The following is a 60951-nucleotide window of genomic DNA, read 5'->3' as shown; positions in this document are numbered from 1 at the left end:
TGTAACCAACCTCACCACTAACGCAGGCAACGCTTGAACTAATAAAAAAAAAAGCTTACCGTATAACTATGACCACAAAACTAGAATACATTCGTATCATCTCAAGTGGGCCCAGCTCAGATTATTCAAGATACGTGGTACGCGGTTCATTTGCAAGGCATACAATAGACTGATTATTGTATCCTATTATCCTTAGCATCTTTGCTGAACAGTCATTCTCCTTATATTTTCCCCTCTTTTTTCTCTCTCTCTAGATTTGGGGGATTGATTCACTTCACCAAAAATCACTCCGTGACGATAAACAAATGTCTCTTGGTGTCCCTCTTTATTCGGCCATGTCCCGAAACTCTCCTCTTTTGCTTTTATCTTTTTCCTGAGAATTGTCCTCTTGTCCTTGGATTTTGTTGATGAATTATATTGTTGGGTGAATGGGGTCCGCTCAGAAAATGTCTAGCACCTCCGTTTGATTATCACCATAGCAGATGTGCGGTGGAGGGTGATCCCCTAGTCCATCGTCTGTACCGGTATAAATATTAATGTCTGCATGCAACACTTACTTCCTCTAGACAATCGTCTGCACCAAAAAAGGGAAAATGGAGAGAGAGATGCATCGTGGTGTAATATATAATAATGACGCATGACATGTAGTCCAATCATGGCTGCTCATTAAGGAAGCGACATTAGTCGGGGACACACCCTTACCAACCTTGAAACACTAGATTAAAAAGGTTGAAGTAGCTTAGACTCTAGAGGGAGACCGGATCTGCTCCTCACTCCTAGCGCCTCACAGGCACATTCTGTCATGCATTAGTAACATCTCCCGTACTTATTAATGGAAATGTTTCCAACGGATGGTGAATGTGCATGTGAGGCGCCCATTTGTGAGGAACAGATCTCGTTACCTCCAGAGGACCAACTCACCTGCGAGGCTGTGATAAATTTTAATAAAAAATCAGATCAAGTATTTGACTTTGACTGTCGCGCGTGTTGCCCAAGCAACCCCTTGCCCTTGAGAATGGGCCAACTTTGATTATTGAAGGGCTGACCTCTGCTAAGTGCTAACATCTCGGTATGATGATTGATGGATTCCTTCACCACCATCAATCATCATTTCTTCTCTGTAATTTTTGTATCACGCAATTCCGCTATACAACCCGTGATTCTCATTTGACAATTGAACAATCAAACAATTGGTTAGCTAATTAGTTAGTTTATTAGTTTAAACTCTAAATCGGCGTGACTGGTGGGTATAGGTGAGGTGAGGCCCGAGCCCTCAGTCAAGGTTGGGTCGTGTCGTGGTAGTAGAACTGTGGATACGAATTTCTTGGACACTCACATGTCACGTGGAACGCTCCTTCTCCTCCTCACTGTGAGGCGTGACTCGTGAGTCATGAGATCACAATCTCAAAATCTTCCTTGTTTCACTGTGAAGTTATCGACAGCAGACCGTACAGTACTTGGTTGGCTGGTTGTTAGGTCAGACTCTACAACAAAGGATGCTTTATCCCGGGGGCCCAGAAGTGAAACTGGCCTATCTGTCGGCTTGCGCAAATTGCTCCAATGCTCCCCACTGGTGGGCTTGTCCTTTCGTCATTCCTCGTTCCGTGAATAATAGGAAGGCGGAAGGCCCTTGTTTAGTGTACTAAATTGTAAATTACGCTTACGCTCAAATAGACATTAATCCCGATGAACCTTGTGATTGTGAATTGTGATTTTGGGTTTTTCCCGCGGCGGGGTGCAAATGGATCCGGTCGGTATCCGATCCTAGTCTATTTGGTCGGGTTCTGATCACCCCTGCTCGGATCTTCGGGTCACCCTTTATCCTCACTTGCCGGTTTGAGTTATAAAATCCATTGTTCAGAGAACCGGATCGGGAATAGAATCGAAAAAGGGAGAGGTTTACGGGTCAAAGGTTCGACCAAGGTCAAACCGGAGGTCGAACCATGATGGTGTGGCATATATACTATGAGTCATATAATACTATATATAATATATTTTACAATTTTTAATGTACTTAATTATAATGCATAATAATGTAATATATATAATAACTAGTCATTAATTAACATAAGTAAAGAGGTGGATTAGTGGTAATTAAGTAATTTGTGAAAATAAGAAGTCTTGAATTCAAATCTTGTTAACAACATTTAAAATTTCACTTATGTATGGGCCTGGGCGGTTTCATGAAATCGGAACTGGTTCATCGATTTTCCGGTTCAACCGACCAATCAACCGGTTTTTAGTGGGTTTTAAGCAAATCCAATTATTGGGGTATGACTGAACTAGTCAGGTGCCTGAGTCACGATTCAATCAGCCGGTCTGATCCGATTTTCTAAACACTGATAAAATCTCAAAACCTTAAAAAGAATCCAAACTCATCATGTTGATATATATGGGTGGTCCTCTATCAAATCCAAAACCAATATCAAAAGAATCCAGATTTCATATTCATATAAATTAAAATCAATATTTTGGAAACCAAACCAGAATTGTTTTGGTCACTGATTTTTTGGTCAACGGTTCAATTGTCTGGTTCAAATGGATGACCTATTGTAATTTAAAAAAAAATAAAAATGAAAAATAATTAAAACAAAAAATTGATTAAAAGCCATTGTTCGAGTTGAATGAGTTAATGGTTTGATAGCCCATAGTGGGTTAGGCTCAGTTTGGAAGGACTACAAATACAAATATTTTTATTTGTATTTGTACTCCTTACTAACCAAATCATTTTTTTTTTGCAAATAAATGATTTAGGGTAAAATGGAATCAATTGCTTAAATGATTTTAGAGCCAAATGGTCCAACCTTTCTGGTTTTACAATATTTCTAAAACCATGATATAATATAGGTGATATTGAAGATGTATGATTGCAAGGACTATTAGGTGGGTAAGGACCAATTCTCTTAAGCTTAGTTTGGAAGGAGTACAAATGCAAATATGTACAGTACAAATACATACAAAATAGAAGGTTTTGCGCTCTACATATTTGTATTTGCACTCCTTCCAAATTGAGCCTTGTAAGGAGTACAAATATAAATATGCACAACACAAATACATACAAAATAATACAAAATATAAGGTTTTGCGCTTTACATATTTGTATTTGTACTCCTCTTCCTCATGAGTGCACTCCCATATAAATTTGGTTGCAATGCAATCTTATTTGCAGTAATCCAAATGTATAGGAGTGCAAATGGAAAGAATGCAAATTCTTGTCTAATTTTGTTTCGGGTTTTAATTCATTCTATTTCAGGTCTTATTTTACTTCATTTGTATTGCAATCAAATAAAAGAAGGCAAATTTTGAAACAAATACAAATCAGAATTTGCATCCAAATCATTTGTGCTACAACCAAATACAACCTTTGGAACAAATCCGAACATATTCGGATCTAGTGAGAGGTGTAAATCGGGCCACGACACGATTGTGCCTGTTTGTGGCCCGGCTTAGCATGCAGCAAAACACAGCCCATAGGCCCACAACGGGCCTAGTGTAGCTCATTCGAAAAGAAAAACTAGTCGCAACGGGTGACCCCAAACGGCTAGTTTTAACTTTTTTTAGGGGTTTTTTTACGGAAATACACCCTCAATCAATAACTATAAGTTAATAAGCCTAGAAATAGCTATATAGGGGGTATTTATGTATTTTGGATTTATAATGACCAAAATACCCCTCCCAACAACTAAAAAGTGACTAGTTTTTAGGGTATTTTAGGTAATTGAATTATTTTCAATCCCTATAAATAACCCTATCCTCCATGGCTCCACACCAGTCCACCATTCTCATCACACCAATTCAACAATTCTTTTCTCATTTCTCGTACTCTTTTAGTCTCTCATTGGGTAAATGCAATTAAATTATTATTTTTTTATAATTAAAAAATGGTTGGGTCCTCCCCAAAACCAATTCCCCAACGGTAAGTTCAGTAGCCTGATTTGGAAAATATTTAAAATAGAGGAAGTTGAGGGGAAGGGAAAAAGAGCCATTTGCCAAAAATGTAGGATTGACTTAGCTTTGGTAGCAAGGGTGGTATTGGTCACTTGGCCATACATTTGCTCTTCCATGAGAAACAAGAAAAAGACATTTACTTTTAAAGATTTGCAGGATGTTGAGGATAAATTAAAAGACAAAGAAGATAATTAACATCAAGGAAATGGAGTAATTTTTTCAAATTTATTTAAATTATTTGTTATTTTTTCAACAATGTAACTTTTTATTTTCAATTTGTAATTTTTTTTATATTTTAAATGAAATAAAATTCCTTTTTTCTCTAATTTGATGTCCATTTTGTATTTTGGTAAGTATTTTTTTTCATTTCTTTGTTAGATTTTTTATTTTTTAAATTTGTTTTCAAGGCGGGCAATTAGGCAAGGCTGCAAAGCCCAAAGTTAAGTTAGCAAAAAAAAAAAGTCTAGGCCTTTTTGGCCCGGTTCGGCCCAAGCCCACAGCATGACCTACAGCCCACTCGACCCAGGCCTGCACAGGCTCAGGCCATGGGCCATGCTGGGCTGACCCCCAAAATATCCAAAGGGAGGGAGGCACAAACTGGGATGACCCATACTTTGTGTGGGCTACACGCGGGCCGTGTTGTGCCGGCTCAACACTACCCGATTTATAGCTCTTAGGCCCATGTTCACCAACCGTTGGAAAAGAATTCACATCAATAGGATTTTCCTAATGGACGCTGAGATGTGCATACGAGGGCGTAGGGATGCAAACAGATTGAATCGGATTCAAATAAGGGTATATTTGAATCCGATCCAAAGATCCGATCAGATTTGATAGGACTCGATTTGAATTTGAATCCTATTGGTAAATCAAATCTTCGGATCCGGTCTTACTTGTTTACTTTAAAAATTAATAAATTATTAAAAGAAAAATAAAATATACTAATTTAAATAAAATAAAAATAAAATATACAAGTATTTTTTAATTATTTTCATCATATATATACATATTTTGTATAAAAAATAAATAATTAAATATATATTGGTCGGATAGTTGTAATTAATTCATTAAAAGTAGTTAACAGTAATTATTATTAGTAATTAGTAGCTAGAATTAATTAATTACTTTAGTAGTTAACAGTAATTAATAGCACAACTTCCTTTTTTTTAGAAAATGATTGAAAGTGGGAGCTTCCCACTTCTCACAACTCTACATGGTGATGGGCTCCACTCTTCATGTTAGTGGGCTGTTTTCTTAAACTACCACTATTCCGATTTTGATACGTATCCATTTTGTTTAAATCTTTGAAATACAGGTGTATGAATGTAATTGGGCTACATCTTTGACTGGGGGAGGCTTTTGCCTGATTTCATTATATATATATATATATTAGATTTGCTTTATTGTACTGGTCGTTTATAATTAAGTTGAGGCTGAAATTAAGGCAAAATATACGATGCATTGGCTGTACTAAAGAGTAAAATTCTTGTTTAATTTTGTTTTGAATTTTACTTTATTCTGCTTCTTATCTTGATTTACTTCATTTATACTGCAATCAAACAAAGTAAGCTAAAGTTTGAAACAAAAATAGGTCAGAATTTACACTAAAATCATTTGTATTATCATAGTTTTGCATCAGTGCAAATTTATTTGCATTGTAAGCAAACACAGCCTAAGCTTTTTTCACCCAATAATTGTGGCTCATTATGGCTCATTATATAACAAGAAATTAGATGTGGGTTCTAGACTTGATCCACCCCACGCTTAAATTCAATGAGGGATAGGGTCAAATAGGGTTTTGATTTTAAAAATCGACTCCACTACAAGTTTTAGAGGGGCATAAGGGAGGGTTTAGGGGTACAAGACGGGCAGTTGGGCCAGGTTTTAGCTCAACTTAGGCCCTACCCTAAGAATTGGGCCTAAAACCCAAGCTTGGCATGAGCCCAAGGTCAAGCCCGAACTATTCAGTCCAAGCCCAACCTACACTAAAATTTGATGCACTCTGGATGGGCAAGCCCACACTAAAAATTGATATACATGTGTATATATGTATGCATGTATATATATACAAGTAAAGTTTATTAAAAAAATATGTATATATACGTATGCATGCAAATATGTGTATACATATGCACATATACATGCATATAATTAGATTAGGGTTGGGTTAGGATAAGCTTAAGCTGGCCTAATTTAAAAGGCCAAACTTTTAGGCCCAAGCCCGGCTCAATGATCGAAAATTTAAGCCTAACCCATTTAAAATTACAAGCTTAGCCAACTCGGGCCCAAGTTGGGCCCACCAAGTTGCACCCCTATAAACCATCTCAACCACATTTTCCGGAGTTTACATTTGCGCCTCACAATGCCGAACAACACATCCCCACCTTGTATTGGGAACATCTCCCAGTGATGTCTCATCATCTCCCGTACTGTTATCGGGAGATGTTCCCAATACAAGGTAGAGATGTGTTGTGGGGCATTGTAGGGGCGCCCCTTTGTGGGGCCCAGATGTGAACTCCATTTTCCATGCTTGAGACAATATCCTCTAAGGCTCCATTTGGGTGTTCATAAACATGGTGCACTCAAGTGCGGGCCCACCAAATTGCACCCCTATAAGTGTTGGGAGGTTTGGAAAGGAGGGTCAAGAATTTACAAAACCATCCTCAAACATGTCCCATCGCCATCCCTATTTTAGTTAAATAAATCTCAATCACATTTCCATGCTTGAGTCAATATCCTCTAAGGCTCCTCCATTTGGGTGTCATAAACATGGTGCACTAAGTGTGGTGTGGTTGATCAACGTGGATGAATTGGTATTGTTTGAGAGTGTATTTGTTGTGACCCCAGTTACATTCTCTATTAAGCTTCATTTGGTTTGTGGGATGGGAATGGAAAATATGGAATATTTTAGAGAATTCCTCCCTTTCCATCTTTGCTTTGTGGGATGTCATGAGATGGGACGGGAAAAATGTGGGATTATAGATCTCAATTATTAGGATGTGGAGTCCTACAATTTTGGTGGGAAATAAGTAGGAATGTAAGGAAAAACCTTATTTAACCTAAAAAAAACATCTTCCTTGTAGTATTTCTAAGAATTAATATATATCAATGACCCATAAATAAATTAGTAATTATTTAATAACATATTAATAAAATAATTTAATTAAAATAAGTAATAAATAATTAATAAAAATATTAAAAAAATATTTTTTATTATTTTTTCATAACAAAATATTAAAATTATTAACTAAGCCATAAGTATTAATAAAATAAAAATATAAGATAATAAAACTTAAAATATTGATTAATTAACTGATTAATATCAAAATAATATTTAACAATAAAATATTGCAAAAATATTATTAATTAATAACTAACAATAAAATATTTACTAATTAATAATTATTTTTAACAATTTAATTAAAATAAATTAAAGAAATAATTTAATAATTTATGAATAATTAATATTAAAATAGTAAAATTATTAATTAAGTCGCGGGTATTAGTAAAATATAGTAATAATAATAACTTATAAACTAATAAAATGTAAAATATTAATACTTAAATAATAAAATAACTAACTATGTATTTTAAATAATTAATATCTAATTGATAATAAAATACTAAATAATAAAAATGTTAAATTCTGAAAAATAATTAATAATAAAAATAAAATTATTAATCGATTCATAGTAAACATTAATAAAATAAATTTAAAAATATTAGTTCTTACTTAATAATTAACTAGATAATTATCAATATTAACTAATTATAAAATTATTTCATTAAAAGTGAACTCTAATAAAATATCAACACATCAGCATTTGAAAGAAAAAAAAATAAAGCATCGCATCATCTGATTTTTTTTTCCCTTTTATGTTTGCATTTCGGTGGGGTCACATGCATAGACCACGGTCACAGCATATTTTTTCCTAGTATTATTTTGTACCTAGTATTAGTTAATATTGTGAGGGTGAGGGACAAAAGATATTTATATTTTGTTGATATTGACATATTTTAACTATTTCATGGTCTGAAAATTCCTACACCCTTACTAAGTTCAATTCTTATGCTGTATTTTATAATACTTCACTACATTTGCACTGTCATACGGAATGGAAAAGACATGATATGCGAAAAAATTATTGCCAATCAACCAGCACCATAAAAGAGGGGGATGCATTGAATGGTGAAATCTCTCTCTTTTCGTATCATAGATTTTTTCATGGTTTTCAAAATTGGATTGGACCGGATGGTTGGATTAAAAAATCGGGAATTGGCCAGGTGATTGGTTTCATTTTCCCTCAAAATCGGATTTTCTCTCAAAATCGTTGATTTTGATCAGCAAACTACTAAACTGGGTGGTTAATCGTTCGAACCGTTCAAATAGTTTTGACCATCTTTTATTTTTTAAATTTTTTTTATTTTTTTTTTGTTAAAACAGGTCAAGTGTTTGGTTCGAACAATCAGACCATTCAACCCGGTAACCAAACCCCTGATCAGTTCAATCTTCGAATCAATTTTAAAAACCATGGATTTTTCTTACACAAATTGGTTTGGAAAAGAATGAAACAAGAGAAGAGAAAATAATCTTTTTTTTTTCCAATTTTTCTTTCTGTATTAGTTTATTGATAATAAATAGGGCTTTTTATTGTTGGATCCAAGTAGTATTTATCAAAATTCACTTGGGGTTATTGGTCAAAACTCTCTGGGTATCATATCTTTTCTAGCAACATAGTTTTTTTTTTTTCTTCCATTGAATAATGTATCGGAGGAGTTTTTACAAATCAAAAATCAAAACCCTTTCTGTCATGTGAATTTTGATAAATAACAGTTGATTGGTTACCACTTTTATGATATCTGCTTGGTTGTTTATTAGTTTTTCTGGTATATGTATTTCCAATATTAGAGTCAAATCCTTTAAAAGTAGACCCAAAGGTTTAAGCAGTTCTCTCCAAGTGGGCAGGTCAAATGAGTTAATTTATAATATTGAAATAACAAAACTAAAATAAAAAATGTAAAACCTAATAGCCTAATAAATAATTTATTTGAACAGGTCATTGACGAAAATAACACTTTTTAACCCACCCAACCACTTCATTAAAACCGGCCCTGATTTTAGCTCTGTCTCTATCTTTTGCCATCACGTAAGGCTCAGTTTGGAAGGAGTGTAAATACAAATATGTATTGTATACATTTGTATTATTTTCTTTCCAAACTGAGCCTAATGAACTAAAATAGATAAAGAAAAGGACAAAAACAGGATCCCGGAATGTGGCTTGTTCAAGATTAAAAGTGAGATTGGTTTCTAGCTTCTAGGCAACAGCTAGGCAAATAAAAAATAGTCTAAAATGGACATAATTTCCTTTGCAACAAGAACAGGATGTTTTCTATACTAGCCTGCAGGAGGAGATAATAGGCAAAATGAATGCCGGAAATTAAAGAAAGGGAAAATGATTTAAACCCCCCCTATGGACATTAATGATTTTTATTACTGTTTATAAACTGCCATTTTTTAAAACACTCGTATAGTCTACGGGTCTATATAAATTGACCTTTATATGTTAAACCCGTAAAATTATACAGGTCATTAAATTCAACTTGAAACCTTTATTACTTTAATTTAACCATTATCATTACTATTAATTTATGTTAGTATTTAATTTAAATTTTTTGTTATTTAGTAATAATATTAACTAAATTTGTAATTATTTAAACATTTACTTAAAATATTTTTTCCAACAGAGTATAATTATTATATAATAGATTTGTTAATTCATATTTTTCATTTAAGAATAAACATTAATGATTTGGCTTAACAATTTTAATGACTATTAATAAATATTGATTCTTATTTAAGGTTTAATTAATGTATTTGGTAATTATTATGGGGCATGCTTTGAATAAACATTAATGATAACTGATAATTGTTATTTCGTTTTTTATTATTTACTTAAATAAGTACTTGATGGTTGTTATTATTATTAATTATTTCTATAAATAATTGATTGTTATTATTATTTACTTAATTCAGTAATTTTGAGTAAATTTTTCCTCAGAATAATTAATGATTTAGGTGGTGTTCGATAAATCTGAAGTCTAAAGTTTGAAAAGTAAAAAAACCTTTGAAAGCATTTAGTGGAAATTTTGTTTTTCTACTTTTGCAAACATCTAAATATAGTGGAGTTGTTCGGTTATCTGAATGTTATGCTATCTGAAAAATGTGCATTTTATGATTTTACCCCTAAAATTTTCATTTAAATAACAATAGTGAAAATTATTAAAATATTATGATATCATAAAATAATAAAAAATAAATATTAAGAAACAATAAAATTAATACATCAATAAATAAGATTAAAAAATAATAAAGAGTAATATTATAAAATAATATTCATTAAACAAATATTATAGTGTTTAATATTTAGTGAAGCTAGCGCATTATTTTACCTATTTTTTGGGTCTCAAGTTGATCGTATGGGAGAAAGACCACTGTACAGTCTTTTACATTGATTTAAAACAAACGTGAAGAGAAAAAAATCGAGTTAGAATTGAGAACCTACTTTGCATCCACGATAAAGAAAAACCTTCTAAGGCCGGCAGTCATTAAGACTGACGCCATAGAGAGGACTAAGGTAGCGGTTTTAAAGAAACCGCCACTTAGAAAACCAAAACAAGATAAAAAATAAACAGGTGACGGTCTTTGTATCCGGTTTATCAGTTTGAACTGGAGTTGAGCCAGTCTATACCCCTTTGTATTCGAATTAGACATTGACATCAAGCAAAATGCCAAAAACATTTGGAAAAGATGAACTCTTCCCGCGTTTGTTATACTCCTTCGTGCATGTTTGACAAGACTGAAGTTTTTTGGGAGAGGAATTCAAGAGATGAGAGCCAAAACCTCTTTACAAGGAATCCAAGAGATTGTTAAGTCAAAAGTGTTTTGCCAAAGAAGGGAACAAGACCTCTGCTACTTCCCGCATTCGTGAAAGCTTCAAACTATCGTTTTTCATTTGAGAACGAATGAGAAATTGACAACATACTAGCATCACTCGCTTGAGAAGGTTTCATTTTTGTGTGAATCAACTGATTAAGAGAGGAGAAGATTTGTTTCCTTCGATTGAGAAAACTCCAGCATCATCCTTACATTTGTTCATTGTTCGACCAAGAGAAGGTAATGCTCTAACCCTCTTAATTGTTTTTCATTATGTACAGTGGGTACTAGGGTTTTTTCCCAATCCTCCCTCTTTTTGGGGTTTTATGTTTGCCTTGAAGTTATTATTTGTGTTTCTGAGCTTGTTTTGTCTAGGTGTATTAGGGTTTTTGTCTGATTAGTTGGAATAGTCGAGGATGTGGCAAACTCAAACTCAAGTCATTTCTCATGGTCTGAATCGAGTCAAGAATTAAAATACCCTAACATTTTGACTTTCCCTCTAGAAGGCTTAGTTGAATTCTTGTTTTTTGGAAGCATGGTTTTGACGTGATAGCATGTGCTTTCTCAGAAAATTATATTCGTTTATGTAAAATTTTGATCCCTTAATTACCATTTGTTTTTGTTTTATTTACGATGAACCATATAAATCAAAAAGAGAAATTTCTTTTGTTGGATGTCAATAACTAGATTATGTCTATAAATCTGATTTTAATGTTTCTGCTCACTAATTTTAGTATTTAAAATGTGCCTTGAATTTTCAAGGATAAAATCTTGATGGCTCTTATTGAACCTCCAAGAAGGAACATGCTAACATGAGTGATGAAGGTTTTTTGGCAGTACCCTGTTGTTCGGACTACTTCTAGGTGGCCGATGACTCAGACGCCGAAGTGGAGGATTTTTGCTGGATGAGGACTTGGATGCCGAGTTGACTAGGCCGAGCTGGGGGTAGATTGGGTGTCAAGCTGTGTTGATTGCTGAGTTAGGTAGCTCTTCAGAGAAACCTGCAAGGAATCAATGTTAGAGGACCCGGGGTGGCTAACCCAACAAGGTCACTCCAATGATTAAGTTAGTATTCATAGTAGATCGCGAGCTAAAAAATCATAAAGTATGAGAGGTAGAATGTGCTTACTCGCCTCTCTCTTGTGTCATTGGGGTTGGTGCCTTTGTATAGGCATTGTTTAGTTTGGGGCCTCACGCACTACATCCGAGATTTCCAAGAGGTCGTGTCTAACTGGTCCGAGATCCTCAGAGGTAACTGCCATGCACGTTGACCATCCTTTAGAACATTCGGTACGTGGGCCAGTTTTCGAGAAACTTGGGAGCGTCGGGATATGCATGCCAAATTTGTCGGCGAGCACATCTCGCAGGTCACTGCCTGGTCCCCAATCAGGTCGGTAAGCCCTCAAGGGAGGTCGCTCCTTGTGTCAAGGTCACTTCGGCCAGTGACGAGGTGCTACAGGCTGACCCTGGACGAGGTGCTACAAGCCGACCTAAGTTGTGGTCGAGGTCGCTAGGTCGGCGTAAAGGAATGTCGCCAGGTCGGCGGTGAAGGCAGGTTGCCAAGTCGGCGGTAAAGGCATGTCACCAGGTCGGGGTAAAGACGAGCCACAATCTGGGACTCCAAATCATCACTTAGGTGGTGTCTAAGTGTCATCTAGCTATTCTAAGATGCCATGTGTCACAATGTCATTGGAGGGTCAAATCCGCCCTCATCAATGAGGATCAACGATATGGTGGATTTCAAATTATTCTTATGGAGAGCTATTTGTAATTTTATGGGTGTTAAGTCTATTTTTAGTGGAAGGGGTTTGTGTTAGAGTTACAATGTTTATTTTGTGATAATTATGGAAATCTCTTGTTCATATATTTTTTGATTGTCATTTTCCCAAGATTGGTTTGGTTTCCCTTGGAATATTAGGATATAAAATATAGGGAGTGACATGTTTTGGAAAGTTGCAGATTCGTCAAGTAAATCATATTTTCTCTCAAACTTGGAACAAGTTGAATTTATTATTGGGCTCCTGTGGTTTCTTATAATTCTAGGGTGTGCAACCACCAAAGCTGAATTGGCTCTAATCTATGGAAAAAATTATAGGAAAAAAGAGAAGTGTAAATATCTGTGTACATAGATACTCGTATTTTATCCGAAATGTTTTTTTGTTGGCAATTGTGTAAACAACCAAAGCTTCCCATGTTTCGAAAAGTTTGTACAAGGGAATGGTTAACGGCAAAATTTTTTAATTGTTTATACCAGATGTCTATACTTGAAGACTATGTCCATATATTTTTCTATGGAAACAAGACAAAGTCTACTAGTTGAACAATTTCACTGTTGATCTTGTGAATACAATTAAGAGAAAATATGTCCCCTGTACAAGTAAATTAGTGATTTAAGGAGAAACTTTTTACTAGAGGCTTATCCATATTGTATAACATGTTTTCCCAAAAATCTTAGAGATAGAGCTCTCCACAAATCAGAATTTATCAAATCTCTTTTGAGTTGTAGGCATGGATGATGATGATGATGAAGTGTGGATGTAGGCACAAACAACAAACAACTGTTGGTTCTCTATTTGGAAGAATGAGCCTACTCAAATTTAGTATTTATCGAATCAGCTAGAGACAAACAGATTTTGTATCATCAAAATAGACTTCTCTGTGTCTCAAGCAATGCTTTAATTAGATATGGCAAATACATATATTACCTGCATAATGTATGTATTATTTGAATCTTTGACAACAAAGATTTCAAATAATGGAGTCCCAGGAGTTGTGGTGACCAACTGACTGAAACAAACAAATGTTACTGAGTATGGAGTTTTCTAGCAATGTATATTTTACTTTCCAGAGAAGCTTTATCACCTATATATTCATGTTAGCCCATGCTTCTTTGTCTTGGTTTTCTTCTCATGCCATAATGTGATGAGTTTGAAACATAAACTTGGAACTACACTTCATTCTTTTTCTTAATCATTGTTGGTAATTTGTAGGTTTTCTTGCGCCAAATTTTAAGATACAAGAGTTAACTGGCTATTGCAAATACCTTTTAAGTTAGAGTGAACCCATTAGAAAAAGCATACCAGTTTCACCTTGGTATTATTAGGTTCTCCTCTCAAATGTTATTTCCTAACCCAACATCTAGCATTGAATTTCCATGTTATTTTTTTTTCTTTGTCAGAAATGAAGAGCTGGAAACTGCACTCATGGAGATGGTCAAGCAGGATAACCTTCGGCAATTGAATGCAAGGGTACATCTGAATCACAATAGACTATATGCTTGTTATGCCAGTTGTCATGTTAAATATGAAAGAAACATATGCTTTTGTAGGACTGTTCACAGTTTGGTTCTAGTCAGTCTCGCTCAATTTTGCCAAGTGAGGTTTTGTGTTGTCTTTTAAGCCAACTGAAACCAACCAACAAAAGAAAGAACCAAATTTGAAATTGAGTGTTGATTGACAATCAGCTTAATTGGTTTGGGTTCCTTTGCATTTGTTTTGAATTTGGCCCAATGCTTTGGGTTGGACTTCACATTTTTCTAGGTTTTAAATTTAACCAATCAAGGTTTATATATGTATCAATGAACAACCTATCTAACATTGGTTGGGTTCAAGTTTTATTGCCTTTATTTGCTTGGTAGTTGGTATGAAGTTTACAAATGCAATAAAAAAATAGAAAATTACACCACCAATTTTTCTTTGGGATATAGATAGATTATAATGGGAAAACCAAATTCATGTAGTTGATCCAATATGGTTGGGTATGTCTTGTTGAGTTGAGCTGTTGATAAAAAACCGTGTAAAGTGTTTTTGTTGTATTTATTTATTTATTTGGTGGGGGGAGCATATCTGTTAAAAAGGAAATCATTCAGAAACATTTTAGAGTAGGGAGTGAAGGAGGTATGTGGGTGGGAGAAGAATGCCATATCCACAAGGAGAGGCTAGGCTATCCCTTTCATGTGGATGTCTGGTTCTTGAAAGGTAGTTGAATTGTTTGGTTGAAGGTTTCATATCTATTTGTGAAAACTTTTTGAGCAAATGTTTTTATAATGTGGATGTGTGATGTGAGGCACCAATTCTACTATCCTAAGGCATGAGTCATAACTAGAACACAAGAGGTGTAAGCCTCCTGATAAAAAAATAAAAATACAATAAATATCTCATAAAACATGAAACTTTATGAGAAATTAGAAATTTTCATATTTACAATTTCTAATAATAAAATCATCACAATTAAATTTAGAAATTAAGTATCATAATCATAATTATACAAGTTCATTAAACATTAATATATCACTTGCAAAAAGTGCGGCCATTTTGTGTGAATAGAAATGCCAAAGTAGAAATGTCCATAGCCAATCGACCGCTCCCAAGACCCCAAATAGTTGGAATCAACACTTGGTAATGCCCTTCTCTAATAGATTTTTTGTCAACTTTTCTTCTGTATATCTTCTACTAAGAACTTAAATTTCACTATTTAGTTCATGTTTCTTTTGTGTTATATGTGTGGAAGGGGATAGTTTTCTCTACTTTGCAAACCTATGTCAAAATTTTCTTCTTTCATACAGGTAGAACAGTTGGAACAAGAGGTAGCAGAGCTATGATAGGCCCTATCAGATAAACAGTAACAAGAGTGTATGCTTCAGGTTTCATTTCTTCTGAGTTTTATCTTTCATCTATTTGGTGAAGATGGTTGTGACAGTCGTGTGAAGCCACTAGTGCAAGATGTGATAGTCCATGAGGTTGCATTTGTTTATATGTACTCTACATTAATAACCTTTTTTGGTTTAAGGATCACTACAAGAAAAACGGTCTAAGCCGGCAGTCCTAGGTCAAGACCGCCGCCTTAGACATAAGGCTGCGATTCAACGTTCACCACCTCGTCCACCATTGTCTTAAGGTAAGACCGCCGGCTTAGTTAGACAAGACTGCCACCACCTTTGGTGGCCGGTCTGAAGCGGTTCGAACATCACTGAGTCAGTGGTTTGTCAGAACCACTAGCTCAGACCTATTAAAGGCGGCAATTTGAACCGCCATCTTAGATCCTACCTAATTGCCGCCCTAGTTTTTGCCTACTATCGCTTACTTTCCCGGCGATGGTCTGAACCACCGACTTAGATCCCATCTGACCACCACCTTAGACTTTGTTTATGGATAAACCGATGATTACAGGACTGTTGGGGTAGTTTTTTTTATTTATCATGTTTATTTTAATATTTCTTTGCACCTGCACTTTTATTGAATCATCACTCTAATACTTGCTTAATACAAATTCCATGACAATTAATACATGTAAACTTAAATAAAACATACAATTTAAAAAATCTATTAATTTGAAGATTAATTATGATAATTTCCAAAAAGAATTATTCAAATGCAATATCCAATTGCATATAAAATGTACAAGGACTTAAAAATTTCAACTTCTCCAATAATGTAGGACTTTCTTCCAATGCAAATCCCTTAGCATAATGGTTGAACTTGCAAATCATAACATATAAATTGTTAGAGAATGTAAAGTAAATGAAATATTGATACAAAAAATGTATAAAAATACAACATTGAAGGAGGTGGTCATGATTAAAAATTGATTAAAGCAACTAGAAAGACAACATGGTGGTGGCTCAACTATGTATTAACATTGTGATGAAAAGTGATTAAGAAAAGACATGGTAAAGAGTAATACTTACTCATTTTTGGGAAGATTTCTTGTTCTTCCTCCATATTTAATAGGGCACAGTGTAGGATTATGCCGATTTGATAAAAGACTTTCCTTCAGGGATCGAGATGCTCATATGAAACATGTTCCTGATGTAATAAAGGAACTTGGTTGATATTTATAAATGAAAATAGGGTTGAGGAAGAAAATGCATTGGATTAACATGTTCCTACTACAATATGTGGAAATTATGTTTCTGAGAAATAATCCTACCTGTCAAAAGCCATCCAATTGGAAAAGTTACAAGATAAATACTACCTCCCTTGACAACTTTAACTAACAATAAATCAAAATATATATGCATAGGTTGATCTCCTGAATGGTTATTAAAGAAAATCCAAGGGTAACATTTTGCAATAGAACACAACCAGCAGGGGGGGGGGCACGACCTAGAAGACTGCCAATTGGTAGGTTATCTATGTATAACCAATCAAAGTATGACATACTTTTATAAAAATAAAATAAAACATGTGATTTATAGAAACATTTTCAAGGAAAAAAGTTATTCCTTGAATTTCACCAATTTCTAACGACAAGCATGTTTCTTTTTATCTTTTCTCCCTAAAATACATGAAATTAGATATAACCTATCAAACATACTAAAATTTGTAAAAACAAAATATTGTTTCATTCAATCAATAAGTACCCAAAGGCAGAGTTCCCACAGAGCTGTTGTAAATAAAGGTATTGTTGATGCATCCTACAATACCTTTCTTCCTCCAATTGCCTCCATGTGATATGGGACTGATTTAATAGTTGTGGCTGCATGTAATGAAGAGGAGATTGTGCATCCAATAAGTACTGATGTTGAAAAGGTGTAACTGGATCTCTACATTTTTGCACATTATTCCAATCTATATAAAAATCTAAAATTGCAGAGGGATCAATTCCTTTTTGAACCCACATTTAGGTACTCCATAGATGTAACAAAATTATACAAAAAATAACTTATGCATGCAATAGAATAATGGTATGTATTTGTAGAGATTCTTGGAGCAAGAAAAGAACATAATTTTTTATAAAATCATATTCATCCAAATAGTTATGTTTCCAAGTAGTATAGTGTCATTTCAAATCCTTAAGTAAGTTTTATAAGTCTTACCTAAAACTGAAAACCTATCACTCTTCCATATATTATAATTATGTGCTCCAATTAAAACTTGTGACAAAGGCAAAGAGAAATTTTCAACATTGTGGCAATATCTCCTTGAAATCCAAAATAAAGAGTTTAGTGGTGAAATTACCCCAGATTTGATGGAAGCTTGAAACCACCTATTTGTACCCGTTAAAGAGAATAGAGCTGAAAGATTAAGAAAAGGAATAACGTAGTATGAAAAATGCAGTTTTGAATGTGGGAAAAGAAAAGGTGGTGGACGATAAATGATATCAGCATTGCAAATTTGCCTTTCATACCATTTGTACATGTTTAAGATGGAGCTGAAAGATTAAGCATCCAATGTTCAAATCTGCCTTTCATACCATTTGAACATTGGATGCTTAATCTTAAAGGGAATTCTGCATAGCACCCTGCTATGTTAATGCAGGACACACCCAAATAGAAGCTAATTAGGTGGCTAACACAGGCCCTAAGCAAGCTAGAAATAGGCCCACAAAGCCCTTAGCTTGCTAGTTGAAACTTAGCCTTAATTTGCCGAACAAATTAGGCTGGACACAACTACAGGGATTCATTAATCACTAGACAAATGAAAGAAAATTGAAAATTTGATGAAAATGACCTTAATAGAGCTTACCAAAAAAAACAGGAAAGAAAAAAGAGCTGGTGAGGATGTAGAGAGGATTTCATAAATTAAGTAATAGAAGAAAATGTAGAGGGAAAGAAAGAAAAATGTTGGGAAGTAAGAGGGATGAAGAAATTCAGGAGATAATGAAAAAAATACAAGAACATAAGAACAATAAAAAAACAAACCCAAAATATTAAGATAGAGATTCAATATTAAACAAATAACTAAACTACTTGTAGCAATGTTCAGATAACCTATTCAAATTCAATGGACCGAATCTTGGTTCAAGCAGGACTGGATTGGATTGGTCCAATTCAATGACTTATTGGACTGTCCAACCCGCTCAAATTGGTTTTAATTGAGATTGTGTCCAACCCAAACCTGATCCACTGGCACCCCTATTCTTATCTTCTATCAATGGACTGGATATTACATCTCGTTTTGTTAATCTGCGAGCATCCTCTATTACCCTTGGCTTTTGCTCCACCCGCATTAGGACCTATAGTAACATTGGATCAGGTTGTATGCTATCATGATATAAGTACATTTTTCTGGCTAGTTTTAGTGTAGAACAAGGAAACAATAACATATTTTTGGTATGCAAATGGGATACAGAATGGGGGTAGCACTCTGCCAACTGAAACCTCCTAATCCCTGGTGGAGGCAGGATTTAATCTTATGTCTCTGCTAGAACTAGCCAGGACAAGGAAAAATAACATAAAAGAATATCAAAAAGTTGGTAGACAAGGAAACATGTATTAAACACTTGGAACTACATTTTTTCTTAAAAGTATTTTAGGCAGATATCTCAGAGCAAATCCATCATCATGGGAGGTTTTCATCTTTCAAGAAGCCAGGAAATCATGAGGAAATTTCAAAAGAAACAAAAGAAGGGAGAAATTTGCTAGCTTTGTTGTTCAATCTCAACAAACAAGAGGTGGGCATTAAAAAGATAAAACTAAGTGGGTCTACGGCAATTGGTGCTCAACAACAATTAATCTCGTTATGCCCTCCGGTATTTTTGTGTTGATGAATCGCACAGTGCGTGTCCCTTCCCTTGGCCTCACCCATGGTGGTCTATAGATCTTGTGATTCTTATCCTTTTGTTAGATCTCATACCCTTGGCATCTTGTGGATCTCGCAACCATTCGTCTTCGTTGTTTTGTGACTGTTGGTGCTGCATGAACTTGTGTTATTTAGAATTCTTAAATCATTGAAAGATGGGCCATCACTTTTGCCTTATTTATTTGTGTTCTTGTTCATTTTGAATATTGAGAGTGACATGTATTAGCTATCTATAATTAGTGTAAACAAGTGAATATTAAAGTCATACCCTGTAACAAAGGAGAATTCATTTTCTTGTTACATTCATCATTTGGTAGAGATCAAAGTCGTAATTTCACCATTGAAGGGGATAGTAGAAGTTTATCTGGACTTTTCCCTTCAAGTTTCAGATGGATTTTTTTTCATGTTAAAAATTGTATGCGCTTTGTTTTTTTTTATTCTTGTTTTATTCATCTTTCTTCTCTATCTCATCAAGTTCACCTTTTGACTTTGAAACCACACTCCTTTTTCTTAGCAAGATGTGATGATAAATACATATTGTTAGATGTGAAAGTACATTTTGTGAAACGTGAACTAATGAAAATTAAGAAATTTTTTAACATGATTTTTTGAAGTTTGGATTTAATTTGTAGCCAATGTTAGTGAATGCACCATAGTTGAACTATATTCAAGCAAACTGAAGGGTGAACAATGGTGCTATCTTTGAAAGTGATTGCAACTCTATCCTCTAAAGTTATGTTGTTGATTGTGGCCAGAAAAGTAGGCTCGTATTAGCTGATATCTTGCACCTTTCTCAAGGTCACCAATTTTCTTTTGGCTTTATTGGCAGAGAAGGCAACTTGGCTGCCCATATCACTGCAAAATGGGGTTTTATTTCCTTTTAGGCACTTCTCTTGATCCGCAACCCAATTGGCTTCTTGTGCTAAAAAAGGGTTGTTTGTCTTCTGTTAAAGCCAAAACCCTTTTGTGATGTTTTTGCTTTTTTTTTTATTATTATTGTTTAAATGTTGTGTTGTATGTTTGTTTGGTTGTCTATTTAGTTTCTAATTAATTTTCCTTTCAACAAAAAAAAAAAAAAGAAATCCACTATACATATTTGTAACAAGGGTATAGTTATAATTTAAAATGTATTAGGGTAGTTAATAGGATTGGTACACATGTATATTTATTTGAAGCATGAATCATAGGTTGCTCTTAATATCCATTGAAAGCTAATAGGATTTAGAAATAAAAATATAATCATTAAAGGAGATTCAGAGCTTGTCATTCATTAACTATTTGAAAGGCATTAATGATCCTCCTTGGTCAAGACTCTTATTGAAGAATGCTTTAGTACTTACAAGAACAATTAGTTAAGTATGTTTGCTAATTGCATATCTACAGGGCTATTAAGGTTTTCATAGTTGCCATATGTAACATTGGAAAATATGTGGAGCTGTTTTGGGCTTCCATCTTGCACTGCTTACAACATGCATGTGATACCACATTTGATATTAACTAGAACATATATGTTGTGTAGGAAGTGCATATAGATAATACTAATAACAGAGTGAGGATAAAAATGTAAGAAAATAAATTTAGTTGTAAGAAAACAAATGGAAATTGAGAAAATAATTTAACTAAAAAGTAGAGTAAAAAAACCACTAATATCAATCAAGGTTAAAAAAGTATATAAAAGAAAAAATAGAAGAAAATGCGACAATTCAATACCTAAACTTTTAAAACATGCTAATCCATTGTCTACTGTTAACCAACCATTAAGTGGCATGTGAAAAGATACAAATGCCCTTCGAGTTCATATAATTTTCTTTATCAACCATCTAAATACCCTTATCCTAACTCGCATCTTTTAGCTTTCAGGAAATCCTACATCTTCATAAACACATCACTGATAGCTCTGAGATGTCCCTTCGAAAAAACACTTTTCATCATCTTCTTCCTCAAGAAGATGAATCAGGGCCCAATTTTCTATTTTGTGTGTGAGCAATCTAGTGGCTATTGTACTTACTCTCTGCCTTTTGGGATTCTTCTCGGAACTACTGTTGTTGATGTTGAACAGCGGCGAACTGTCGTTGCCTCTCTTGCCTTCTAGAAGTAGGGGCCCAAGTGCTCTTGACGTGGCTTTGAACCGAAACCCTCTTCTCTTACAACAAGTCTCGCATTGCATATGAGCACAGGATCCCCTCTTACAAGTTACAGCAAGTTCTGCTCTTGGCATGGCAAGCCTTGCACTATTTCAGCAAGATCCCCTATTTTAGTAGTACATTTCAAGTTCCCTCAAGTGAGACCGAGTTGAAATGATTCTGCAATCACTTCTTTCCCCATCAAAGAAGACCACCGGGAAAGAAGCGATTGTGGAATTCTCCATTATATTTATTGGATTACCAGCTGGTTTGGGGTTGTTCATCATTACTTTGGTTCAATCTTAATTCCTAAGAAAGAAGATGATGAACAATATTCCAAAAGGTAATTTTGACATTTTCAAAAAATTAAATCGCACATGTCATCACATGATTACACATAATTAATGGTTGGTACTGGACTGATACGTTTTTAAAGTTCAGATACTGAATTGCCACATTTTAAAATTCGGGGACCAAGGTGGCATTAAGCCCAAAGTACAAGTTATTAATCAGGAGTTTTCCCTTATTAGTAAGTGTGTACGTGCTTTGCACGTGGCAATTCTAGATGATGATAATGATAAGGTGGCATTAAGCCCAAAGTACAAGTTATTAATCGGGAGTTTTCCCTTATTAGTAAGTGTATACGTGCAACAAATTCTAGATGATGATAATGATAAGGGTAAAAGACTTAAACCTCCCCTGATATTTACCTTAAATATTAAAACCTCCCTTCTCTTTTTAAAAAGGACAAAGACCTCCCTTGTAGAATGACACCATCAAACAAAAACCTCCCTTCCATTAGTAATTGATCAACATCCGTTTGCATCTCATATTATATGTAATTGATTTTTTTGAAAAAAAAAACCCAAATTTAGCCTTTATAGGCCCTTCAACAACAATGCATAATAGTTGTTAAAAGGGGGGGGGGGGGGCAAACCACTTTCTTTCCCCTTATCTTTTCTAACATTGGCTGAAAATGTAAAAGAAATTTGAAAAAACATATTTAGTTTCACTCATTTTTTCACAACCTTGAAAAACTTGTTGAATCTTGCAAATTTATAGATGTTTTGGCAAATTTTTACAAGATTTGAGTCTTTAAAAAGGTTAAAAAGCTTTTTGAAGGGTTTGGGAAAGAAAGAGGGCTTCTGAAATGGATTTAGAAACCCTCTTTCGAAGGGAGTTTTATTTGTGTTTCCGCCACAGTAAAATTGTATTGTATCGGCCAATACGCTATCGTAGCGTATCGACCGATATAGTGTCGAAACACACCGATACTCAACGATATGGGTACGATATGGCCTCAATACGACGAATAGATATGACACATTCAATTTGGTACCATGTACTATGCCGAAAACTTGCTGGAACGATATGTATCGGCCAATACGGATTGATATGTGATGAAATTTTAAACCTTGCTTTTAATTATATATATATATTAATATAATATATATATATATATATATATATTATATATATTTCAAAGGCCTCTTATTTTAATGTATGTTATCATTTCATTTAAAAAAGACATTTAAGAGAGAGAGAGAGAGAGAGAGAGAGAGAAAGAAAATAGTAAATACAATATAATAGAGTAAAATATTAGTAAATCAAATAATATAAGTAGGTTGAGGTTAAACAATCAAACATAAACCAACAAAAAATTAAAACATTATTTAAAAATTATTAATTTAAAATTCCACTAAATTTCCACTTAAAACTAATAAATATTAACAAAACTTAGTAAAAATTAAAAGCATTTCAATTCCACTTAAAACTTAATAAATAATAATAAAAATAATAAATTTAAATATGGTTTAAACATGGGTTTGATATATTGCAAATAGAACCGATGTTCTAATGTTGTATTTTGTTTTATTTATTTTATTAGATACTTTTGCATTAATTAATATTATTATAAAAATTAATAATTTTTATGAGTTGAGACCCTTACTATGCATAGTGCCTATACTACACAAGAGACTTATAAATGTTAATGAAAATTTAAAATGTAGATCCCATCTTATCACTCAAACAAAGAAGACAAGTTAAACTAGTCTATATTGACCAATTTTTGAAAACGGTTTTGATTTATCTATATAATAAATATATAAAATAATAATAATAATAGTAATAATAATAATAATATTATTATTAATCTATATATAATTTGAAACTTAATAACTATAATTAATAAAAATGGTTAAAGTTAATAAAAATATTAAAATTCAACAAGTTTTTATCTAACAACTATTAAAAATTAAGAAATTAATAAATATTAGTAGTTCATAAATTAAAAAAAAAACTAAAATACAATTTAATTCTATTTTAATATAATTAATATTAATAAAAAATTAAAATTCATAATAAAAGGTAAACAATTAATAATAAAAAAATTTAGTATAATAAAAATTAGGATAATTTAAAAATAATAATAATAAGTAAATAATTATGAAAAATAATAAAAATAAACCATTTGCATTCCATAAAAAAAGTTATAGAAATTAATTATGTCATAAGACTCCTACTTAGGGATGACAATTTATAACTTAGTCCAATTTTGGGGTCAAGCAAATAATGTGGGTAGTAACAAATTGTTTATAACTTAGCGTAACCTGATTAGATTTATAAATTTCCATGCTCGAGCAACTTTTTTTTTTTTGAATTAGGTATAGCTCAAAGATGCACCAAGCCCATACATAATGTGGGTAGTAGGGCTATGAACGGATTAGATTAAAATCAAATCTAGCTACATCCACATCAACATCCGATTATGAAATTTCTAGATTCACATCTATATTTGATTATTATTATGTTGGATTTTGAATTTTAAAGTCTAAATGCATATATTAATATCCATGTGTATACAATAATTATACTACATATAAAAAATAATAATTTTCATTAGACATGAATTTTAATAAAATTGGGTGGGGTTAAATCCAAGGTTCAAAGGGCATATTGGCCTGTATCGGTGCTTTTTTTTTAAGTTTTATTTTTTTTTTCAAAACCGGTTCAGAGGGGTTGGTTTAAGTCCCAACTATCCTCTGAACCATGGTTTGACCCCATACAACCCCTATAGCGGTGTATCGTGAAGCCACTAGCACGATACGTATCGGCCAATACGGGCCAATACGTATTGATACTTTGAACCTTGGTTAAATCTACATCTAATCAAATTATTAACTAGATGCAAGTTCCGACATCCAAATCTAGGATAATCGGATTCGAAGTTGATGGAGGACAATTTGACCTGACCTATGAAACGGTGACACGTGGACACTGACTCAGCACGAGCGACAACTCAACATTGTAGCCTAGTGCGACCAAGTGACGGGCCCATAAAGCAGCTCGCTACATTGTAGCTCACAAAAAGAGGAGCTCGCCACAACGTGAGCTCCGGATTCCCCGAGCTACCTTTGAAGGGATACTCCGAGGCAACTTTAGCTCGCGAGTAGACCTGTTCATGGGCCGGGCCGGGCTTTGACTCTTTATTAATAGAAAAATGTTAGGCCCAAGCCCGAGACCGGCCCGACCAACGGGCCTACAACTTGGGCTCGAGCCCAGGCCTGATAAAAAGCCCGAAGCCCGAGCCCGAGCCCGAAGCCCGACCTAATGAAAAAAATTCAAAATTTTCCCTATTCAAATAGACATTATCTATTTTAATTCAGATGTTTTTTTCCCCTATTTAAATGAACAATGGGCCTACAAGTGAATAAACAACCTTCTCAAATCAAAAAATTTATTCAAATGGACATCACATAGGGTTTTTACTTAGGTTTAACTATAGGTCGAGCCGGGCCGGGCTATTTTGGCAAAGCCCGAGCCCGGCTCAAATTTTATGCGGGCCGGGCTTTCTGGCCTGAGGTTAAGCCCGCGGGCCAAAAAGCCCGTTCAAGCCCGTTCGGAGGTCGGGTCGGGCCACCCGACCCATGAACAGGTATACTCGCAAGTTAGGGGAACTAGCTCGCCTGAGCTCCCAAGCAGATAAGTCATCCCAAGGACCAATTCTATTAAGGGTAATCCTAAAATGTTCCGAGCTCGCTACAAAGTAGCTCGCGAATGAGCCGCATGGGCGCTCCTCAGGAAACTTCTATCTGACAAACCGTACCGATCAGACTGTGCCACGTCCCTTACTGACGGCGCAGTCCCCGTCCTTTCGACAGTCTGCATCCACATCTCTCAACAGGTGGAGGCGTGCCTGCTACTTTGGAGACGTGTCACTCACCCAAGTGAGAAGTACGTCACAATGGCCACCTGTGCAGCCCTGGCAGGTAACGGCTGTGGCGGGAGCCTAGTGGCGGTTATGCCCAACCTGACATGAACACCCCATTAAAAAGCCCTTAGGGCAGAAGATAAACTTCTTCTTGAGACTTCTAATCTCTCGAGTATAGTGATAACGCGCTATCTACACTCTTAGCCTTCGCCTTCTCTTTGCTTCTCCTACAGAGTACTAACTTAAGCATCGGAGTGTTCCCGCCGGGCAAGCCCTCGGGGATTCTTCTTCTTCTTCTTCTTCATCTCAGGTATCTTTCAGGAGCCACATGAGTGCCAGATAGGAGTGACTGGATCGCGCTACATCATTTGGCGCCGTCTGTGGGAAGCGCTTCGAAAAGCCTTTCCCTAAACCTTGGACGAAGCACGGAGATGGACAACTCTAGGGAACAGCCCCAGCTTCCTACTGTCTGCATCAGACAGCTCTCCGTCCCCCTCTCAGCGGACGGGATCCCTAGTTTGAATGTGCCTCTTACAGGGGCACCCGTCGTTGCTCCACTCCCTACTATAGCTAGAGCAACCTTCACCGAACCCTCGGTTGTGCCCCTAGTGGCCAACCCAAACCAAGTGGAAAACTTGGTGCAGTGCATGCGGGCCATGCAGGCCCAAATGCAACAGTTCCAGCTCTATCAGCAACAGGTACTGCACCATGTCTCCCAGTACCAATATCAGTAGCAATTCCCTCAGCTGCCTCAACCCCAATTTCAGCAGCCACAACTCCCTCCTCGGCACCCGTCCTCATGGCGAGCTAGGTCTCACCACCAAGGAGAGGACCCCAGAACCCTCCAAGGAGCCAGGCCTCCTCCCGCGGCAGACAAGAAAGATCGGCCACTCTGGTCTCACCACGGGCAGTCAGGTCGGAAGAACCTCAGCTCGCCAAGTCCACGTCGCCTCAGCCCTCCTAGCCTGATACCCCGTTCCTGGAGAACCGGTTTGAGATTCTGGCTGCAAGCTCCAAACAGGATCCCTCTGTCCGCAGTCATCACCAGCGGCCTGAGCTACTTCCTGCACACACCATCCCTGACAGCACAGAGGTGAGTAGCACAAACGCCGAGCCCACCAAGAAGCAGAGACGCCACCGCCGAGCTCACCGATCTGCCACCCACAACTTGCCCGAGCTCGGAGGCAAAGAAGAGGTAAGCTCGCGCGAAGTCAAGGCTCCCCTCCTTTCAGTTCAATCCCCCTTGTCTCTCGAGCTCCTAGCAGTCCCAATGCCTAAAGATTTCAAGCTCCCCCCACTTGACAAGTACAACGGGTCGTTCGACCCAAATGATCACGTGGATGCCTTCCAGTCGCAGATGCACCTGGATAGAGCCAGTGAGTCATGCATGTGCGTGGCCTTCTCCACCACTTTCAGAGGAGTAGCCCGCACATGGTACCGGAACCTGGCGCCCGGGTCAATAAGAAGTTGGGCGCAGTTCGCGCAAGCCTTCACGTCTCACTTCGTTACCAGCAAGCGGTGTCCGCGGACTGAAAAAAGCCTCCTCAACATAGTGCTGAGAGAGGGAGAGTCCATCCGAAGCTATGTTAAGCGGTTCAACGATGCTTGCATGCAGATACCGCGCCTGGACCCTGCCGTGCACCTTGCAGCAGCCAAGAAAGGCGTGATGCACAAAGAGTTCAAATGGCACATGGTCGTCAACCAACCGGCAACCATAACCGAATTTCTTAAACTCGCGGACAGGTTTATAGCCACCGAAGAAGAGATCAGCCAGAAGGGTGAGGGCACGCCCGAAAAGAGGAAAAGGGAAGGAGAGCCTTCCAGCCAAGGGGACAGCTGAAAGAAAAAATATGCAGTTCGGGGGGCAAAGCTGGGTCAGTTGTTCCGAGCTTCTGTAGCGGACTGAACTGATTATACCCCTCTGAATGTGAAGCGGGCCGAAATCCTGATGGCGATCAAGGATGCTCCGTATGCGAAGTGGCCAACCCGTTTGAGGGGAAATCCCAGTGAGAGAAACAAGAACCTGTACTGCAGCTTTCATAGAGATCATGGTCATAGCACCGAAAGTTGTAAAAACCTCTGTGATGAGATTGAGGAGCTCATCCGTCGCGGATATTTAAGGAACTTTGTACAAAATAATGATAATAAAAAAAAAGTAGGTCGGCAAGGGGAGCACGGTAAGGATGCTCCTGAGTCCAGCAGCAGGCCGGCCGAACAGTCACAAAGGTAGCCTCCAAAAGAGAGGTCGGTTCGGGGGACCATCCACATGATAGTGGGAGGTTCGATCATCGCGGGTTGTACTTCATCACCTGCTCGGACGTCTGTTCGTGAGGCCGCCCGGGAGGAATGGAATCCTCCGAAGCGGCCGAGGATGGAAGAGACAATTTTCTTCACGGAAGATGATGCGCGAGGGGTCCACTACTCCCACGATGACGCACTTGTGATAAAGCTGAGGATCAACGACTTCGAGGTTAGGTGCATACTCGTTGACTCGGGTAGCTCGGCAGATATCCTCTTCAAAGCCGCATTCAACCAGCTTCAGTTGTAGAAAAGTGACTTGAAGCCCGCGGACACTCCTTTGGTGGACTTCAGTGGAGAAGAAGTTCGGCCCCTTGGGAAAATAACAGTACCTGTGGAAGTCGGCACATGGCCCTGCGTAGTCAGACTCAACCACGACTTCCTGGTGGTCGTGACCCCCTCCCCCTACAATGCCATAATAGGTTGGCCGATCACCTATGTCCTACGGGCGGTGGTCTCCACCTATCATTTGGCCATGAAGTTCCCTACAGACTTCGGTGTGGGGGTAGCACGGGGCAACCAGCTCGAGTCCCGCAAGTGCAATGTCGCCGCCCTAAAGGGAAAGACCAAGGTGACCGACAACCTTGAACTGGAGCGGCCTATAGAACAAGGCGAAGAGCGAGCCGCACCCACGGAAGAAAACAGTCGCAGTCCCGACCTCAGCAGTAGACCCAACTTGGACGCTTCGGATCAGTGCTTTCGTCTAGGAACCTCTATGATCCGAACTGGTAAGTTCTTACTTCAAAATTTAGATATTTTTGCATTGTCCACGACAGAGATGCCCGGTATAGACCCCGACCTTATAACTCACAAGCTGAATACTGACCCTGTAGTTATGCCCGTTAGACAGAAGAAACGCAACCTAGCCCCGGAGCGATGGAAAGCGGTCGACGAGGAGGTCGAGAAGCTCCTCGCAGCTAACTTCATAAGAGAAGTCCATTACCCGAGCTGGGTAGCCAATCTCATCCTGGTAAAGAAAGCCAATGACAAGTGGTGAATGTGCGTCGACTACACCGACCTAAACCGGGCTTGCCCAAAAGACTGCTTCCCCCTCCCCAGAATTGACCACTTAGTGGATGCGACCTCAAGGCACGAGTTACTAAGTTTCTTGGACACTTATTCGGGTTATAACCAAATCAAGATGGACCCGGCGGACGAAGAAAAGACTGCCTTCATCATGGAGTTCGGTCTTTACTGTTACAAGGTATGCCCTTCGGGTTGAAAAACGCAGGGGCAACCTTTTAAAGGCTTGTAAATAAGTTGTTTGCACCATTAATCAGCAGAAAAGTAGAACGCTATGTAGACGACTTGGTCATCAAAACTCAATTTTCGCATGAACTAATACAAGACATGCGTTATGTTTTTGAAATTTTGTGTAAGTTTAATATGAGATTAAACCCAAACAAGTGTGTATTCGGTGTGACATCGGGCAAGTTCCTAGGGTACATCGTCAACCAACACAGCATTGAGGCCAACCCGGATAAAATTAAGGCCATCTTAGATATGAGACAACCCCGGAAGCTGAAGGAGGTTCAGAGGTTGAACGGCCACATAGCTGCCCTGAGCCGCTTCATGTCCAAGTTGGCGGACCACTGTCTGCCGTTCTTTAAGGCAATTAAGAGCAAAGGGTTTGAGTGGACCCAAGACTGCCAGCTCGCGTTTGACGAGCTCAAGAAGTACCTCGCTAACGTGTCGATCTTAACCCAGCCCGAGGAGAACGATGTTTTAGAACTGTACCTCTCGGCAAGCGACGAGGTGGTTAGTTCGGTACTGATAAAGGAAGTAGATCGGGTTCAACGACCCATCTATTATGTTAGTAAAGTATTGTAGGGAGCAGAGACGAGATATCCAGAGATAGAAAAGCTAGCGTATGCACTGGTAATTTCAGCTCGGAAGCTCCGCCCGTACTTCCAGGCTCACACTGTTATCGCCCTCACCGATAAACCTCTGAGGCAAGTCTTACTTAAGCCCGAGGTCTCTGGTCGGTTGACAAAATGGGCCGTTGAGCTCAGCGAGTACGACCTCTAGTACAAAACGCGAACTGCCATTAAGGCCCAAGCCCAAGCAAATTTCATCATCGAGTGCACATTCAGCTCCGAAGTCCCCAAGCCGATTGAGCACGAGGCTCCCAGCTCGGGCGAGCCCGAAGCTCCCAGGCCGGTCGAGTTCGAGTCCCGTTAGGTAGCAGCCAGTGTGGCATCTCTCCTAGTTCGGCCAAGCGCGAGCTGGGATGAGGAGTCCTGGATCCTTCATGTAGATGGCTCCTCGAATCAACAGGGCAGTGGAGCTGGAATAGTTCTGCATGGCCCAAGTGGCACGAAACTGGAGTACGCGCTACGCTTCGAGTTCGTGGCCTCTAACAATGAAGTGGAGTATGAGGCGTTGATAGCCGGACTAGCTCTAGCCAGAGAAGTAAAAGCCAAGCACATCATTATTTGCAGCGACTCCCAGCTCGTGGTCAACTAGGTCACTGGCGAGTACGAAGCTCGCGAGCCAACCATGATCGCCTACTTAGCCAAAGTCAAAGAGGCCCTGCTCAACTTCCAGTCACACTTCATCAGACAAATCCCTAGGTCAGAGAACGCTGAGGCCGATGCCCTGTCCAGGTTAGCCAGCACCAGCGACATCACCATGAGAACCGTGTACATAGAGGACTTGCCTCGGCCTAGCATTTTCGGGGGGGCAGAGGAGGTCGCTCCCGTCGTTCAAGCAGAGTCGAGCTGGATTGACCCGCTTGCGAGCTTCTTGCTACACGTGACCCTCTCTGCAGATCGCAATGCAGCCAGAAGGGTGCAGCGCCAGGCAGCCAAATACGTTATAATAGACGAACGGCTATACCGGAGATCCTACACGCTCCTCTATCTGCGTTGCTTGCGACCTACCGAAGCCGAGCTCATACTCTGCGACACTCTTGAGGGTCTGTGCGACGGACACTTAGGGGGCAGGGCCCTCGCCCAAAAGGCACTTCGACAAGGGTATTATTGGCCAACAATGAAGGCAGATGCTATTGAGCTTGTTAGAAAATGTGACAAATGCCAGAGGCACGGCAATATTCACCACCAACCTGCTACCGATCTCAAGTATCTCACCAGCTCGTGGCCCTTCGCATAGTGGGGCATTGATCTACTCGGGCCATTCCCGCCAGCAACGGGTGGGAGGAAGTTCTTAGTAGTAGCAGTGGACTACTTCACCAAGTGGGTAGAAGCTGAGCCCCTTGTAACGATTACAGCCCAGAACGTCCAAAACTTCTTTTGGAAGAACATCGTGTGCCGCTTCAGGTTACCTCGGGTATTGATTTCTGACAACGATAAGCAATTCGAAGACATCAAATTCCAGGACTAGTGCCAAGACATGGGAATCCGACAGAATTTTACTTCAGTCGCACACCCTCAAGCAAACGGTCAGGCAGAAGTCACGAATAGAGCCATCCTCCGCGGACTGAAAGCACGACTGGACCAAACTAAAGGGTTGTGGGCAGATGAGCTACCCAGTGTCCTATGGGCCTACCGAACCACGGAGAAGACCGCCACGGGAGAAACACCCTTCAATCTCACCTATGGCACCGAAGCAGTTATCCCCGCAGAGATTGAAGTTCCTACACTGCGACTAGAAGCATACAGTGACCAGACGAATGAAGATGGGCTCCGTACCAACCTCGATCTACTCGACGAATTAAGAGACCTCGCGTACATCAGGACCGCAGCTTACCAGCAAAGAGTAGCTCGGTACTATAACGCCAGGGTCAAGAAGCGGAACCTCCGCGTCGGCGACCTGGTTCTTCGCAAAGTTATGGTACCTGAGCCCGACGCTGGCAAGCTCGGGTCCAACTGGGAAGGACCTTACCGAGTGAAACGAGTGCTTGGGGAATGAACGTACGAGCCCGAGACTCTCGAAGGGAAATAAATACCTCGGGCATGGAATATTGTCAACTTAAGACAATACTATCTGTAAGAACCGAGTAGGCCACGAGCCACTCCCAGAGCCTAAGCGCCAAAATGCCGAGCTAACACGACCTCAGTGCAATAAGACCCAGTCGTCTCCATGACATGGGTGAACTTCAAGTGCCGAGCTGACCAACACCTCGACATCAAGAAAGACTTAGCCATTTCGATGATGAAGGTAAAGTATGAGAAGCGTAAGCAGCTCGGGCTTAAACCCCGCCAAGCATAGCTCATTCTAGTACGATGATTGAACTAGAGAATAACCGACGAGCATATAGTTCGAGCACACGTGGTAATCACTTTGCCGTGCACCATAGAGATGCCTGAAATGATTTAAGGAACAGTTCGAGATAACGATTATCGAGGAGTCCTACTTCGGGTATGTAGCTCTAATAGCTTGGGTGTTGAGATCGCCTTAGCAAAGATAAAAAGAGCACATCATACTTGGAAGAAAAAAGGGAGAACTTTCATTACCATTCAAAAAAAAAGAGAAAAAGAAAGAAAAATGACAATGCAATAACCGAGCTAAACAGCTCGGGAAAGTTTGACTATCACAGGGCACAACCGCCTAACCAAAGATCTTTGAAAGACCAGGTTTATGGCACCCGGAAGCCACCAAAAGTCCAGAGAAACACCATCTCAGGGATCCGCCTCCTCATCCTCATCCTCTAGGGAGTCAGGCTCCTCTTCCTCTGCTTGATCCGTCGTCTCAAGAGACAGGCCCTTCAAAATGATGCTGTCGAGGTTGAGCCCAGTGAACTTTTTCCAAACCAGCCACCGGCAGAGCTTAAACCCAGAGCGATACAAACTCAAGCCATATTCCACCTAGAGGTCATGGTATTCCTAGGAGTCTCTAAAATCCCAAACCGCTTTCTCTCGTTCAGCCTCCACCATCTGGTCAAAGTTTCGAGTCCGATCTAGAAGAGTGGACTCCAAGTCTCGCACCTGCTGCCGGAGGAGCTCCCTCTCCGTCACCACCCTCGACTCCTCCTCCCTATAACGCGCGCTCTCTTCAGAAAGCCGGGCAATTTGAGCCTCCTGGTCGTGGACGAGCAGCTCTTGAGACTCACTCCCCTTGCGAGTGTGATGGAGCTCGCCCTGGAGCTTCTTATTAGTAGCCTGCTGGTCGAGGGTGTTGCCGTGGTGGACACACGTCTGGAGAGCCATGGCATGGATGGCGGAATTCACCTGTCAACAGAAGAGAAGATCAAAGGACAATGAAAGGGAGCAAACGCGGTGAAGTCCTCGGGCTTCATATTTCCCCAGTGAGCGACCTCGTTGTTACTAATCGCCTTTTGGCTCCTCTGGCGAGCCACGAGGTAGTCGTTCACCCCTTCCCAGTTCCCCACTGGGAACGGAGGGTAAGGGCGTGGCTGGAGGGGATTATAGGGAGCCGCCCCCTGTTGAGGGAGCTCGTCCCCTCTGAAACCAACCCCACTAGTTCCCTCGGATGGAGGTGCCGGGATCTCAGGCGGAGGGGAGGATAAAACCGGTTCGGTAGATCCGAACTCAGTACCTCCCGAGGGGGGAGTCCGGTCGGGGCACGACCTCTTCACTTGGCGCCTCTGGTTGCTTGAGAGAAGGCGGCGCGAGTCGATACTAGACATGATGGCTGCTAAAAAGAAATCAGTGTTAGTTCGGTAAGAATGAAATATATATATATATGCATATGAGCACAATGACGTGACAAAAATCACGCGACCTAAAAGGACAACCTACCTGGGCTCAGGCCGGCCTACATGAGCTTCTCCTCGATCAAGTAGTCCGAACAGAGGAAACCTACCGATGCCCAGGATAGCATCGTTTTCTGAGTTTTGGGGTCCAGCTCGGCCCCGGGGTCCTAGATGGCGCCGCTCCAAGAAGTTGGTATGGGCCACCCCTCGGGGTTACGGACTACAAAGTAATCCCGCTTCCAGGCGGGAATCTTATTCGATAGCTCGTACAAGAGCTTATAGCCGCGGCAGGGAGAGAGGTAGTAAAAGCACCTCTCCGGTGGAACCCTAGGAGCGGCATTTTTTATACAAAGAATGGAGGCAAAAATGTCGAGGTTCAAGGGAAGACAATACTCATGACACAAAGATATAGTCCCAACCATGTTTCGAATGGCATTGGGATGAAGCTGATCGATGGTGACGTTAAAATGATTTAGCACCTCCACTATCAAGGGGTATAGGGGGAGACGCAGGCTAGCCTCGAGCTGTTCCTGGAAGATAACTATGTCATTGGGACAATGCTCCCAAGGGAAGTTGCCAGTAGGGAGGTTGTAGGCCAGGTCCCCAGGGAGGCAAAAGTAGTGGATTAGATACCTGAGTCTCTCTGCTGTCATGGAGGAAGGGCCAAAAGTGTCAGGCTCCCTCCCCCGAGAAGTAGATGCTACATCACCAGAGGCCTCCCGAGCCTCCGGGACCTGCTCCCAGGCTCCCCCCGAGCTCAAGGGAGCATCGTCGTCCTAGTTATTGCCCCGGTGGTAGGTGTGGTATGGGTACCCAGATATGATTGACAGCGCTTGGGACTCACCAGAAAAGACAAAATGAAGTAAACTGAGGAGCTCTGGTAGACTAGATGAATGCGCGACCTCAGAATCCAAAGACAACAAGATGGCATGAGAGAAAATGAGGCCCAGAGGGCCCTCCTATTTATAGTCTCCACCCCTCTGAATCGACGGCCCAGATCAAAGCAAATCCAACGGCTCACGGGCACACTGGCCGCACGCCTTCTGAAAAGTGAAGGTGATTGGTGGCACGTCTTTCACGATTAAGGTAATGATGGCCGCATGACGTCCGGAGTTAAGAGCCACTTCAGTATGTTTTCAGAATCTGAAAAGTCAGGAAAGTCAGAAAATCTCTTGATTCTCGCGAATGCATTTAATGTGAGTAGTCAATCAAGTTTGAATTCCGGTCAAATCAGTCCATCACGCTTCATGAACTCCTCGCGCTAAGGCAATGCTCTTAGCTCAAGGAGTGGGGAGCAATTGATGGAGGACGATTTGACCCGACCTATGAAACGGTGACACGTGGACATTGACTCAGCACGAGCGACAGCTCAGCATTGTAGCCTAGTGCAACCAAGTGACGGGCCCATAAAGCAGCTCGCTACATCGTAGCTCACAAAAGGAGGAGCTCGCCACAACGCGAGCTCCAGGTTCCCCGAGCTACCTTTGAAGGGATACTCCGAGGCAACTTTAGCTCGTGAACTAGGGGAACTAGCTCGCCCGAGCTCCCAAGCAGATAAGTCATCCCAAGGACCAATTCTATTAAGGGTAATCCTGAAGTGTTCCGAGCTTGCTACAAAGTAGCTCGCGAATTAGCCGCATGGGTGCTCCTCAGGAAGCTTCTATCTGACAGACCGTACTGATCAGACTGTGCCACGTCCCTTACTGACGGCGCAGTCCCCATCCTTTCGACAGTCTGCATCCACGTCTCTCAACAGGCGGAGGCGTGCCTGCCACTTTGGAGACGTGACACTCACCTAGGCGAGAAGTACGTCACAACGGCCACCTGCGTAGCCTTGGCAGGTAACGACTGTGGCGGTTATTCCCGACAATGCCCCATTAAAAAGCCCTTAGGGCAGAAGAGAAACTTCTTCTTGAGACTTCTAATTTCTCGAGTATAGTGATAACACGCTATCTACACTCTTAGCCTTCGTCTTCTCCTTGCTTCTCCTACAAAGTACTAACTTAAGCACCGGAGTGTTCCCGTCGGGCAAGCCCCCGTGGATTCTTCTTCTTCTTCTTCTTCTTCTTCTTCATCTCAGGTATCTTTCAGGAGCCACGTGAGTGCCAGATAGGAGTGACCGGATCGCGCTACATCAGAATTCTAATTGAGTATCGAACTTTCAAAGTCCAATGATGGCCCTAGCAGATTGGGCCCAAGCTAAACAACTCATAATAAACTAGACGTGAAAGTTATATGCACATATGGTTTAGATAACAAATTTCATATTAATATATATAGAAATGTAAAAAATATTTTTTAATTTGTAAAAAAAATCATAGTTTTATTATTAACACGGGCAAGCTTGTAGGCTGAGACAAATATTATTACACTTAAGGTGTGGGTTGGGTTAGGCTAGGCAACCTTAAAAACTATTGATGATGCACGATTTGAACTTTCCTGGCTGGAAGGCAGCTCGGACGTTGGACTAACATGAGGTTGGTCAAACTGCAAGAAAAATAGTATTAGAGGTCCCGGGGTGCTTTACTCGGTGTGGGTACTCTGATGCTTAAGTTAACGAAGAGTGTTGTAGCCAGTTGGTTTGCTTGTAAGCATAAGAGTACACGGTCTAGGCTCGGGCCTAGCCCTTATGTAGCCTAAACCCGATCCAATTATATACATTTATACATATATGTATATATATGTAAATATTGCATACATATTTACATATATATATATATGTGTATGTATGTATGTATATTTGTATATATATATATATATATGTATATGTATATACATTTGCATAAATACATTTATATATGTATAATTTTAGAGTGGGTTCATTGACCAAACCATGCCCAAGCCCAACTCGAGTGCATCAAATTACAGGGAGGATATGAGACCTTTATATGGGCATTGTTTGGCGTGGGCTTCACGCACCACGTCCGAGATTTCCGGGAAGGCATGCTTGATTGATCCAAAGTCCTCGGAGGTAGTCGCGCATGTAGACAGGCTTTGTGCCTTATTTGGTTTCTGTCGGAACATTCAGTGTGGGAGCTGACTTCTGAGAGACCCGAGAGTGACAAGAAGCATGTAAAGGAGGTCAGCAAGCATGTCTCGCAAGGTTGCCACCTAGACCTCAGTTAGGTCGGCAAGTCCTCAAGGGAGGTTGCTCCTTATGCCAAGGTCACTTCGACCGGTACTAATGGGGTACTACAGGTCGGCAAGTCCTTGAGGAGGTCGCTCCTCACGCCGAGGTCCATTGGACTGGTAACGATGAGGTACCATAGGTCAGCCCTGGACGAGGTGCTGCTAGCCGCCCTACCGAGGTGTCCGAGTTGTGTACGAGGTGCTCAAACTTGTTTTGAGGTGTTCCACCTTGACTTAGTGGGATCCGCAACTGTTCATGTGGTGCTGAGGTGTCATGTAGTGGTCCTGTTGTGCCATATGTTTTTAGGTTAGCAGAGGGCCAAATCTACCCTCATCAATTACTAATGCACTATCAAAATTTAGCCTAGGATTTTTATTTTTTATTTTTGGTTCATTGGGCTACACAAATGGGTTACACTTGGTTTAGTTTAATCTAACTACAAATGTTACGATACATGCAACTTGGGTGGGTTGGGTTAGGATGAGGATTAATCGAAGCCTAATCCAAAGTCTTAAACGTTTATTATGTCTAAAAAAATAACTATAAATTAATTTAATTATGACTATAACTTAATTTTATATATTTACTGATATTTAAGTATTTTAAATATTTAAGTGATATTTATAAACAATTGGAACATTGAATTGAACCTTAAGTCTACGGGACCAAATTTCTGAAGGGCTAGCTAGATTTTTTATTCAAAATTGTACCTAATAGACACCCATCATCGGATATGAAAACTTGCTAGAATTTTTCATCATCAGAAATAAAAGGCCATAGAGGGCCAAACTGAAAGAAGTGTTCCTCGTTTTGCGTGGGCAGATTGGTATCTCTACAACGTATGGAAAATTAATCAAAATGTTAAGAAAGGAATGGTAAAAGAGACTTTTTGATGATTTTACTAGATATAACCGTGATAGGGGAGGTCTTGGTCCTTTTTGAAAAGAGAGGGGAAGTCTTAGTATTAAGCATAAATGTTAGGGGAGGTTTAAGTCCCCGTTTGGTTCGTAGGAATAGGGGTTTGGAACCGGAATCGGAATGGGCTATTCCGATTCCAATTGTTTGGTTGGATAGAATAGGAATCCCATTCCCATTCCCATTCCTTTGGAATGGCATTCTCCCATTTGAGGGAATGGGCATTCCTTGCCCCTCCCTTGCTTATTCCATTTCTCATTCTCATTTCTATCTGAACCAAACAAACTATGGGAGTAGACCATTTTAATTCTGATTCCAAAGGATTTCGACTCTGATGCCGATTGCAAACCAAACAAACCTTAGTCTTTTACCCTAATGATAATAAATAATGTGTCCAAAATTTTTTATAAAATTCATGTTTGCTTTTATACTTTTTGTTTTTTATTATTAATTGGATGGAAATTGCAAAATCCAAATTCAATTACGTAAGCACCTCATATTGGACTACAAAGTTTTGGGTACCATTGATTAGCCTACCTATTTGACTGATTCTTCTTTGTGTAATGTTTTATCTTCTTAGTGTATCTTTTTTTTGTTCATATATCAAAAAAATACAAGATTTAAAGAGACGAAATTGAATGAGGTGAAAGTAATAGTTCAAGATTTAAAGACTTAAAGAGACGGAATTGAGTGTTGTAGCTAGCTGGTTTGCTTGCACATACCTTCTCTCTCAGGTAGGGGTGCAACTTAGGCGGGCCCAACTCGAGCCTGAACGGCCCAACCCAAAATTTTACACGGGCTAGGCTCGGGCCTAGCCCTTAGGTAGCTTGAACCCGGCCCAATTATATACATTTATACATATATGTGTATATATGTAAATATTGCATATATATATATGTATGTATATATATTTGTATATGTATATATATTTGCATATATATATATATCTAGACATATATGCCAAAATATGTATATTTGTATATATAACTTTTGTATAGATATTTTACATACATAAATATATGTATACATATTTGCATAAATACATTTATATATGTATAATTTTAGGGTGGGTTCATTGACCAACCCGAGCCCGGCCCGGGCCTAAGCCCAACTCGAGTGCATCAAATTATAGGGCGGGATGGGCTTGGGTTGACCATAAACCCAACCCAACCCGCCCAACTTGCACCCCTACTCTCAGGGAGGATATGAGACCTTTATATAGGCATTGTTTGGCATGGGCTTCACGCACCACGTCCGAGATCTCCGGGAAGGCATGGCTGACTGATCCGAAGTCCTCGGAGGTAGTCGCGCAAGTAGACAGGCTTTGTGCCTTATTCGGTTTCCTTCGAAACATTCAATGCGGGAGCTGACTTCCGAGAGACTCGAAAGTGACGAGAAGCATGTAGAGGAGGTCGGCAAGTCCTCGAGGAGGTCGCTCCTCACGCCGAGGTCCATTAGACTGGTAACAATGAGGTACCACAGGTCAGCCCCAGACGAGGTGCTGCTAGCCGCTCTGCCGAGGTGCTCGAGTTGTGTACAAGGTGCTCAGACTTGTTTTGATGTGTTCCACCTTGACTTAGTGGGATCCGCAACTGTTCATGTGGTGTTGAGGTGTCATGTAGTGGTCCTGTTGTGCCATGTGTTTTTAGGTCAACAGAGGGCCAAATTTACCCTTATCAATTACTAATGCACTATCAACTTGGTTTAGTTTAATCTAACTACAAATGTTACTGCGTGCAACTTGGGTGGGTTGGGTTAGGATGTGGATTAATCAAGCCTAATCCAAAGTCTTAAACCTTTATTATGTCTAAGAAAATAACTATAAATTAATTTATTATGACTATATCTTAATTTTATATATTTATTGATATTTAAGTGATATTTACAAACAATTGAAACATTTAATCATTAATAAAGTAAAATAAATAAAATAAAACATTAACAAATAATATGAAAAATAATTATTTTATTAAGTAATTAACAATAATTTATTTTTTTATTAAAAATATTAATATAATTAATTTAAACTATTAAATTACTAAATTAATAAAATATTTTTATAATAAATTATTAAAATAAAGATTTAATTATTTAAATATTACAATCTTTATTTCACTTTTCTTGATAAATCCCGTGCCTCGCACGGGTCCCCGCTAGTAGATTATTATTTTTGAAAGGTCGCCGAGTTCTTCCCTCTTCAACATTAGTAGGGAATCCATTCAATTGACTTTGAAGACAAAAGGAAAAGAGTAGAAGAGCGATACTCTAACGCTAAAGAAGGGGATATCGATGGCGGTGATGGAGAAGCTTAAGATGTTCATCGTTCAAGAGCCGGTGGTCGCAGCTTCATGCCTCATCGCCGGTGTTGGTAAGTTTTCACTGCTATTGAACCCTAATTTCAGGAGCTGATCTTTGTCCCTCTTGATTTTGTTCGATTAATTAATCATTTATTCTTTTATAAGTTTTCATACAATGCAACGAGGATCTAGAAAACGTAACTGGAACTGAGCAAATAATCTGTTTAAGATTGAAGATTAAATGGGGGTTGATTATTCACCGTTGGAATTGTGTTCTTTTTTCTAACATTTTCCTAATCGACTTGATGTTCTCAACGATTAGATTTTTTTTTTTATTTTTATTTTTATTTTCACTCAGGGATTCATGGCATTCACGCATGTAAGCGCAAAAATATTGTTCCTAAGATATTTTACAGATTGCTTTTCAAGGTGATGAATAATACCAGTATTGTAAAGACTCAGTAATGACTAATGACCTACAGAATTTTTTGGGGCTTTTCTAAATCATTATCGTCGATGACAGATTATGTTTCCCCTAGTCTTCCTTTACCACTAAAAAATTCTTACGGGGTTGTAAGGCTCTTGACCAAGTGAAGGTCCATTTTAGAGGGCTCAAAACATCTCTTGCAATATTTATTGTTCGGTTTCTTTCATGTCTTTTTACTCCAGTCTGAATTCTCGCAATGAGGACTTCACTGTTCGAAGTATCTGGAAGTCTGCTTCTCCTTCCAAAGTAAAATCTTTAGCGTGGCCAGCTGCCCTAGGGAATCGTCTCATTCGAGACAAACTGATTAGCAGGGGCTAATCATCTTTCTATGCATTGCTACTTCACATCCGTGGTTTGTAGTACTGTCCTTGCACGTCTAGGTGGATTGGATGTTTACCACAATCCATATTGGCACTGTTGATGACTGGAAGCTTAGGGGCACAATTGTTTAGTCCCTTTGTCTGTATTCTGATGTGTATGGGAGGAGAGTAATGCTCAGGTGTTTTGAAAACATAAGCTCAAATGAGCAGGAGGTGCTAAGTAAATCAGGGAAAAGCTGTTCCCGTGGTTATCTGTAAATAAGAAGTTCAATGGTTTAGAACATACTAGATTTTTTGACAGGGATATCTTATTTTCTTGTTAATAGCCAGTTAATGGGAAATTTTATACATGGTTGTATTACAAGATGTATGCCGCTTTTTTGGTTTTTTGATTAATGAAATACTTTACCTTGTTTCCCCCCAAAAATGCTTTTTTTGATTATTTACAAAGGACCATTAATAGGCAATCAATTTAAGGAAGGAATTAGCAGTAGTGGCTTAATTGATGTTGTTTGAAAACATGAAGAATTAAAAGTTGCATGCTGCCTGTCTACAAGGCTATTTGCTTAAGGTTGTAGGATGGTAGGTACATATGTTCAAATTATTGGTTAAGAAATTGCACAGAGACTTGTATGGATTGAGGCATCTTGTCTTCTCTTATAGTAAATATAATACTTTTTGTCACTTATAAAAAATGCACATAGACTTGGACAGTTTTTTTGATAAGTAATGGAAATTTTATTAAAGATAATAAATTACAAATGCAGCCCCAAATAGGTACAAATTTTATTAATGACTGTTTCCCACAAAGAGGTGCAGGGTGCAGCCTCAAAACAAAACAAAAATTACAAATGAGCCCCAAATAACTGATTCCTATGCACTCCTTGCTTAGCTAGACGATCTGCCAATCCATTTGCAGATCTCCTTTCCCACTGAATTCCGACTTTTAAACTTGTAGTTAGCCATCTGAATCTTCTCATAGCCCCCTATAGGACCAAGGTGCAACTTGTACTGCTTTCTTCAGCAAGGGTGGTGTCTTAATACTAGTTTTGACCTCGTTGTATTCTAGTTCATCTTTGGCCAAGATTTTTTTCTGTAGCTTTGTAGAAGAACGAACATCTAAGAAACTTGGTTTTATTAAATTTCAAGGAGGCAAGAGGGTCAAGTGCTGCAATGCAGCAACAAAACAACTATTTTGTGCAGATAACAACAAGAGGATATGATAATATAGAGGATATCATAATGGTGAGACTGGCCTTTCATCTTTTTATTTCATTTCCTTTTGCTAACTTCATTTGGGAGTGGTTTTCCTCTCTGTTTGGTTGTAGATGGATTCCTCTTGCTAATTTGGAAAGCCTCTTTAGCTCACTCCTTCAGGTGTTCTAAAAGGAGAGGCAAACTTATGGGAAGATGCATTAGAGCAACATTTGCTTGGACAATTTGGGAAGAAAGAAATTTGAGGATCTTTGACGACAAAGAAAGAAGCAAAGAAGCTGTAGTTGAAGTGATAACTCTAAGGGGGATTAGCAGGGTGGTTGCTCCCTCGTGGGGTGCTTCCGGGGGGGGGGGGATTGTAACATTGTGGAAGAGGGATGTGGTTTTTGGAGGAGTTGATCGGAAAGTACTTGGTTTCCATAAAGTTTAAGCAGCAAGAGGATGATTATATGTGGATGCTCACAAATGTTTACAGACTGAATGACTACAGAGAGAGGATGGAGTTGTGGGAGGAATTGGCTGATGTTAGAGGGTTGTGGGATGGGCCCTGGTGCATGGGTGGGGATTTCAATGTGATCAGATTCTCGGAGGAATCCAATAAGGTTAATCAAAGGGTGACAAAAAGCATGAGGAAGTTTAACAGTTTTGTGGATGCCTTTGAGCTTAAAGAGATTCCCCTAGCCCATAAGACATTTACATGGTCAAATCTCCAATCTAGACCCATTTGCTCTAAGCTGGATAGATTTCTGTTCTCTTTGGATTGGGAGAACATTGGGGAACCTTGGCTTCTAGAGCTCTCCCAAGGGTGACCTCGGATCACTGGCCCATAGTGTTATGTAAGGAGGAAAGAAGGTGTGGAGGTCCTACCCCCTTTAGATTTGAAAATATGTGGTTAGTTTATCCAGGGTTTACTAACAAAGTGAGGGAATTGTGGTATGAGTGTAACCCACTAGTGGAATGGGAGGGGATGAGATTCCATAAGAAACTACAATTCTTGAAAGCAAAAATCAAGGAGTGGAATTTGGGAGGATAGAAGAAAGAAAGGGAGATCTGATGGATAAGATTGAAAGCCTTGACTCTAAAGAAGAAAGGGGAGAATTTGGAGAGGAAGACAATGATCTCAGGAGAGATTTGAGAAGATAGTTAGAGGATTGTCTGCACAAGGAGGAAATTAGTTGGAGGCAAAAATCTCGGTGTAAATGGTTGCAAGAGGGAGACAGAAATACTAGGTGTTTCTACTCTCTAGTAGATGGCAGAAGGAAAAACTTTATCTCCACATTGGTAGTAGATGGAGTTGAGATAGTACAACAAGAGGAGATTGTTTCCACTCTCTAGCAGATTGCAGAAGGAAGAACTTTATCTCCAAATTGGTAGTAGATGGAGTTGAATTAGTACAACAAGAGGAGATTGCCGGGGCCTGTGTGGAGCACTTAAAATCTATTCTAAGAAGGCCTGTGAGTAGAAGGGTGTGGGTAGAAGGATTGGATTGGCCAGATGTAGGGGTGGAGAACAGGAGAAGGTTGGAAATAAGCTTTAATTTAGAAGAGATCAAGGAGGCTGTGTTTTCTATGAATAGAACAAAAGCTCCAGGGCCGGATGGGTTCACAATGGATTTTTATCAGGATTGTTGGGATATCTTGAAAGATGATCTTTTGCGGGTGTTTGAGGAGTTTTTTAGGAGAGGAATTGTCAATTCGGGTGTGAACTCTACATTTATAGCCTTAATTCCCAAAAAGAAAGATGCATCCCACCCGAAGGATTTTAGGCCAATTAGCTTGGTTAATAGCTTATATAAGATCATTGCAAAAGTGTTGTCTTTGAGGCTGAAGAGGGTATTGTCAGATATCATTGCACACTATCAAGGAGCTTTTGTGAGTGGAAGACAAATTACTGATCAAATTTTAATTGCTAATGAGAGTGTGGAGAACTTTAAGAGGGATAAGAAGAAGGGAGCGGTCTGTAAGTTGGACTTGGAAAAGGCTTATGACTTGGTGGACTGGGATTTCTTGAGGAAAGTTTTGACTAAATTTGGGTTTGGGGCTAGATGGTGTAAGTGGATCATGGGTTGTGTCCGGAATTGTCATTATTCAGTACTAGTGAATGGGACAGTGGTAGATTTCTTTCTAGCCAATAGGGGTATAAGACAAGGAGATCCCCTTTCTCCTTTCTTGTTCATTCTAATTGCGGAGATTTTGGGGAAACTGATTCACAGAGCAGATTCTAGGGGGCTCATTAGAGGCTGGAGAGTTGGGAGGGTGGAAACCCCCTCACTCACTTACAGTTTGCTGATGACACGATTCTGTTTTGTGAAGGCGGTAATGTGAGTTTTATCAGGAACTTGAAGTCGGTGATACAACTGTTTGAGCAAATGTCCAACTTGAAGGTTGATATTGGGAAAAGCTGTGTAGTGGGGGTGAATTTGGAGGAGAGAGAGATTAGGGATAGTGTTGAAGTGCTGGGGTGTGAAGTCTCGGGGTGGCCTTTGAACTACTTAGGGTTTCCATTAGGTGATAATCCTATGAGAGAGCTTTTGGAACCTGGTGGTGGAAAGGTTTGAAAAAAGACTGGTATCCTGGAAAAAGAATTACCTCTCTCTTGGTGGGAGAATTACACTAATTAAGGCCACGCTTGCTAACTTACCCATCTTTTTCCTGTCGGTGTTTAAAATCCCAATGAAGGTTGCTAACAGATTGGAGAAGCTAATGAGAGATTTCCTGTGGGAGCCAGGAGAGGAGAAGAGGGATCATAGAGTTAGCTGGGAGATAGTGTGTAGGAGTAAGACTTGTGGTGGTTTGGGGCTTGGGAGTGTTAGGAGAAGGAATATGACTCTTTTGGGAAAGTGGTTGTGGAGGTTCCCTATGGAGAAGGAGAAGCTATGGGCTAGAATAGTGGCAAGTATACATGGGCTGGAGCACAATGGATGGGATGCTGGAATCAGAGCTAGGACCACAAGCAATTCTCCTTGGAAAGCCATTCATGACCTGCTACCAGTTTTCTCCCCTAATATCAGGTATGATTTGAATTCCGGTAACTCCATAAAATTTTGGGAACAAACCTGGGTGGGGCGTGCCCCTCTAAAGGATCAATTTCCTTCTTTGTATGCTCTTTCTGATTTGAGAAATGAGCCAATCTCGTCTATCACCACCCCGTCCTCTTCCACTTCTGGGATTGGGTGGAACTTGGGTCTAAGAAGGGATTTGAGGGAGTCAGACTTCGACAGTATTTTGAGCCTTATTGCACTTCTTGATGACGTTGTCTTAGACTCCATTAGGGCGGATTCTAGAATTTGGACACCTACCCCCTAGGGTTGGTAGTTTTTGTTGGGAAGCCTATCTGGAAAGAATCAACACTGGTGATCTACTCCAAAAGAAGAGACCCAATACTTGCTTGTCACTTCAGTGGTGTGTTTTTTGTAAAGCGGATGGGGAGACTGGTTTTCACCTACCGGTGTCTTGCCATTTTGCGAGGTCAATTTGGGATTGGGCTTTCTCCCTATTTGGATGTAGTTGGAATCCTCCATCAGACTTGTAGGGCCTTTTTTCCCCTTCTTTTTTCAGGTGGCGGATAAAAAGGGGAAGGACTATGTGGAGAGGAAACTCCAGGATATTCTCAGAAGTTGAGAGAGGAGTAGCAGATCTGAGGGCTATCATACATATTAGGCGGTACAGTGGCTGAAATCTTTGGAGCTATTCACAGACTACACTGTGGATGACATGTTGAGGAAGTGGGGTGAAATTGCAAATTGCACACGGACAAAGTCAGTAATGAGTGTGGCTTGGACCCCTTCACCTTCTTGAAATTAAACTTTGATGGGTGTAGTAGGGGAAATCCGGGACAATCGGGGATTGGGGGTGTTTTAGGGATGCAAATGGGGTCATTTCTTCTATGTTCTCAGGCCCAATTGGAGTGGGTGACTCCTTTAGAGCTGAGATCTTTGCAGTTATGGAAGGAGTCCGAAAAGCTAAGGGGTTGAACATCAGGAAACTCATAATTGAAGGGGATTCAGAGGTGGTGATAGGGTGGCTGATTAAAGATCACAATGGCTTATGGAAGTACAACAATGAGAGGAGGAAATTCAAGTGGCTGGTGCGGGAGATGGAAGTTAAGACATTTTGGGTTAAAAAATCGGCTAATTCCCTAGCTGACAGTTTAGCTAAACAAGGGGCAGAAAGGGATTCACTGTTTTGGGCTAAGCTATAACTTTTGTGTTTTTTCTTTTTTTTTTTTCCTTTTCTTGAGGTTCTTTGTTGCTCTTGGAAGATTAGTGTGTTTGTCTTCCTCTTGTAAATCTTCTATTGATGATTTAATGAAAGTGTTATTGATAAAAAAAATTGTTCATTCATTCGTCCTAATAAAATGTCTTCTTAAAAAGCAATTAGAACTATAAAATCATTATTTTTTTTGTGTGAAAACTAAGAATTTAAGACCTAATGTGGACTTGTTTGGGCTTGCCTCGAGGGGCGTGGCACAAAGGCGGCTCATAGAATCAGGAACGTAATATGTTTTACATTACATTAGATATGTGAAGTACCGCAATTGAGTGAAAAAAGAGATTAGAGGTTTTACATGCTTGAAAATGTTTTATATGTTTGATTTTATTTTTAAATTCTCATTTGACTATGCTTTACATCTTATGTTTATGTATTTTAATTTTAGATAGTAGGTTTTTTAAAACATTATTTTAAAATTTAGCTTTATATTTTTTAATAATATTATGTTTAATATTTTTTGACGTTTTTGATTTTTTTGGCATTTTTTTGAATTTTCTGACATTTTTTGATTGATTGATTTATTTTTTTTGTATTTTTGCGCCTTGCTTCAAAAAGATGCTTGCCTCGCCTTGCGCCTCAGGCACAAATTGACCCCTGTGCCTTTTTTGCACCTTGCACTTTTAAAGGACTGGGACTACATTGATGGTAATAGCTTCAATGACAGCTTCTATACTTTTTTTTTTTCATGGAAGAGCCTTTGATTCCTCTCCTCCCAAATTGTCCAACTCACCGCTGCCCTTGTACAGCTCCACAGAATTCTTCCCCTTTTCTTTGACTAGCTTAGGAAATTATAAGCGAATAGGCTTTGTACACCAGGAGTAGGGCTCCACCTGTACCCAAACAAAGAAAGGAACCATTCCCAAATTGAGGAAGAAAAAGGGCAGGAAGTCAACAAGTGATAGCAATTCTCACCATTAACTTTGCACAGGGAGCACCAGTGAGGGGAAAGGCACCAATTGGGTCTTCTTCTTTGTAGTAGCCCACAAGTATTAATTCTTTCCAAATACATTTCCTAGCACAAATGGCTAACCACCCAGCCTGAGAGGAATAGGATTACATCAAATCTCTTTGGATGGAAAGGAAGGCCCTTGGCTTTCACTTGGTTGAATAAGGGCTGAAAAAATGGAATCACAAAAGAAGGAACCTGAGGGTGAGGGGGTCTAGATTCTCCTATCCCTATTGCTACCTTCCAATCACACCCCTTCCAAGTTCTGTAGGAGGTCAATGACAGTGTTCATTTCATAATCATGTAGCCCTCTTCTGAAACCCGTTCTTAATTCCTTTCAGAACATCAAAAAGTTCTGCCCTAATGGAGTCCCCAATTCCAATTGGATCTGAAAACAATTGCTTCAGTATGACCCTCATCATCCCTGAAAATTCCCACTCTAGAAAGATCCAGATTTCCCATGTTGCTTCCATCAAAATTGAGCTTTATGAAACCTTCTTTACGTGGTGACCAACATCTTTGAACTACTATCTTTTTAGAGAAGGTGGTGGCTGCCACTTCCCCCACTTCCTTAGGATATCATCAATTGAGAAACATGATAAAACATCCAATGTTTTGAGCTGGTTAATGTGGCATTGACTCCTAGGTTAATTCTCCCTCATAGAATTCATTGAAAACTTCCAAAGGTCTTCTTAAGGAATCTTCCAACAATCTTGGTAAAATGTCATGGAGAAACCATTTAATCCAAGTGTCTTTGAATTATTTATTGCTCAAATATTGGTTTTCAATTTCATCCAAGTCACCATGCTTTTCCAAACCTGATACTTGGTTACTTTCCAATCCAGGCCAATCTAAATTTTCCACCTTTGTTTTCACATATGAGGTATGGCAGTATATGGATTTTGAAATGATCCAAAAAAGGCACTTGCTATCTCTTGTTGATATGTGATCTCCTCCCCACTAATCACCAACTTGGAAACATTATTCTTCTTCCCTCTTCTGTTTGCCAAAAGGTAGAAGAATTTTGATTTTCCATCCACTTCTTTGCAAGGTTCAAAATATTGATACACCTGATATTGCCGGTAGAGGCATATCGGGCAGTATCGGTAGTTTTTTTTTTTTTTCAAATCGATTCAGAGGGGCCAGTTTAAGGCCCATCCACCCCCTGAACCGGTCAAAACTCCGATACATCCTCTGTAGGGGCGTATCGGGAAGCTCCCGATACGATACATATCGATATTTTGAACCTCGCTTCTTTGATCCACTTATATCTTGCCTTTTTCCTCAAACTTATTTATTCTCTTTTGAGAATTGTTTCTAACTCTTTTTGCAAATGCCACTTAAGAGACTTCTCTTCGTCCAGATTTTTTTTTTTTTGTGGTTCCTTGTCTAATTCCTCAATTTGCCATAAAATCTCGTTCTTATCTCATTCCTTCCAAACTCTTGTTTGTTCCACTGTCATAGCTACCTTTTTAGGCACTGTTAGTATTATTTTATTTTACTTTTTGTAGAATTTACATCCGTTCCATCTAAGTTCTAACATTCCTTACTTCCTCCGCGAAACCTACAAATTACCCTTAAAAGAAGGGTGGGTTATTGGCATGTTGTTAAGTCTAAAAGAGGTTGGATTATTGACATTGTTTTTCTGTAGTGGGCAGCAGATGCCAATTATTTAAGGTAGGCTGAGGTAAAGCTTGATAAGATAATCCAATCCAATGTTATTCCCAATCTACTGTAAATAGGAATTTATCAAGCTTTGAATATGAAGGTTCCCTTTGGAAATTTGACCATGTGAAGCTGGAAGATCCTAGTCTTTATTCTTTTAGTCCACACTCATTGATGAATTGATTAAATTTTCTCATGCTAGTTATGATGCTTTGGTTGTTATTCGACTCATCTATGTTCCCAAAGTCTTCTTATCGAGTATAACTCCTTCCAAAAGTCACTACTGTTTTTGTATTTGTTTAGTTGGAGTTATCTGACACATCTATGAAGTTACATTAAAACCCCCACCCCAGCATCATGGCCCTTCCCAAGTTTTTTCTTTCTTTTCTTTTTTTTTTTTTGAAAGTATAAGTTAAAGTATTTCATTTCAAAAAATGGGCCACATTACAATTAAGTCTCTGTGCAATGAGAAGGTGTTCAGAGATAAACCATCAACCCAATACACCCATCCCTCAAAAGAACTAAAAACTCCTTACAAAAAGGAAGTCTGAATAAAAAAAGGAAGAAATATGCTTATTTCTAAATAAAGGATGTATTGCCAACCAAGAGTGAACCATCCCCATAATCCTGTTCAGAACTTCTTCCTTTGAAGAGTGCTTTCTTTTGCAGATTCTGCTATTTCTTTCACACCATAGTGCCCAGAAGACAGCAGCAGGTAGGATGCTCCAAGCTACCTTACCAGCCATGGATAAGCCTCCCAGAGCCCATGCCTCTATGAAGCCCTTCACATCAGCCGAGAAGCACATCGTAACTCCAAACAGACTCAGCATATTTATCCACACCCAGTTAGAAAAATTGCAGTGAATCAACAAGTGCCCTTCCCTAAGTCTTCTTATTGAGTACACTCCCAAAAGTCACTTCTCTCTGTATTGATTTTGTTTATACATGTTTGTCATAGCCCATTAAATCCTTCCTCCACATTTTTTTTTTACTTTGATAGACACTGTGCAATACCCCGCTAATTCCTCCTCACATCCATACTACTATTTTTTTGATAGATACCGCATTAATACTATTTATTCCACATAAATAATATCCTGATGCTCCCCAAGGTTCAAAAAATCGCAACTTAACAGGGAAGCACCATGGCCCTTCCCCGAGACTTGGGGAGGCACCATGGCCCATCCTTAAGTCTCTTATTGAGCACAATTCCTCCTCAAAGTCACTTCTCTTTCTGTATTGATTTTGTCTATACATGTTTGTCATAGCCCATTAAATCCATCCTTCACATTTTTTACTTTGATAGACACTGTGGCAATACCCCACTAGTTCTTCCCCACTAGTTCTTCCTCAATTCATACTATTATATTATTGGTAGATACCACATTCCCAAGGTTTAAAATGTTGCAGCTTGTCAGTGCGTATCATACGATATATGTATAGTTTTTAAGTTTTAGGCCCCATTCATTTACAATAGGGGGGGAGTTGGTCAATAGGTATCTCTTTCCCATTGACCAACTTTACAACATTCTTTTTGCATTAACTACTGGGCCCCATGGTAAAAAGAGTTTCACTTACTCGGGTAAAATTTACCCATCTCCTAGTCCCAGGTGGGTAAGTCACTTTCCCATCTGGGGGAAAAATTATAAAACATAATGGGACAAGTTTGCCCATTTGACATTAGCTTTTTATGGGTAAAAAGGTAATTATATTACTTACCCGGGAATAAAAAGAACATGGATAAGTGAACTTACCCAGGAAACATTTACCTGGGTAAGTACACACTTACCCGGGTAAGTTACACAATTCTAAACGAACAAGGCCTTAAAGGTTTCAAACATTACTATCAGCATATCAAACTATTCTGACTTTATTTTATTGAGAAAACAAATAAAAGGTTTAGGTGAGTTTTGAGGTGTCAACATGCATGATACACAAAATTTCCATATTGTGCATGTCAATATTTAGAATCTTGTTGTCCCCAAGCAGGTGCCATGGACTGACTAATACTTCTGCAAGCCCAGTCTAACTGCTTCTTATTCTCCTTTTGTTTCCATTGTTTTTGACTCCTGTGTCAAAACTATACCCAGTTCTTACTTTCTCATCTCTTTTATTATTGTCCTCTTTCTTGCTTTGCCTAGTCCTTTGACATCCCAACTAATGATCCTCGTCATTACTTTCTTGAATGCCCTCTATTTTAATCCATTCTCCCATCAACTCTTCTTCCTCTCCTTTCATTGTACACTTTCTTTACAATAGTCAGTTCCACACTTAGCCTTTCCACTTCATTTATTTTTCTTCTCTTCTTTTTTCCTGTTTTGAGTTTTTCCTTGTTTAGACCTTTATCTCTTTCCAATTTGTTATTTCTAATCCTAAATCTTCTACAAATTTTCTCACTGGACTTTTTACCTGGTTATCCTCATGCTTGCCTTTCATTCCTTGTTTATTAGTTTGTGCTTGTTCAGGACTTGGTATTACCTTTGCTGTTCCTTTCCTCTTATTTCCCATCATTCTTCTCCACATCCAGAAGGACCAGAATCAACAAGTTACCATAGTATTCCTCTTTCAGCTTCCAAGTTCTCTGTACCCCCTTTCCATGGCATAAGGTAGGGTGATGTACTTGGCTTGGTTCACATTTAAATCTGCTTTCCAAGCAGGAACTGAAAAGGTTGAATTATTGTCATATGCCTTGGGGTGATGGAGAACGAGTGTGGGATTTGGGAATAGGTGGGGGATAGTCCACTGTCCACAGATATCTTGGTACCTACTACCCAAAAATTTATTGCTGATCGGTTGACTTCTGACTGTCTTTTGGGGGTGATTACAAGGAGTTTTCAGTCCTTGATGAGAGTTTATAGGTGTTCTCCTTCATACATATTATTCCCCTTGGGCAGCATTTAGTTGGGATTATTATCTCCTATACGTACACCCTGCCTTTGTAATTGTATGTTCACTAAAGGTTCCTTGTTCTTTTGGTATTCAGTTGATTCAGCTCTTTTGGGAGATCTATCATGTAGCCTTTCCCACTTTTGTGGTCTTCAAATAATATGGCATTGTTTAATATCTCTCTTCTTGCATCAGGCCATCAATTTCACCACTTCCAGTGCTTAATTAGTTCTCTGACCTTTCACATTCTGATTCGTTGCTAATTTTGATCCACCTAAGTACCTAACATCAGCGTTTGCTTTTTGTTATCCTCATCCTTCCTATAGTATTGGAGATATGTCTATCATCAATAGAAGGTGGATTATAGGGTTGATCTACAGGCAAATTTTATATTAAAAACAGACTTTAAACCACTAATATTAGTTGAGAAAGTTACCAATTGATGGTATAGGGCTGTTAGGCACCCAACCTTAGAGTCCCTAGGTTGGGATCAGCCATCATCCATCCATGTATCAGAAATTGGGTAGGTCATATTGTGCCTGAGTAGGAAATTTCTACCATTTCATAAAATATATAATATGCTAAACTGCTGCACCATTTCTTATTATATGCGCTTTTTTTTAGTTTGTTAGTAGTACTCTTTTAATCTATAAATATGAGATTTGAGTCATTGCCCAAATTTATTGAGATTTATGGTTTTCTTATCACCTAGATATCTTTTCTATGATGGCGCCAACTAGCTCAGTTGGTAAAAGTCTCTAGCTGGTTGTGGCGGACACTTGGGATCAAATCCTGTTGTCACCGGGGTTGGGGGTTTTATGAGTAGGGGGACAGGCTATCTCCCCTTCCCTTGGCCCCCCATGTTTGTGTAGCCACATGAAGCCATAAAAAAGGTACCTTATAAAACCTGAAATGCTTGGTAACTTTGACCTCGCAGATGACCTCCTTTCAGATTGGAGGATTCCTGTGAAAGAAGACGAAGTCAGAGGGCTGGTGGGATATCTCAGGCTTAGGTCTCTGACGATCAAGTCAGTAAAACCGAGCTATCCGAGGTGGTTAGGCTGGTAATTAATGAAGCCAATAGTATGAAATGAATGCAGAACTTACCTTTAAATAGGTTTCGGATGCCCATGCCAAAAGGATACGTGTCGGAGAGGTTTTGGACACCTGGAGCTTGGGCAGGACACTAGCCTCATCATGTGTGGCTGTCCCATCATCCAGTGGGCCCCGGACCTCCTCCATGCATCAGTTGGCATTTTGAACATTGTAACAATTTATTGATCTGGGTAGGTTGTTGAAACCTAGCTGGTTTTCAATGGTTCTGTTGGGTTTTGATCAGTTTGACCGTTTCCCAGCCATCTGGAAAACTGGGATATTAAAAAACCAGAATGGCCTCCAGTTCCCGAGTCTCCTGGTTTCACTGACTGGTCCTGTCTGAGTCTTGCAACACTTGTACAGAAGTAAGTTGCTTGCATTTGTCCTGCACAAGACCTGCGCAGGACTTGCAAGTGGACTATGGAATTCCACCAGCTATTATCTGACAGATTTGACTAATTTATGTATGAATTTGAAGATGACAACAATTTATTAGTGGTAGGAGAGTTTATTGCTTTAAATTTGCTTTAACATGCTTCAAATACACAATAATACATGATGAATAATACTCAACTGAAATGTGATGAGTGAAAATCAATAATAAGCAAGCAATTTAGTGTTTTGCAGAACTATATTAGAGTGCTTATATGGGCATCAAAAAACAAATGTGTGTGTGCTCAGGCTCATTGAAAAGCACCAAATTTTCCCATTACAACAAAATTTGTTATGATCAACCATATTACCAATCACATTATACCAACACATGATCAAGTCACCACATCATAAAAAGATGTATATTAAATTTAGAATATCTCAAATTGATCATGATCTGATTGATATAATGGCTCACAACATGTATTAACTTATCATGCAAAGGTCCATTCCAAGTGTTCAAGAGTTTTATTGGCAAGAATGGATATGGCACCTAGAATGGAAGTCTGGAAAGAAGAAAGCTTTCTTACAATTAAGTGATTGTGATGAATCACCAGTATTCTACAACTAGTTGATTGTGGAATGACTAGTAGTATTTGTTACTATTTAGCACTAATTTTTTAAACGTTACATGACTTGTATAGCGGGTTTTGCTCATCTAATGCGGTAATTCATTTGAATTTCAGGTCTCTTTCTTCCAGCTGTGGTCAGGCCTATTTTGGATTCATTCGAGTCATCCAAGCAAGTTCCACAACCTGCTTTGAGTGATGTAAGTAATTAAGTTTTGATTGATGACAATGTCCATCCAAAATTCCCATTTTCATCTTAAGAACTGTCCTGACTGGGCCTTTATTTGAGAAGTCTGGCTCAGGTAATGTGATTTCCTATTATTGCATGAAGATAGTAATTTTTAAGACATTGCACCTGAATATTAGATTATTAGTCCTTTCCATTTGAAAAAAAAGGCAGATTTTGATATCCATTTTCAAATAATTATGCCTTGGATTTGCATAAAGTGCTAGATTTATTTACAAGCCTTTAAACTATGATTACACAAATAAACATTAATAACGTATTGATTTGCAAGGAATAGGTTTAACCTTTTTCTGATTACCATTTTGCAGGTGGTTGCTGGAATGACGGGTAAAAAACAGTAATTTGGCCAGAGTTGTAATTGGCAGCCGTTATTTTGATCTGATCACTCGTGGAATAAGCCTAAGCCCTCGTCGTGTTATTTTGATCAAATAGGTCCCATTGTTTTTTTTTTTTTTTTATCTGATCACTATGAGCTCTGCCTTGATCCCGGAGAAACGGAAAATGTAGAGTTGGTGATGCAGTGCTCTTGACTGTGGGTTGGTGAGAAGCGAACTATTGAACCAAAGGAGTGTTGGGGCTACTTGTCTAAAGCAATTTTTTTACTCAATAGTTTTCATTCATAGGGCTAGTCAACAGTGTTTACAGCCTTCATTAAAAATTCTGCTCGGAATTACAATCAGAAGAGGAGGGGGTTAAACCAAGGGAATAAGGTGGAAATAGAAAGAGCATGCTTGTCCAGTTTATGACTTAATGTGCTGCTTGATTAAACACTTGAGAAACCTAATGAACCGAGCAGTGATGGATCATTCATCATAGACATGAGGAGTTCGCAATCTTCAATGGTATTTCTGATTCTCCAAGGATGAATGCAATCAGAGTTCAACAAACACTTGATAACTGTTAGAGAATCTCCCTCAAGAATAACGGAACACACCTAAGGCCACAGCAAACGTGAGAGTTAAAAGTGTTGCCTGAGCTTCAATTTCCAAAGGATCCCCTAAAGGTATCTTCACGGATCTTGCATAGCAGAATTCACCATTAGAATCTCTAAGTAAAAACTCTGCACCTCCACCATAGTTATTTAATGCCCCATCGGAATTATGTATAAGAATGGATGATGGAGGCTTCTCCCGACTAGAAGGTGCCGGGTATAAGGATTCCAAATGTGGAAGCATTTGAATCACCTAGAGTGGATGGTATAAAGTATAAACTCTATTTGCGATTGACAAGCAAAAATCACAGAGATAGGTAGAAAAAGGTTTGTTCTCCATCATAGTCTTGCATCGAGCTTTTAAAAAATGCCACGTGTATTACCCCCTGTGCAAGCATTGATAAAGAAGATGGGTGTAGTGGATTTTCTAATTGAAACCAATGAAGTAGCCAATCCTGAATGTTCCAACGAACACAATTTTCTATCCGTAACAAAAATTTAGAGGCAAACCAAACTTTTCTAATAAGTAGGCATGTAAAAAATAGATGTGTGATAGATTCATCCTCTAACTCATATAGACGGCATTGAGGATTAATTTGTTGAGAATGGCGAACCCAACTAATAATGCAACTATAGGTATAGCACTAACTATACACCTCCACAAGAAAATGTGAATCCTAGGTGGCGAATTTTTTATCCTCCGAAAAGATTTCCATGCAACTTCACCAAATGCATAGATAGAAGACGAAGAATGAGCATTTTGATCAGAGAGATACCTGTAGGCCGAGGAGGATATTAGTTTACCATGAGTAGTATTTAGCCATATAAATACATCGTCCATGTCATGATTGTATCCTGGTAGTTGAATTGAATTTGAAGAGATCGTGGAAGGAGACCAAATCAGCCCCCACAACGTCCCACAGCATATCCCCACTGTGTATTCGAAACATCTCCCGATGATAATTCCAGAAATGATGAAATCATCATTGAGAGATGTTCCCAATGCACGGTGGGAATGTACTGTTAGAAGTTGTGAAGGGCTGATTTGAACTCTCGTGGAAACTATTGGCTTGTCAAAATATTCCTACAACCGATTAACCATCCACACGTGTGAATCCGGATGTATAAAATTAGCCACATGGATAGGTGATAAAGAGTGAGTTAGAGCTGATGGTAGTGTTTCTGGAGACTCACCGAACATAACCAACAGGGGTCTGTTCATAACCAATGGACCATCCATTTCCAAATAACCATCAACACCCCCAACATGGATGATGATGATGATGATGACATTTAAGCATGCTCGACCTTGTATGTGACAAGGTAGACCGAATAGGGGCTGACCAAAAATTATGATTTCCATGTAAATATTTAGATGTCAGGATTTGAACCCACACCTGATTTCCTTCAATCAAAAACCTCCAACATAATTTCATGAGTAAATTTAACAGCTGAAAATCTTTGAATCCTAATCCTCCAAGTGACTTGGGATTATTTGATCACAGTGGCTGGTGGGTTTGGGAGAACAACTTAATTGACATTGCATATGTCGGGACTCGGGAGAGAGTTCACAGTACTTTGAACCAACACCGTTCTGCTTGCATGAGATAAAAACTGAATTTTCCAAATATTCTACAGTCTCCCTTTGACTCTATCTTTATCAACGTCTTTGCAACCTATTAATTCATGAACATGACAACCTAGTATATTTCGTGTTTAGTCATCATTCTAACACCCAAAAGGTTAGTAATTCTCAGTCTTCCTCTGTGATGAACATTATCACTGAAAAAAATTGATGATTTATCAAAGCTGACCCGTTGCCTTGACCAAGAACAGAATTGATGAATTAGCTCTTTGATCCTGGATACTTCCCGCATGGGGCCCTGGCCAAATATGTGAATATCATCCGCATACATAATATGCGGATGATTCAAGATCATCCCACCAGAACCAAGCTGTAACCCTTTAAGATCATCGTGATGTAGAGCGTGTAGCAACATCGGTCCTCCATAAAATATCCGCCCCTAGAATAAACAAATATGGAGACAAGGGGCATCCCTGCCAGAGACCTTTGTGAGGTTGGAAAGGCACTGAAGGTTCACCATTAATATAAAATAGAATAAAAGTCTGTAGCTACACAGTTAAAGATCAGTTGATTGAAGGTTTTAAAAAAACTGCTCTCATTTTGAACATCATTAACAAGAAATTCCGCTCCATGCGGTCATAAGCTTTAGATAAATCCAATTTCCTTATAAAGAACCATATGGGTCGGTCACTCTTCTTTTGGTTTTGGATACTCTCTAGGACCTCAGTTGCAATTATACAGTTATCAAGGATTTGTCGGCCTCGGGTGAAAGCCGTTTGCATGGGAGAAATTAAACGAGGAAGTAAGCTCTTCAATCTAGCAGTGATTATTTTTGTAACAATTTTGTAACTGACATTTGTTAGGCCTGTAGGCCTAATGTCAAGACGCCATTTCAGCACCTTTTTTTTAGGGATCAAAACTACTATATTAGTTCCATTAATCGATTTCAGATATTCCAGGTGAGCAAATAAGTTTTATTTGAATGAAGCAAACCAAGTCAGTTCCAATTTCTTCTCAACATTTCTAGTGAAACAAGGCTGAGATGCTATTTAGTAGGACGAATTACATATAAAACTGTCCTAACCTCCTTAGTAGTGACATCACAAGGAGCAAACTCAACAGGGATATCATTAAAAGAAGGTGAAGTAGAAGAAAAAAGCTCAATAAAATAATTTTTTTATTGTACCTTCAATAACCGAGGGGGTCAAAAGTTCAAAATCTTTTCAGCAGAAGATATTATTTTTGCGCATTCGATTGGAAGCAAACATATGAAAGACCTTGTTGTTTCGATCCCCAGCCTGTAACCAATTACAACGGGCACGTTGATGCCAATAGAAGTCCTCGAGTTGTAGAATATGATTTTTCTTCTTGTAAATTAGGTTCAGTTCTAAACCGTTGACTGAAGAGCTGCTATTCGGGCTCGGATAACCTCCCTTCTTTTCTTTAACTGGTCCAATATTTCAAATTAATTTTAGTCGATGGGAACTGGGGAGATATATTACTGTCTCGCCAATCTTTCAATGAGCTGGTTGGACTTTGGGAGATAGCAGCTTCCAAAATAGTCTCTACATGTCTTTTAAGACTGAAATCTGCGTCTATGTTCATCTAGACAATACCAAATGAAGTAGTTAGGGGGTGAACAAGAAAAACCAAAAAACTGAACCGAATTGAAAATTCTTGTTAACTGAATTAATTGGTTCAGAAAACAGAAGGTACTGGTTTAGTTTCTATTAATCAATATAAAAAATCGATTATTAATCGAACCAACTGGTATATATATATATATTTATAATATATAATACATTATTTATTATTTATAATATAATATTTTATATTTATTATATATAATACTATGAAAATAAAAAAATCAAAAAACTGATGAACAAAACCGACAATTGGATGGATCAATTTGGTTTCAGTTACTGGTTTTTCAAAAATCAGTACCACTGGTTCGATTTAAAAAAAGGGCCAACAATTCAGTTAGCAAACCTGGTTTGGCCTGGATTGGAGATGTTCGATACAGTGCAGGAGATTAGAATTTGCATCTGAGCTAAATGAAAAGTATCCAATTGAAGTTGAAGATAAAGAAAACTTGCCAGCTTTGGCATTCTTAGCTCCATATCCGTCGGGACATGTAATGCTTTAACAAGAGAAACATTCAAAGGATTATTAATTAATTATCTGGTAAAAGCATAGAGGAACCATTTGACAGTACTTGACACAGCCGATATTATAGTGTAACTCCCATGCTTTGACGGAGTTACAACTGGTACGTCCAAATGTAGTTCCCCGGCCCGTCCACGTTAGCCATTCTGGCAATTATAACTGAAGATATATAGCAGTTGCAGTTTCGAAGGTGCAACCGAAGAGCTCTCTCGAACAATTGACGGAGTAGTTTCTGTCACTGTCGGCCGGTGGAGAAAGCAAAATTGAAGATGTTGAACGGGTCAGTAATGATGGTGTTTCCTTACTAGTAGTCGTTGTAGGATCTCTAGGTTCTGCCAGCAAACCAGGTACAGGTAGTGACATGATGTCCTCAGTGAGCCGATCTCCAGATAGGGCTTGAAATTGGATAACAAGTTCTGGGTTGTCACAAGTATTCAAAACGATCGACATCCGGCCGATGACGAATCCGACATGCTGCCACCTCATGCTCGACTCTGGCACAAAAAGAACAATAACGGGCAAGGCATTTGTATTGATGAATACAATCGGGGATATTCATCGCAACATTAATATTAAAATATTGAATAAAGAAATCTGAATGAGATAATAGCTCTCCGGGGGTTTATGTAGAGTAGAATCACCTTCTGAATGACGATGATGAGATTTTATCAAATACTTGATCTTGATCAAAATTGGAATCAGTGAAGTTATAAAAGTATATTTTGAAGAGGTAGTACCTTCCAAGCTTTCCCTAGCATGTCTTTGAAGCCATAAATTTTAATCTGCTGGTCCGTAAAGACTTTGCATACCAAGCTTTATTGTCGGTCATCAGACGGAGAAATATCATTTTCGTTTGCCTAAAGTGGAGATGACAAAGAAGGGAGTAATTAGACCTGTTCATGGGCCGGGTGGCCCGACGGGCCTGGCCGGCCCGGCCTGGCCCGACCTCAGACGGGCTTGAACAAGTTTTTTGGCCCATAGGTTTAACCTCGGGCTAAAAATCCCGGCCCGCATAAAATTCGAGCCGGGCTCGGGCTTTGCCAAAATAGTCCGGCCCGGCCCGACCTATAGTTAAACCTAAGTAAAAACCTTATGTGATGTCCATTTTAATAATTTTTTTGATTTGAGAATGTTGTTGATTCACTTGTAGGCCCATTGTTCATTTAAATAGGGGAAAAAACATCTAAATTAAAATAGAAAATGTCCATTTGAATAGGGAAAAATTCGATTTTCTTTTATTAGGTCGGGCTTCGGGCTCGGGCTTGGGCTTCGGGCTTTTTATCAGGGCCGGGCTCGGGCCCAAGTTGTAGGCCCGTTGGTCGGGCTGGGCTCGGGCTCGGACCTAACATTTTTCTGTTAATAAAGAGTTGAAGCCCGGCCCGAGCCCGGCCCGAGCCCGGCCCGACCCGGCTCATGAACAGGTCTAGGAGTAACAACCGAGAGAGTTCCTGGAGAGTTGAATCCATGGTTTTTAAAACCGGAGCAAACAGACAGTCAAACCGAAAAAACCGAGAACCGGTTCTCTTTTTTCCCTCCAGGTTGGTTTTAAAAGATAGAACTAGGATGATTTGGGGATCAAAACTAATGAATCTGATTGTATTCATTTGGTGTATATGTACACGATGATTACAAGAGATAATGATGGAATGGTTACAAGAGATAATGAGATAATAATGAGGTTCAGTAAGGGATAATGATTCTCTCATTACTGAGATAATGATTATCCAATTACAACTCAAATGTGAAGAGGTTTAGTGAAATTATCTGTTGTTTGATGGACAGTGGACAAAAAGTGCAATTGAAGTTGCTTTTGTTGGACCTTGTCTTGAACAAAATGATAATCCAATGCAATGTGTTTTCCGCGGGCATGGTGAACGGGGTTAGAAGCGAGATATGTAGCCTCGAGATTGTCACACAACAGGACGGGAGGAGAGGAGGGAGGCATGTCCAACTCTTGAAGTAACATCTGAAGCCAAGTTAGTTCCCCAACAAGATGAGCAAGAGAGTGGTATTCTGCTTTTGTACTAGAGCGGGAAACCGTTGGCTGTTTCTTGGATGCCCAAGATACCAAGTTAGGTCCATAGTAAATGCAGTACCCGCCAACCAGCCCAGTCGGAGTCACTAAAACCATGTAATTGAAAT

At 39.1% G+C, this 60951-nt stretch overlaps 1 protein-coding gene and 2 long non-coding RNA genes across 3 annotated transcripts; 2 read left to right on the top strand and 1 right to left on the bottom strand.

Annotated features, from left to right (window-relative positions):
* Nucleotides 1-10519: 10519 nt before the first annotated feature.
* LOC104604759 (uncharacterized) lies at nucleotides 10520-15683 on the top strand. Its single transcript, XR_736456.3, has 3 exons — nucleotides 10520-11122; nucleotides 14061-14130; nucleotides 15447-15683. It is a non-coding gene; the product is annotated as an uncharacterized LOC104604759 (long non-coding RNA).
* A 183-nt stretch (nucleotides 15684-15866) lies between these two features.
* Nucleotides 15867-19767, bottom strand: LOC148804483 (uncharacterized). The gene is made up of 3 exons (XR_016081039.1): nucleotides 17307-19767; nucleotides 16569-16686; nucleotides 15867-16358 (listed from the first exon to the last, which is right to left on the bottom strand). It is a non-coding gene; the product is annotated as an uncharacterized LOC148804483 (long non-coding RNA).
* A 20119-nt stretch (nucleotides 19768-39886) lies between these two features.
* Nucleotides 39887-54755, top strand: LOC104604760 (fiber). The gene is made up of 3 exons (XM_010269270.3): nucleotides 39887-40065; nucleotides 53998-54080; nucleotides 54436-54755. Exons 1-3 carry the CDS (start codon nucleotides 39987-39989, stop codon nucleotides 54466-54468), a joined length of 195 nt encoding a protein of 64 aa, XP_010267572.1. The 5' UTR covers nucleotides 39887-39986; the 3' UTR covers nucleotides 54469-54755.
* The last annotated feature ends 6196 nt before the right edge of the window (nucleotides 54756-60951 follow it).

The sequence above is a fragment of the Nelumbo nucifera genome, chromosome 1 (genome assembly GCF_055504915.1).
Source record: "Nelumbo nucifera cultivar China Antique chromosome 1, China Antique-T2T, whole genome shotgun sequence".
NCBI lineage: Eukaryota > Viridiplantae > Streptophyta > Magnoliopsida > Proteales > Nelumbonaceae > Nelumbo > Nelumbo nucifera.
This window is presented reverse-complemented; position numbering and strand designations above follow the sequence as displayed.

Excerpts from the sequence above, each read along its gene's own strand:
- LOC104604760 (XM_010269270.3), top strand. The coding sequence starts at position 39,987 with ATGGCGGTGATGGAGAAGCTTAAGATGTTCATCGTTCAAGAGCCGGTG. Across the intron at positions 40,066-53,997 it reads ATGCCTCATCGCCGGTGTTG|GTCTCTTTCTTCCAGCTGTG; the intron begins GTAAGTTTTCAC and ends TTTGAATTTCAG. Across the intron at positions 54,081-54,435 it reads CACAACCTGCTTTGAGTGAT|GTGGTTGCTGGAATGACGGG; the intron begins GTAAGTAATTAA and ends ACCATTTTGCAG.